Source organism: Apteryx mantelli, chromosome 1 (genome assembly GCF_036417845.1).
Source record: "Apteryx mantelli isolate bAptMan1 chromosome 1, bAptMan1.hap1, whole genome shotgun sequence".
NCBI classification, from domain to species: Eukaryota; Metazoa; Chordata; class Aves; order Apterygiformes; family Apterygidae; genus Apteryx; species Apteryx mantelli.
In genome coordinates, this window is record NC_089978.1 from 175716291 (window position 1) to 175788379 (window position 72089).

The 72089-nt window shown below is 38.4% G+C and overlaps 1 protein-coding gene across 1 annotated transcript; it reads left to right on the forward strand.

Moving 5' to 3' along the window:
• Positions 1-9815: 9815 nt before the first annotated feature.
• On the forward strand, positions 9816-53725 carry SLC6A15 (solute carrier family 6 member 15). The gene is made up of 12 exons (XM_067289917.1): positions 9816-9828; positions 20923-21218; positions 31988-32145; positions 32626-32752; positions 35018-35199; positions 36843-36953; positions 40037-40278; positions 40379-40571; positions 43601-43793; positions 45877-46036; positions 50523-50685; positions 52341-53725. The coding sequence occupies exons 2-12, from the start codon at positions 20930-20932 to the stop codon at positions 52710-52712; spliced, it is 2190 nt and encodes a 729-aa protein (XP_067146018.1). The 5' UTR covers positions 9816-9828; positions 20923-20929; the 3' UTR covers positions 52713-53725.
• The last annotated feature ends 18364 nt before the right edge of the window (positions 53726-72089 follow it).

Sequence of the window (72089 nt, forward strand, 5' to 3'; positions counted from 1 at the left end):
CAAATAAGGATGCACAAGAAAGGATGGTTCAGACTGGAACAGTGACACAAAAGGGCTACTGCAATGATCAAGGGACAAAAAAATCATTTAAAAGATTAAATAAAGGATATGCCAAGACTGTGCAATGAACTTGTCGCAATGACATGCTCTAGCTCCTGTGCCAAGCACACTAGGACTGTTCAGTCTGGCTAAGAGATAGATACGTTAAATGTCTATACAGTTATGATTTGAATAAAGAGGGTTTGTTATCTCTTCTGGTTCAAGAAATATGGAATATTACATGAGATTAACCAGAAGCAAGTTCATAAACAAAAGTAGGTGGCTCTTCACACAATATAGTAATATTGCAAAACCATTGTTGCAAGATATTGTAGATGCTAATGGTTGAAAATGCATTGTTTGCACAAATTTGATTTCACAAATACGTTTGATTAATCATGGGTTATTAAATAAAAATTCCACTTCTGACTCAGGATGCCTCTGAACTCCTTATTGTAGAGGGCTGGGAGAGTATCCTGGGTAAGTATCACTCCATACTTGCCCTATTCTTATGCTCTTCTATAAATATCTTCCTTTTGCCAGTGCTGGAGAAAGAAACTGGTTCAGGTGGACCTTTGTTCTGATCATACATATGACTAGAAACAGCATATGCTACATCTACGTAGTGTTGCGCATGAGCTATTTTGTCTTCCACAGGCTCATAATTTATTACCTCAGGTAAAACACTTCACTGTTACAATATTGTAGTAAACTGTCTTAAGTCTGCTGCTTTTAAGATTCAAGCTAACTCTTCAGGATAAGAATGCCTAAAATTCATGTATGCAGCTTTATATTATCTTTCATTTCTCTACAAGACCTCAGTTTATACACCCTGCCAAAACAAAGAGAGAGAGAGAGGGATAGCATTGTTCTGCATAAATACATAATGATACGTAAAATACAGAGACAGAAAACTGTTTAAGAACTTTTTGGCACAAGCACAATGACAATGAATAGGCTGTGACTGGCTGTTTGAAGAAGGTCTCTAACCATCACAGGAGAGAAGTTCTGGACCAGCTTTCCAACAGTATGTGGTGGTAAAATCTAAGTAGTTTTAAGACTGAACATGATAAATTTACAGATAAGTTTATCCAAGTAAATTGATTGCAATATTATGGAACTGGATTTGATAATGCAAGTTGTCTCATCCAGTTCCTTATTCCTGTGAATGAAACGCATATCTTGGTCCTCATTCTCTGACCATAATTGACTGAGCCAATAACTAAATTGTAATTCCATGAATATCCTGTAAGATTACTTTTCCTCAGATTTGCTTTATGATTATAGACTTTTTAAGTAATCAATCAAAATGCACTTGCATTTCAAATGATTGCTTGTGTCTTTTGACAGGAGGGTCAAGTGGTAGCTGATGCTTAATGTATATAGCTTAAGGGATACAGAGTTTGCAGAAATAGCCTCTTACATGACATATTTTTCAGAAAATACCATTCAGGAATAAAAAAGTAATTTGTATTTTTGCCTATTTGTAACTAAATATGAATTAACAAGTGTAAGACGTAGGAAAAATCTACCACAGATACCATACTCACGCCCCATTATTATGCTGTAAGTAGAGAATTATGATTGTTTCTGTGGCCAGTAATCACTGATACAATTACAGAGACGACTGAAGCCTTGTGTTTGCTCATGTCAATCCTGAAATTAAGAAATATGTTTGGATTTTCTCAACCCAGAAGCCTGTGATCTTATGTCATAAGTTGAAATATATTTTCAAATTCCACAATAGCACTGGTTTGCTTTGAAACCACACTGACACAGACACTCAACACACACCCACAGACATTTGAAATTTTTCCTTAAATCACAGTTTTCCCCATGAATTGTAAAGATAAAGATGGGCTTGGCCCATGCTATCCATAATCCTAGAACTTTAGAACACATTTTGGTGGGGCTTGGATTTCATTCTGGCTCACCAGATCTAAAACCAATGCACAGTAAAAATGTATGTTTAAAATAGTCTACCTAGTACAAATACGAGGAACAATTCTGGGTATTTTGTCCTGTTTCAGGCAGGAATTGAACAAAAATACTATTCAGAACTGAGTCCTCAGTACAATATTCAAATGTGGTGTATAGTGTGGTTCCACAAACAATTATAATTTTCTTTATGGGTGGGTTTTTACATTCTTTTAAAAAATCCTTCTGTCATCTATTGTTTTATCAATTTATTGTTTTCAAGATAATTCATGAGCATCATTATGCTCAGCTGCATATTGGCTTATTATGTGATACTTATGTACCTACAGCCTAACAGTTAATAATAATGCTTTATATTAACTGCATTTTGAATGTACTAAAAGGGAGTATATGACAAGGTGAAAGCATTAGACTTTTATTTAAACATTTAATTTTGTAAATACTGTGTTACAACACAAATCTACAGAGGCTTCTGGTGCAAAGAAAGTAATTCAATAAACTGTTTCTTCTCTTTCAAAATAATTATTGTCTTCCTTTAATACAGCCCAGCCCTAATATGACACCCAAGACTATGACAGAAGCTGCCATCTTTCTTCTTTCATTTTCTGGAGCAGAGGATTTATTCTTTTTCCATGTCCTCAACTGCCATGTTAGAACACTCTGCCCAAATGTGCATTTACTTGCCTAAATACATTTAAAATCTCTTGTGGATGGCTTGCAATTGAACATATTATGCTATTTATTCATTGCTGTCCCCCAAATTAATTTATCATTGATTCCATCTATAAGAGAATCTTTTGGGAATTTCTGCAACTAAACGCTCTTCTTTTGTCTGAATATTACATTCAGTTATTTACATGGTATTCTGAACTACTGCAACTGAAATAATAGTCCCTAGCTTTTCCATTCTATCATCAAAGTATTAATTTATTTAAAATATATGTATTCCCAACAATTTTCTGCAAAATGTGTCATCCCAGATACAACACATCATAAGAGGAAACTATTTTTAACTCATGCATAGCTTTGATGTGCTAGTCTTTTTCTTCTAGTCTTGGTGAGTTTTGGGAATCAGAAAGTATTACCCCTTGGTATGATTTTATTGCAATCTAGTAAATGCATTGGTCTTCTGGATTTAAATGGAGCATATAATTACTAAGATTTTCATAATCTCTTATATAGATGAAAATAACACATGGAATCATTCCTTAGCTAGCAGTACTCTCTGTATTATTTTCAAAACCAAAATTCATGTGTTTACGCCTCGGCTTATACTTTACACGATACTTTGTATCGAGCTGAACAATGTTCTTGATGCTATTTCTTCCTTCTGTGAATGAAATAGAGTACTTATTTAATTTACTCAGCTAAAGAAATGATGGTCAATATGTAGTTCCATTAATTATTCTTACACCTTCACTTTATGTCAGTGAAAACTAAATTTTAAATACATACTTTAAAAAACTAACTAACCTTAACTTCTCATGTTCCTGGAACAGATTAGTTTAATTTATTTATATACGCCCAAACCTAGCAATGCATCTGGATTTGCCAGAACAATGTGCCTTCCAAAATGTCTCTGGTACATGAAAAGAATAAGTTGATCCTGTACGAATTCATGTGCAAAGGTGTAGGGAAAAATCTCCTTCAGAATCCTGACCAGAAGCCACCTCCTAGAAAGCTAAGAACAACTAGCATGATTCTGCAATAAGAAGTCATGATTGACGGATGACTTGTCAGTGGTTCTGTATTGTTCAGCTTCAGTTCTTACAGCATGCTCATTATCACAAAAACAGTGGCAATAGGTGATTTACATAATACATTTGCATTGTGTCATTTTTGTTATCCTTTAGCTCCTGTTGGAGACAATGTATTTTGACTTCCATGAATAGAGGACTAAGGTTGTTAACCAAATAGGCTTATATTTAAAATAAAAAATGTAACTTCTGAAATGGTAATCATAAGTGATTTAGAATCACTGGATCACAGGGCTTTATGAAAAATATGTAAAAAGCCATTAATGATACCTCCTTGAAAACTGTACTTAACTCTCCAATACATAATACAGTAAAGAACTCGCATTTTATCTTTGCCTAAGAACCTATTTCAGTGTTTTTCACCCATGGCCGATGTTTAGCATAGTCTATTCTATCTTTCTAGTTGCTGTATATTTGCTGGGGGATTTCTTAGTTCCTAGCCTTATTTTTCAACCCACTCGACTGCACTATTTTTAAAACCTTTTTAAAATTTGATTTGTATAGCGTGACATAAATTGTAGTTATTATATCTGTTGTTATATCTTCAAGAAAAGTAGGTGACTTCCACTTTCCTAAGTAGCTGCTAGCTTTCTACATTGCTGTCATCAAACAGTTTGGGTGGTATCTTTCTACCTTGTCTATGTGTAGGAGGATGGCTCCATTGTCGGAATTATCTCTTCATTTTCCACATTTTCATGAGTAGCATAATCATCTGTGTCAGATATAACTGCTAAAATACAATTCAAAGTTGCATATATTCTTTTAAAGACTTTATAGGACTCTTCTGCTTGGTTTGGACGCTAACTTAAGATAATGATGCGTTTTATCTGTAATGAATCATGTGGTGCTCTGAGCATCGGATTTGCATCCAATATTCTCTTTTATCAGTCAATATGATGCCATTGTTTCAGATTTGAAATATTCATAGTAAGGTTTTTGTTTGTTTGTTTGTTCTCCAATAGGTGAAAGAAGGGCACATTTAGTCTGGCCAGATTTCTATGAAAGTACACAACTTCTAGGAAATCGTTTCTAATGTTATTCTCTACCAGAACAGGGTAGGCAGTGAGTTCCTAAAACAGGTTGCTCAGACACTGAAGTTACCATCAAACCCAGCTGCCTCTGAGACCAGCACCAAGGGCTAATAGCCTGAGTTGCCTAAATAGGTGTGAGGCAGAACCTGCAGGCAGGACTTAACCTTTAGAATGTTCCTTTACCAACCTGATACAGATAGCAATGATGGCAGATATCACATCATCTACACCCTGTCTCACTCTCTTACAGTCATGTGGCAAATATATACACCACAAAGGCAAGGGCTGAGAGATGATTAACATATTATAATTCTAAACAACAGCTAACTGCCATGACCACTTCGTCTTGCAGTGTTGTTGCAGAGTTACAGAAATCCTATGTACAGAAATCCTAAGCACCTTCTGTCCAAAAGCAGGGAAGTGAGGTTGAAAGATGTGTTTACTTGCTAATCCTATATACCCTCTTGCCCTGCCACTATGGTTGAATGTGCCAATGATATGTCAGAGGATTTTTCAGCTGCTTTTTTCCTTTAGATCCCCTGAATATAAATTAGTAGCTAGAATTTCTGGGTATGATTATAAAAACATTTCAGTCATCTTCTCAACACACCCTTAAATATGGCAATGAAGTTATACATGGAGTAACAGGCAATTGACCACCCGACAACATGGACACGGACGTGTCCTTTGATAAAGTCAGAAAACAGTAGCAAAACTCTTACATCTGTTGATGTCTTTGAAAATATTTAGAGATGAAAATGTGAAGAACTGAAGTATAGCAAGACTTTAAGGATTCCACCATCACTGCGAGACGTAGGAGCAACTGCTGTAGCTTATGACTGCTCACAGCAGTTGGTGAAACCTTGACAGAGCATTTGCTAGGCGACTATTGCCTGAACAGTGCTTAGAATCGCAGTGGCTTCTCACCTGATCAAGATCTGTTGACATGTTGTTTGTAGCTCGTCATTTGTAAAAGAATCACATCAAAGTCTACAACCATCTTTGCGGATCTGGTAAAAATGCTTAGCGATGCAACTATTGTGCTTGTTTGCTTGTCCAAGGAAATTTGCTCATGTCATCAGATCCTTCCCTGGCAAGAAGCATTGTAGGGTCAGAATGAATATCATCCTGTCTGATATATTCTCATCTTTAGAAGTATAAGTCAAGTTGGGTGACAAATCAAAGATTATTCGCTCCCTTCTAGGCAGCAGTTCCTATTGATGCAGTAATGCGATCACCGTAATTTGGACATGTTTTAATAATCTGGAAAGCTATTTAATTGTCCACAACTAGAGTTTCACAAGCAGTTGAGAGTTGCTGTAGGATTATAATTGCAATCTTGAAGTGGACACACACACACAAGTTACGAGCAGATTCAAAGAGCGAGCAGAGGGGAGCTAAAAAATTAGTCTGGAGGTCAATTTGCACTGGGCAAATTAAATGCTGAACCAAAAATTGTAAATGACAAAGAAAGGTGGAAAATCCAGCAATTTGCTATTTTGACAGCATGCTATCAAATGATGATATCTAGAATAAGGCATTGACAAATTATATTAACAAAGTTAAGCATATTTTTTGTTCAGTTTCTAACAGTTTGAAAGTAACACAGCATCAAATTTCAGGCTGAATATGATCCTTAGGACAATCAACTTGCTGTGTAAGTACAAAACTAGACTTGCTGTTGATAACATACTTCACTTCTTGATGGGTTTTGCATGTAGCATCTGCATGCTTACTGTGAATCAGATCATATTTTAAAACATGTAACAATAAAGTTTAGTGTAAAGCAGTCTAACAGATACTTAAGTCATCATGGTACAGCTGTAGAAGACTCGTCAAATATCTAGGATAGCTGATAATTACTGGTGTCAGTCAGCTTACAACACACAGTATTTTGAATTGCAATAGTTCCAGTTAAGTTTCAGTGCTGGGCTAATACTGAGATGAAGAGACACCATGAAAAGCAATGACAGATTCAGAAGGCAAAAGATACTGTATTATCTGATTTCACAATTAGCCAGTGTGGGAAAAAGTGACATTTGTGCCCTGGGAATATTAGCTATACTTGCATACAAAAGGCCCAGTCAACAAGCAATGTCATTCTCAATCTGTTGTACTATGCAACAGATGTTATGGAAAAGTCCTGCACAGGCTCAAACCACTGAACGGTCCTGTCTTGCAAGGTCATGCACTAGGCCCTGAACCTTAAAGATGACTTTAACCACTAAAAATGACAATTACTTATCATTGTTTCCATTCAAATTTATTGGTGTACACTGACTCTTATTTATTCATAATATTTTGGTACGTGCTTGTCTACTTCATTCTAGTGACAAGAATGCATTCCTAACTTTCACCTATTGCTGACTAGCATACCATCAAACTAATGAATACAAATAGTTTAGGGCAGAGGAGGTTTCTGAAGAACACAACAGAGTATTAAATATAATTGTAGTTATTCAATAGTTAGAAAATGCATGAAAGTACTTTTTAATAAATGAGTGGCTTATTTCATGAGTGCTTACTTCCAACAAAACTATAGAAAAGTGTATTTAAAATAGAAATGCCACAGAGGTGACAAGGTATTAAAAGAAAAATAAAGCCTAAAATCAGCATAAATGCCAATTTTATAAAATTGGCATAAATGCCTAAAACAATTTCTTCCAAATAATGCACACCTATTTTCACTACTTGTGAATTTTTTATCTAAAGTTTTGATAAAGTAGAGATTTTGTACAGGAGCTTCTCAGCTTTGCTGCAAAACAGTGTTACTCATGTTGGCATTTCTTACTTTCCACTCTGTTTGCTTCTAACTGAACTGTCCTCAAATCTCCTGAGTCACATGCCCAGATACATTAACAGGCTGACCAGCAAATGAGGCACTCTCTCTGTATGTAGAGGCTCATAACTCAGATTAAAGAATGATAATAAGCTCTCCTGCAACACAGCTCAAGCTTAAAAAGGCTAATTGCAACCTTTTTGTCCATCAAATACATTGGTTTCTTGTGTTAAAAAAAATGACAAAGAATTACTAAGCTGGTTTTGTATCATATTTTTGTCATTTCTACCCAGAAGCAAAGAATAGAAATCCTTTTGCTTCTACAGTTCTGAAGTTGGAAATATCTGCCCTTTGAAGAGTAAACCAATGTGGAATTTAAGGATGGTTGTTTATAGTTCCAATAACCTATTAAAAAAGATTACACAGATCATTTACAAGAACTGGAGTAAAAATACCCTATTTACAAGAGCTGCAGTAAAAAAAGTCCATCTATTCAGAATGGAGATTGATAGTTTGTAGAAAGGCTGAAGAAGAGTAAAATAACGCTACTGAATGCTTACCAAGGTGATATTTTAAACATGCTTCTTTTACAGTATTGGTATATGAGGAACTGTAATTGCTGCAGAAAAGTGTAAATATCCGATCATATGCTTGGTGGGCATTAAAAATTGAATTATAATTTTCTCATGGTAAAATTAGTGGCATAAAATTATTGAGGACATGATTACAGATCTAAGCTCATCATTAACTGTACGAAAGGATCTAGAAATGATCTTTTTCTCTCAGTTAACTACAAAGTCACATGATAACATTATCTTTATTAGATAATTTATTAATAAAAATATAACTCATGATCTGGCAATAGAAAAAAGTAAATTCTACTTTTCCTTTGTACTTAGTACATAGAAGCTTAGTTCATAGAAACTAACTCAAACTAAAATTCAAGACATGAGACAAACTCCACATTTTTAGATGTCTTGTTCATTTTTACTGATTTTCAAATAATATTCAATAACTAGATGTAAAATCTATTGTTTTCAGAACTGTTTTTAGAAATAACTGAAACAAGGCTTGTGGAAATCATTACTCAAGAATACTAGCAACAATAATGAGAAATACACAATATTGTGACAAATTACTTTTGATAAAGAAGTAAAAATACAAACATAAGTTTGCATCCCAGCTTTCTCAGTAAAACATTGCTCTCTGAAATATGAAGGAAATGCAAATCTGCTAAGGAGATTAATTTTATCAACCTTTGAAGAATAATCTCTCATTGATTCATGCAGTGTAAGTTGTATATTTTTATTCCACCTGTGTTAAGACTGAAGCTGTCGCAGTAATTCTTCACAGACTGAACATTAAAAGAAAGCTCATTCTCCAGTCCATCCTACCTATCTTCAACACAGTAAACATGCTTTTCTCGTCTGCCTACCATGCCTCTGAATGGCTTTTTAGTCTTTACGATGACTTTTCCTGGAAAGGAAATCTACCTGCTTCTTAAAGAAGGACTCGAGCAAACAAGAAAGCTAGGAGAAGACCGCAGGGCAGACTTTATGATAGAAAGTTTAAGGGGGAACTGAGGAGGAATACGCCCAGCTCCTCTTCGTGCAGCCTGCGGCAGCAGTACGACAGCAGGCTGCAGGGTCCGCGCAGCATCGCCAGGGGCCTTGGCGGGAGCCTCCTCGCGGCTCCTCCGGGTCTCCCAGCGTCTCCGCTTAATCCTCCGAGGATGTAAACCCTCCGAGGTCCCCGCGGCCCGGTGGCCTCGACCATGCGGCGGTACCCGCCACCGCGGCTCCCCCTCCATCACTCTCTGGCTGACCCCTCGCGCCCACTTTTTTTGGGGGGAAAAGCCTCATGCCGTCTGGAGGCACCCGCGCCCGGGCGCCTGCCTCCCCCTCCGGCAGCGCCCCGGGCCTCCCCGCCCCTCCCGGGCCCCCGCCGCACACAACCAGGCCGCGGCGGGGCCCGCGGGCGGGTGGGCCGCGGCCTCCGCCCGCCCCCGCCCCCCTCCCGCCGCTCGGCTCCGGCGGCCCCGCTGCGGCGGCGGGCGGCGGCGGGCGCGCTCCTCCCTGCGTCAGGAGGCGCGGCTCCCCCGGCCCGGCGCTGCCCTCCCCCCCTCCGCTCTTATGTCTGTCTTTAAACAGCCGCCGCAGAGAGGGCTGGGCACATGTGCCTCCCCGCTGCCGCCGCCGCCGCCGCCGCCGCCGCCGCCGCGCCGTCTGTGAGCGCCGCGCCGCGGGGCCGCGCAGCCCCCTCTCCTGCCGGTGCCCGCGCAGAGGTGAGGCGGCGGCGGGACCGCGGCTGTGCGGTGCCGCCGGGCGGGAAGGGGCGGCGGCGGGCGGCGGCGGCGGCTCTCGCCCGGGGGCGGGCGGCGGCGGCGGCGGCGGGGCGGGGGGGGGGGTGTCGCCGCCCCGCTGGGCGCTGCGCTGCCTCGCCGCAGACCCCTGGCCGGCGGGGGCAGAGCTGCCGCCGCCGCAGACAATAGCGGCGCCCGCCGAAAGAGCCGCCCATGCGCTTTGGTTCAGCGGTAGGTTATGAGGGTGTCGGTGTGCGCTTGTTTTCTTTCTTCTTCTTTTTTTTTTCTTTTTTTTGGCGGGGAATTTACTTCCTTTTTCCTCGCATGAATGATAGAAATCTCATTCACCCCCCGCGTGCGGCGTGAAGCGCCTCAAGCGCCTGTGCGGCGCCTGCTTTAGGGGCGAGGGGGCTGCCCCCGCCGCGGCAGGTGGGGGCTTTTGCCCCTGGCTGCGGCGGGGGCTGCGGTCTTGCGGGGCGCGGGGTGGTCTTCGCCGCTCGGCCGCGACGGATGTCGCCCGCCACGCCGGCAGCGGTCCAGCGGCGCGCATCCCTCGCCCGCCGGGCGCGATGCTGAGGATGGAGAGCGCCAGAAGCAGCAGCCGGGCTGCGACGCCTTTGGGGCGGCCCTGGGTGAAGGAGGAGGATGGAGGGCAGGGTGGTGGGCAGAGCCCCGAGGTGGTGGGGATGCTCCTCCGGCATCGCCGCCGCTGGTCCTCCCGCATCCCGCGTCCTTGCATCCCGCGTCCCGCATCGCGGGAGTCCTCCGGCGGCGGCGGCGGCGGGCCCAGGGCCGGGGCACCCCCGTGTCAGCCATGTTTGGGTGGGTATGTTAATGAGGACCTTTTCTCAACCAGCATTTATTTTCTGTCCCAAATTTTGATGGTTGCAGCCCTCCATGTACTACAGCGTATCCACAGAGCGACAGCATAGATTCACGTCTACAGTCTTCTTGCAGTCACCGATATATATATATTTTTTTCTTCAATTTCCTTAAGAATTCTTATTTCCCATGTCCACCTTTGGTATTTTTTGTTCAGATTTTGCTAGTATTACAATGAACTGGAAGTCCTGCAGTGAAATTTAGAATTTCTTTGCATTGCTTTGTTGTTGTTGTGGAAGTAGACAAGATTGTAGAAATATGTCCATGCTGTCACACTGACCTGCTAAATGAGAGGCTGAAAAAGGATTTGTTCCATTCCAGTAAATCTCACTTTGTTTTATTTGTAAAAGATGCTGAACTCAAGATCTCATCAGCCATTTTATTTTGTCTGTGTGGTATTGCTACACAGCAAGCCCACTGTCATAGTATTGATTTCTAAGAGAAGCCTAATTATTTTTAAATAGCATGTCACTGTGAATATATCACTGTATTTACTGTAGGATAGGGATGTAGATTTCTCCAAATCTCTGCTTTCCCCTCCAAGGAAAAGTATACATTGGGAAATTAAAGATTTCTTTGATTTTTTTGATAGCATGTACATGTGTGCTGGATGTATTATCCAGACAGTTTTTTCCATTTAATAAAAAATGATCACAACACCCTAAAATCTTTTTTGTTTAGGAGTGTATTTCCCAGATGTAGATTATCAACACTCCATTAAAGCGGGAACTTTTAAAAAATGCTTAAATAATGATTGCTTAATTTTGTACTTGACTAATATACAAGATTATGATTTACACTTAGAATCTGTTAAGATAACATTTTTTTTAGGGCCTAATTTTGAATTCCGTCCATGTACAACACTCCCTTTGGGCTCAGTTCTGCACTTCAGGTTCAAGAACAAAAACTCCCATTGATTATGATCTGTGGATGAAGAAACAAGCTATTTCATAGCTGTTCAGATGTGACACCAATATTGAAATTAAATAAATGAAACTACTAAGGCATCCTGAAGCTACTTTTGCAGTATAAGCTGATTCATATTGACCTTTAGTGCCTTGTCATTCTTACAGTTTTCTTTTTTCTTACAGGCAAGCAAGTGAAAAAGTAGTAGTACAGATGAGAACCGTATAGTTTGAACAACTCCATCAGTTCTTTTTTCTTTGCTGTATATTGCAGCAGCCTGTGTGCAAAAATTTTTTAAAATGTTGGATTTATCAGAAAAGGAGAAAGCAGGTTATTCAGAGATATGCACCCACTACTAGCTACTAGCTATTAACTACTCCCTAGCTGCTAGCTGTGGCACTGACTTTCTCTCATACCAAGGAATAATGTTCTTGCTCCAAAAGACAACATATCCATTAACTTTGGAAGAACAGTTTTTGGTCGTTAGTTCATAAACTGTATGAATCAACGTGGCAATAATTCATAAAAAATGGTAAACACAAACTAAGATACTAGAATTTAGTGTCATCAGTCTTATCTATAAGAGATAATGAAGATAATTGAATTGGAGTTTGCCTTCTGAGTATACATTTTCATGTAAATAACATCACTAGGAAAAGTGAGATTTAAATTTAAATAATCTGTATCTAAAATGTCAGTATTTAAATATATTTCTTACAGTTCTTTCCTGTCTCTTTTTTTCTGGCTTTGATCTTTTAATAATTATGCCACCATCCCATGAATTTTATACCAGTAGTAGCTTTTCCTTGTGACTTTTTAAAGATCTCTGAATTCTCAAATGTTTGCAGAAGAACTTTTACATTTCAACAGGTGGCATCCTGAAACTTCAGCAAGTCCCTTCTTCCCTGAAATTTAATTAAAAGTGAGCTTGCCATTACTCAGGAAATGTTCTCAAGTAATTTAGGAAAAAATGTCACAGACAGTAACTGAACACTAGCATTCTAAAGAGCTGGATGCAAAACCTGACACACATAGCATTGCCAAAAAAAGAGAAAAGGTAACTGTCAAAGCAGTTGCTTAAGGAAATGGCAATAATTGGGCTGAACTTCCCAGAAGCCTACATTGAAATATGGGTCTTATTTTTCACTCTAAGATTAGGGATTTCTTTTTTTCTGTCATGGGAAAAAGAAAAGAGCAAGGTTGTGTAAGGATGTGTACAACAAGGCCTTGAATCTACTTTGTGATGCCAATAGTCTATTTCCCACTTTGGGAAAATGGACTTTTGTAGCTGGCAAGTGAAATCATTTTTGTATTTCAAGTGCCAGAAATGCATACTGCAGTGCTAATGATTCATTAATTTTTTTTATGACAAAATGGAGACAGGATGGGAAACTGGAATGGGAAGATGACAACGCTGGATTTTATGTAATGGAACTTTGATTAATCTTTTTTTATTTTAAAGATTTAGGGCTTTACAGTAACATAATTGGAAAGCATGACTTATATCATGAAATTAAATAATCACAGTTGAGGATATGCAAAATTTCTGCTAGCCTGTCTGTGATTAATTCAGGTTTTTTGGTTACATATAAAGACAGATATAGATGTAAGCACCTGAATTTTTCCCAAAGACACCTTAATTTTTTCCTTGACCTGTTCAGATGCACAGAGGGCAGAGAATTAAGGTCTCAGGGCAACTGTATGTCTGGTAATATCTAGCTTTCAATACTTAATTTTGTGACTTAAATAGCTTTTCAGTATTTCCTATGAAATATTTAATATATTTTCATATCTTCTCCCATCTCAGAAGAGTGATAAGATCTTACGGTAAAATCCTTGTCATGGTGTAGCTTATATGGTAATTAGGAAATGGCGATTCTGTCTCAGGTTGCCAGCAGCTATGTTTTTTGAACTTGACCAATCCACGAGCGAGTGTATTCTGAACTGCTAGTATTACTTCACTCAGCTTCAGCTGGAAGAGTCATAACTACTAAACTTGATCCTTCAGTAAACTATCTATAAGAAAAGACTACAGAGCAAGTGATAAGTTTGCTATGTCTGAATAGGAAATTTCAGTAAGCACATCATGTAAATCTGTAAAGTATTTTAGTAAAGTTGACTTGTGAGAAGAAAATACTGAGAAATCCATAGAAACTGGTGAGAAGATATTCTAAGACCAATAAAGTCTTTAGACACTACATGCAAAGAAAAAAAATAGCATTCAGGAACTCTAGGTTGTAACATTCTCTCTGTATATCTGTTCAGCCAGTGATTTTAAAGCTGTTAAGATCAATTTTATTTACATTGTATGATCCTGAGAAGGAAATCTTATTTTTCGTGCCAAACCGTATTGTTTGCCTTATAATTGTAGAAAGTATTCACCAGTAACTAGAATTTAGGGGTACTAAAATGACAGAGAAATTGTCCGCATTTGAGACTGTGCAGGTTCTTGATGTAAGATAAAGCCGAAGAATATTTTGTAGGAAGTGGGAACAAATTTCCCAGCTATAGTAAAGAGATACTGTGTCACTGAAGTCTGTATAACTGCCTGTACTTGCAGCAATCTGAATTTGATCTTGTGCCTTTAAATAGTTTTGCTATAATCTAAACACTTTATATAGATAGAGATGCCGGAATCAAAAATATTCACATTTTCTAATACTTTGAAGTCACCTGTAGCCCAAAGAACTGTCACTTTTTAGAATTTAACGTAGTGTGTATGTGCTAATTAGCATGTCTCAGGTAACATCATTGAAGAATACAGAGAAATGTAAATTTCATTTGTACAGAATATAGTTATCTTTCATCATGATCAAGTTAGGTACCTCTTTGAATCTACATCTATTTCTAACAGGCCGTATTAGACCATCTAGGGCAAAATGCTAGATCATGCAGTTTGTGCTGAGGAGCAGCTTAGTGGCTGCTCCAATAGATAGATGGATAAAAATGGGCTTGACTGGGCAAGAAGACTGTGGTGCATATTCTTATTTCCGCCAAAGAACACATTACTGCATTGCAACAGTAATTCAAAGTCTGTTCAACTGGGTACTGTAACACAGTGTAATTCTTCCTGAAATAATTATCTGTACACAGATTTCACCAGCTATTGCCATTCTTCTCAATCACAGTACTCCCACAAAACCCAGTTTGCTCCTGCAGTCTTCTTTCTCTTAGTTGAATATGATGGCCATTACCTATTCCCTGCTCTCCTGTCAGCACCAACGGCCTGATTCCCTTTTGCAGACTCAAAGCAAGTCCTTTGCTCCTAAGATTTTTTTTTTCATATCTGTTGTTCCCGTCATTCATTCTTTTGTCTAGCCCCTAGACCACAATAGACCCTTTTGAGGTGAATTTTACAGGTTTTCTTCAAGGTGCAGAAGCTCTTCATCTTTACTCTTGTATATCATTCTCATCCAGTGGTTTCATACAGCCTGAAACCTTTGACATGAATATCAGTCAAGATCTTTTATGTTTGTCTGTCGTGGTGAAAATCCTGACTCTGTTCTGTGTCCTCTGCTGAATCATACCGTTTTCTTTGTTTGGAGTCAAGGTGGAGATTTTGTGAGTAGGAGCATAAGAGACTAAGCACCTGGTGGGACTGGACTGTTAGACTGTGCTATCGTGATTTGCCTTCAAAGCAGAGAGTACTGTAATGTGAACTCCTTGCAGCTTAATATTGTATTCTGCCACCCCCAGAGTAACATGTTGATGTGTTGAGTGCTTTCTCAGAGAAGAACACTGAGCTCTGAAGAACAGAATGTTAATCTTTAGTTCCCTTTAAGGGCAGACGTTGAACTTAAAAAGGTACCCATTCTTTCCTTTTTTCTATTTTCATGATGTTACGGTAGCATATTAAGACTTCTGGAAAGTTAGAGGTTCTTTGGGCTTTCTTGATATTCTTTTATGAAACATGCTTTTATGAAGCATATTAATTTTTTTCTGTCTTTGTTTCCCAACTCAAATGAAGGTAGAAACCATTTTTGGTCAAGTAAGATTTGAAGATTACTTGTCGTTCATTAAAATCTGAGTGTAATAATTTTGTGGAATTTTCTTGTTTTGATCAGGTGGAAAAAGAAGGTGATAAAAGAAATAAAATACACTGTGTTAGAATACACCATGAAAAGAATGGAGGGCTTATTGGATCTATTCCTTTTCAGAGAAGTGTATGCCTTTTTAAAATTAGCAATGTAGAAATAATCTTGTTTTAATTTATATCAAGAAAGCATTGATAAAGTTCTTCAATACTTAGTTGTTACTGTAGTATTGTAGGATGTTTTAAATGTAAAAAGTGGCTACTTGTGCTTAGTGGTTACTAATGGCTTTTTTTATAGACTTGCTGTAATTGCAAGAACATGGGCAGTTGTACTCATTCTACTTTCAAATTTGTAAGCAAGTGAGATGTTTTTGTTCATATTTTTCTGTACAGGTTGTGAAAATCTACAGCACCATCACTTTTAATTGTTTATTGATACTCCACAGTTGAGAGTATTTGAAATACGGTGTTGGTCTAGTAAGCGTCCGTATATTGGCAGGTAGATCTGATGGTCTCTAATAGATATGCCTCGAAAGGAAGTCTGACATAAGATTCATTACCAATGTAAAGGTGAACAGGAGTAGACACTATTGGACAGAACTGTTAAAACTCTTACGAGAGAATAGATATGAGAAAAATTAGAAGAAAAGGATATGCAAAAAAATCTTTCTGAGTGTTTTTTTTTGGTGCTTCAACTAATGAAATTCCTTTGAGTCCTACTACAAATGAACATGGTTTGCTCAAGGGAGACTTTACTCCCTGTGCCAGCATTTCTGAATTTGTGCCTGAACCTGAAATAAAAGTTCTAAAGTGAGGCCAGATCTCCTATGGAGCTAATTCAGGTCTGAATTCCCTATTGCAAGAGATTATTATTGCTTAAGCTGTTAATAATCTGGCAGTCTAAGCAAAGTTGCTTTCTTTCTGAATGCTGACACATTAAGACTTGATTCTTCTTGCACAGGAGAAAACAACAAAATTCCCACTGTCTTCCGAGAAAGAAAGTTTGGATCGGCAGTTTGCTTGACATGTCAACAAAGACTCACTGTTTTAGCTTTCCAGAAAGAAATACCAGAAAGTACCAGAAAGAAATAAAGATTTTAACACAGCAGGAAAAATGCTAGTAAGATGTCACAAAACTCTGGTTAGTCTGTTTAATTTAGTAACTTGTTTCCAAAAAGTTTGTGTATGCCAACTCAGATTATTGATTACTATTGTTAATGCAGACATTGTTTTTTTTTTCTAAATATTCTTCTAACTGAACCACGTACTGTTCAGCAATTTCTGTTCTGTTAAATTCTCTCAAACAATAAAAAAAAATTGTCAGGTCAGCTTAAGATTAAGTTTAGATTTTTTAAAGGTGAATTTACATAAGAAAAGGGAAATATTTATTTGTTACTTTCAGTTGTGGAAAAATCCAGAGAAAAATTATATTCCTTGTAAACATGATAATTAAAATGTCCCATTGATGTTTTCATCTGACATATTACCTCAGTTAAGTTATGAAAAGGATGAGTGAAACTGCCTAGAAACCAGAATTAAATCAGTTGCTCTAGTACTGTGATCAGATCATATATAGCAAAAAAAATCCCCAAATTGCTTTAATAAGACCAAGTTATATTTTAGACATTTTACTACTAATCCAAGGTGCTGATAATAGTATAGAATAGGTGTATTTTAGCATACATGACAAGATTTAGGACTTGAAGTTTGAAATGATCATAGTGATGGCTGAACCTACTATGATATCTAATTCTGCAATTCATAAGTAACCCTGGTGGTTTGTCATGTAGATTTGTTGATAATCCTTAGGAGAGACAATCCTATCCCTTAATGCTATATTACTGTACTGGTCTGTAGAAGGTAGCTATCCATGGACCTGAAATAGTACCTTAACAGAATTTGGTATGATATTTCCTGCTTATTGTTTGATGATAATGAAGAATGTAAGTTCTCTACTTGACTAGATCCAAATTATTTGGGAACTTAAAATAGCATTTGCTTGATAGACGTGCTAAAGTTCAATACTGTGGTACCAAAAAAGCTTGTTCAGTGATTCCTGTTTAGCCTAATTCTGCTTGTTGAGTAACCTTACTGGGTATCTCCCCATTCTTTCTTCATTCCAGAGCATTCATGTGCAGAACTAGCACAGTCTGAATAGGTCAGCTTGCCTTCTGTTCCAGTTTGATTTGGGTCAAAGAATAAGGCCTTTTTCTGTGCAAGTCTCCTAAAGCGCCTTCTAGGAATGCCTAAAACAAAACATCAGACTCCTTGCACAAGCCAGTTGTGACTACGTTTTTAAATTTGCACCTGACGGTGGTGTCTGATGAGGTAGGACTTTTTGTCTCTTTCAGTTAGTGCAGAGAACAATTTGTTAAATCTGGCAGTCAGAGATTACCTGTGGATTTGTGATGTATCCTGAAAGACTTAAGATACATAATCTTTGATGTGGGCAATGATTCATCCTCAATTAGAAAACCAGTACTGATAGAATGAAATATTATCACTTCAATCTGCTGAGTATGTCTCCCACATTTTCTCAAGCCCTGCAAGTATTGCAAGCATATACAGCAATGTCACTATTGATAACATCCTGCTGAATGAAAAGTTAATGAAAAGGAAATTAATATGATACTGTGCTAGGAATAAAAGTATCAAATGCAGTTTAGTCCGACATGTAGAAATGAAGTGTTTACTGCGTGGGAATACAGATGGTATGATGCAATTTCTGTTGGCATTGACTCATCTCTGACAGCTTCAGATTTGCTGCCTTGCAGGTTATTATATCTAAAATACCTCATTAATATGGATATGCCCCTTTAAAACATTTTCATAAATACAGATACATGGCACGTACCTTTTAGACTGAAAATACTTTATTACAGTCAGAAAAGGATTTCAGACTTACAGACAAAAACTGGTGTGAATTCACTTCTGCAACTGTTCTGTCAAATATATAGAGAAAATTGTATCGTTCTAGCTTTGTACTTCCTCTGCTTAATACTAATTACTGAAACAGAGAAGCTGCTCTAATTTACATTACTGGAACAAGAGAAACAGAAAAGTTTGAAGTGTGACTAAAAGTAGTAGTTGAAATACCAGATGCCATGACTTATAGTCCCATAGCTCCCTTAGAATTGCTTAAATGCTTTAATTTAATGTATTATTGCTGTTTGTATCCTGATATAACCTAAATATCTTAGTCCCAATTAAAAACTACTGAACTATACATTGACTAGAGTAGGACGTAGTCCTTTGAAGGGTTTACAGCCTAAAGGACAAAACGGATAGAGATCTGCAAGACCATTTATTTAGCCCAGAAATACAAGATAAAGTATTACAGTTTCTCTGTTGCCTAACAACTTGCTCTCCTCATCTCTGTGGGAACTCTTTGGTTACTCTTCTGTGTCCAGCTGTTCATTAGGTATATACTTTTTTTTTTTTAAGAATTGATGTCAATCAATACAAAGCCTGATTTGCGTTCCACCACATTAGAAGGAAGGTGTGTAGGACCCTGAAACCTTCCAGCATCTGCAGTGAGCCATGAAGCAGATCAGAAGCCAGCAAGCTCTACTGTACTTAAAAAATTGGGCAGCATGCTGGAGCTGGAATTGCTGAGAGGAGACAGTAACAGGAGGGAGGTTGTAACACTAGGGAGAGGGAAAGTGAGAAGGCAGCCGCAGGAATTGAGGGAATGAATGAAAAGAGGTTAGAAGGGAGTCGAGTAGGCAACTGGAGTGAAGGTCAACTGCAAAATTCTTGAACACTGTTGAACAAGGTGATTGCTTTCTCAAGCACAAACCTGGTGATAGTACTTACGCTGACAGAGGTTTTAGTTCTGTGTCTGCAAAGTCTCTTCTTGATAAGCTGTGGGCTGCGTTCCAGTGGCTTAACTTCTTTCCTTGTGATCTGTCACTGGGCCCTGAGAAGTAGCCTTGAGAGGCTTGATCTCTCAGATACTGTGCTAGCATTCCAGTAATACCTTACAGTTCTCTGCTATGTGTGAGTTTGCCTGAATATGATATAATATTCATCCTATGTTTGAGATGTTGCATCAAGTCTATAATCAAAAGCTGAAAACGTTCATGTATCCTCTAGTAATTTCTGATTCTCATCAGTTAGGAGTTCTTGATTAAACTCCTTGTGTAAATGTATTCTCTTTGTAGGGTTTTCATGAAGCTTAACACATAATCTAAATCCCTTTTAAGACTCTTAATTGTGCAGATGGCTTTGCACATTTCAGTTTTGTCCCATGTGAATAGTGGAGAATTCCTTGAAAAATATTCCTCCTAAAATCTTTCAGTTACCTTCAATATGGCAGCTGCAGGCAAGCCCAACTGTCCTTTTGAGTGACTCATTGTGTTAAAGAAAAGCATGTATTTAAATTTAGGCATTTTTGTGTCTGTACATACATGTTTGAAACAAAAAGCTTTTTAAATGGATTTGGTTGCAGCTTCTCAGATGTTTTAGATGTGTTTAATTATTCCCTGTTTCCAAGAAACCATTGAAAGCATCAAAGCTCATAAGAAATGAGCATCTTGCCTTTGAAAATATGATTGTGATTGTGTATTCCTTGATGAATACAGGACACTAAGTCTCCCTTGCTTTTGAAGCACTCATATGCATCCTACACATCAAAACCTTAATTGCTGTATGAGTTTCAGGAAATGGCCTCAAAAAACTTTAGCTACTCTGTTTAAAGTATTTTAACACAAGCACAGCTGTTAAGTCAGAAAAAGAATGGAATTGGTCTTCTAAATTTTATGTAAAATACTTGTCCTGTTACACCTGCTAAGAAGAATCTTGTTTTGCTTCCAAATTAAAATATGAACAGTTAGCCTATTGGTCTGCAGGAAAAGTGAATGAAATGCATTTTACATATATATTTAAGACCACAAAAGTGGACTTAATTCCTATAATTTAAAAGTAGTTTAAAATGATAATCTACCCAGATGGCCAGCATCCCTTTCTCTTTTTCCCTCCTGTCAAAGCATAGGGAGATAAACTGAAATGGGTAAACCAAGGCATACGATTTCTAAATTATGTTTTTTCTGTATAGTATAACTTTTTTTTTTTCCCCCCACAGGTATTTTCAGTAGAACAAACATTTAGAAACAGAAGTCTTTACTTTTGATTCCCTGATATCAAGGACTCATCAAACACCATCTTCAGCCTAGTTCCTCAGTATTTTTGGCTAAGGAGAGGGAGAGCTTTCTTCAGCACTGAACTAAACTTGACCTCCCTACTGTTTTTCACAGATTACAAATGCCTAAGAACAGCAAAGTAGTAAAAAGAGACCTAGACGATGAGGTCATTGAATCAGTTAAAGACCTTCTTTCTAATGAAGACTCTTCAGATGATGCATTTAAGAAGAGTGAACTTATGGTTGATGATCAGGAGGAAAAAGATGTAGATGTTGAGGAAGGCTCAGATGTAGAAGATGAAAGACCAGCTTGGAACAGCAAACTCCAGTATATTCTGGCACAAGTTGGATTTTCTGTGGGATTGGGGAATGTGTGGCGATTCCCTTATCTGTGTCAGAAAAATGGTGGAGGTAAGTTTTGCGATAGTTAATGAAACTTTCTAATTTCAAGGGTAGCACAGATATTCCAGAGTAAAACATGCTCCAGCATGTTGGATTTTTCTTTTAATTTCTGCCAGAGCCTCTGAGGAAAAAAAAAGCATATCCTCTTTATTTAAAGAGACAAATCTACTAAAGGAAGTAGCAGATTCTTCTACTGAGCTTTCTTTTCCACATATTTCAGAGTAGAAAATTTCTTAAAATTCTTGATATGAACCTAATCACTGGTTAAGCAAAACCCTGTTATTTCTTTATGGAGGGTTTACATTACTTAGAACCTGATTATTGTTGCACAAAAGTGTTCTTTATAGTACTTGGACAAAAAATCAAGGCATTAAAATCGGCATAAAATAAGTGCACATTCACTTTAAAGACCAAAACAGTTTAACTGATGTTTAGCAGTACTGAGCTTCAAACCTTTGGTTTTTATTGGCCTTCAGGCTCCTAGAATGTTTGACCATGATTTGTTAATGAATAATTTAAATGATAAAGTTTATATAAAGGGATTACATCTGTATGGTAATGGTATTGTGCTGTCATACAGTTACTTTACTTTTCCTGAATAACAAGTTATCTTTCACTTAAAATAATAACATAAAGGTATTTATTTGTTACCTATCTATGGTCTTGAACACAGAATGAAGACTGGAGGCCTTCCTTCTTCTATCAATGCAGACTTAGTATATTATTCTATACTATACTATACCCTATTACAGTACATTAAGGTACATCCTAATGTAACTAATTACTCAGCTTAATTCAAAACAAATCTGTCACCATACAAAAATTAGATCCGTACTACAGAAGAGAAAATTAAAAATGACATTTTATTCACACTGGATTTTAAAGGCTGAATGGCAAAACTGATGTAACTGAGGAGTGTAGAAACTGGCCTACAGTGTAAGTAGAGTATAATTCTGTAATTTATGTGTTTTCTGTCATTCAATTAAAACAATAAAAATGGAGTTTATACTTTCAAATCTCTCCTTCTCCAGAATGAAGTCTACATTTTTTAATTTTTAATTAGTGTAAACATTTTTCACTCTTATTTAACTTCCCTTTTTTTTTCTTTTTTTACTCTGGAGAGAAAGTTATTAACTGATTAGTATAATGATTCCTGTGGAATCTGAGTTTTTCTTCATCAGTAACAAGGATGTTTCTGAGAAATCAAAAGTTGAATGTAGTTTCTCAAAAGCCATAGCTTTTCACTGAATGACAATCTGGTCTAACCTACTAGAAACATACACTATAGGGTTGATCATGTATCACTACTACCTGAAGAAAATAACAAATCTAATTTTAAAGCAAACTGATTTGTATTTAGTTACAGATATAGCTATTAAAATGTTTCTATTCTCTATCATTTTGTCCTGCATATGATATGAAGATGTAGTCTCAAGGACTACACAAAAATTACAGCAGTTTGTTTTGTGTAGCTGTGATCCCTTTGGAAGGTCTGATAATGTAGTTAATTATGAATTTTGCAAGCCCATTGGATTCTCTTTTGAACCAAAAGAAAAAATCTCTTGGTGTGTCCTTAGACTGTTGGATTCATATCATCAGTCACTTTTACAAATAGTATGCTAGTGATTGCAAGTTTAATTCAGATGAAATAAAAATATATTAAAAATAATTCATAATTTGTATTTCATATTTTAGCAAGAAACCTTGGGGATTCTATAATCTCATTAACCAAACTTGAAAAAATATAAATGCAGTCATTTCGGGTTGAAATTAAATATTTGCCCCTGTGCCATGATTGCAGGAACTTCCGTATATAGAATAGTCCAGGAAGATGTAATGTTTTCTGCCCATGGCTGAGACAAGACTGTATTTGGCTTTTAACAACAGTTTTGAGTCATTTTAGGGATTTGCAGACTTCTGACCAAGAGAGAAAAGCAAGTGATTATTACAGCTAAAGCTTTCTTGGTTTTCAAGTTAACCATAATGCAAGGTGGATGAAGTGATACAAAACATTCGAACATATGAAGTGCTTTGGTGCCTATATATGTGTGTGGATGGACAGATAATGCTCACAAACACGTAAGAGAACTGGAGAAGGGAAGAAGGGAGAAGTTCAGGCACATGGTAAAAAAATTACATGCATTTTATGTGTGAGGTTCCAGTGTTCTGCTAAAAGAATATTAGTACCTATGTATCTTTTTTCAGACCAGTTTAGAGTGCTTTTATGTAACTCATTGAAAATGTCTGTATCAGAACTGTCCCGTAGTCTTCTGAGTATTGATGTGTTTATTTTATTTTTATTTATTTTTTTATTAGAAGGACTTCAGTGAAGTATCTGGCTAGGTCTGCAAACGCTACTCTTGTCCAAACATTTCTGATTTTCTTCCCTACCTTTAAACAACTTATATCTGGCAAATAACTTCAGGCAAGGCAAGTTAACTGAATACTGGTAAACCAGTAAAAATATTCCAGGTGAAAAAAAAAAGAAGGAAAAAACATAGTTATTCATTAAGAAGTTTCCTTCACAGATATCCTCCAATATTAAGTGATCCAAAGCCATCAGTAAGAGAGAAGCTAAACCTTAACCATGTAGTAATCTTATTGTTATTATTATTATTTAACTTTGACCTTTGATCTTTCCCATCTCTCATTCTAGATCTGGTCTGTACCACCAAAACAACTTCCTCTGCTTTGTTTCTTGAGTTCCTTTAACTGTTTGCCCTATTGCTTTCATTCATATAAATTTATAAGTATTTAGAGTAATATCTAAAGTTTATATGCTTATTTAGATTCTAAATTCCTGATTCTATCTAGAGTGGGCAGTTCCTTGCTGGGTTTCAAACTTGGCTCCTTCCCACAAAAAGTTTGTTGTGATAGGTGAGAGGAGAGGCTGGAGCACTCCTGGGGCTAACTTCAATCTGCAGTTGGGAAATAGCTGTAGCTCCTGTAGCAGCAGCTAGCTCTAGCTAGCTGTAGCAGGAAGTATCAAGGGGAAAAAAAATGGGGAAAAGAGTGTGTGCACTCCAGGCTACTTATTTGCTTGGGAAGAGGGAGTGCCCAGTGGAGTTTTAGGGTCTGTGAATGAGGGGCTGCAATCGTTCAATAAAGTTTTCAAGAACTGCCTTTGGATCCTTCTCTGCCTTCTTCACCACTATCTTTCCCACAGGTCCCCCTTCTTCTCGCTGGTAGGGAATGCCCAATCCCCATCTGGAACTTAAGACACCTCTTGCATTCTTTTCAGCCTTACTGATATAAAAGCTATTTCTTCCTTGAGCCTCATGAAAGTGATCTGCATTGGAATTGAATATACTGTAACTTAGCTTTAAAAGTTTTTGACATTTAACGTTTTTACACTGTACAGTTTATTTATTACTCCTTTGCTATATGAAGGGAAATCCATATGATTGTGCAGACAGCCACAGTTCCTATATAACAATTTTATAACAGAATTTTAAGAAAAAATCTCATGTCAGAAAGTAAAACTGAATAATACAGCAATTTTCTGGATTGCTATGTTTTAACTCATGTTGTTCTTTAAGCAAAAGACTTTTAGGAATAAAATACAATGAATGTTTTAATAATTTCTGATAGAAAATTGACTGCTCAGAGTAGATCATACCCAGTGCTGGCGTGAACCAGCAATGTTTCAGTGAATTCACAGAAAACACAGTGCTTAAATGATTTGGGGACGTCGCCGGAGTGAATAGAAGGGCAATAATTAACACAGCATCATACCAACTGATTAACATGAGTCTTAATCTTTAAGATGTTGCATGAGTTGTATGAGATGGCAGAACTGATATAACAACTGCTGGGCATGGGAGTTCTCACTCTCCATCTCACTTGACCTCACTCTGTCTGCCCTTGCTCCTGCACTCATGGTCCTGTTGCCTTCTTTCATTGGTTTGGTGGTTGTCAGACTCTTTTTCGATTCAGTTGATGACCCAGTTCAGCTGATTAATCCAACAGAAAACTATCTTCTTTTTTACTGGATAGTGTTTTGCCAGCCTTGTGCTTTGAACTGATGGGGTCTCATCAGCACGAGAAAGAGCACCAAAGTAAGCAAAAGTGGGAGTGCCTAGGAGTGGGCCCTTGCATTTTTGTTTGGTAAATTAGTAGGTCAGCTCAGGCTGTCTCATGTAACATAGCATTGGATTAAGAGAGGATAAGCTGAGTAGAGGAAGTAATATGAAAGCTAAAAGGATAAACTTATGTAAGAATCATCTACGGATGCTTCTTCTCATACTCTAGCTGCATGAATAAAATGTAACTGTTATGTTTATTGCTGAATAATAGACAGACTTTATAAGGTTGACTCAACATTAACCGTTTCAGAGCAAAACAAAAATTATAGCTGGGAAATTCTTAAATATTTCTAACAGTATTTTTCTGTCTGAAGCTAGTTTGAAACTATTTCTGTGCATATTATGGTATGTCATATTTTATATCATGCATAATTTATCTATAATAGCCTGCAGCTTTTTTAAAGGACTCAGTCATGTGTATCATTACTGCAAACATTCCCAAATTCCTACTCTGCATATTGCCTCAGAAGAAAATAGAGTAATATTATTACAGATTTTTTTTTTAGAGTAAAATTAAATCTTGTATGCTGTAGAAGCCAAACGTTAGAAGCTAACTGTAAAGGACCTATTCTTTAATGTAACACTACATATTATCAGTAAGAAAACAGCCTCAAATTAATGGACAAGGATAATCTGGGCATTACCTTGTATGATTTTTGTTCCAGAAACATTTTACATATGCCTATTCTGAACTACATAGAAGTAAGGACTAATTCCATAAGCGAACATGGGTATTTCACAGCTCAGCACAATAGAGTTTAACTTCTAAACACCTGGCTCCTGGAATGGAGTCCATATGTTAAGTTAGGCAGGTAGTATCAATGCAAGAGTTTGAAAGTCATCATCCTTAGACTGGAATCATAGCAGACCACATGTTGTGTGGGGACCCACCTTAGCCAGCCAGCGGGGAATACTGAAGGGAGAGGTATGGTTCTTACTAGGATTCAGCATATGACTTTAGGCTGCAATGAGGTGTTGTGGCATTTGAAACTTGTTTTAGCACTGAAGGTTACTCCTTTTCAGAGCAAAGCAGAGTTACGTTATGAACACAGGATGAGGAGGAGGAGGTATCTCCTTTTTATCCAGTTGCTCAGTGCTTTGCTGGTGACTGAATTTATTTATTTGCCTTCCTTAGCCTGAGGTTGTTCAGTTCACATCTTTCCTCTCTGAATGTGTCCTGATAACAAGGTATAGGCTGTTCTGGTTGAAGGAGGTAATTATTGAAGACTAGAATTCAGGGAGTCCACTGAACAGCAAGCCATTCAGGAAGACTGGAACAAATTAGTGATTAGAGCATTCACTTGCTTTATGATCTCTGTTCCGCTGTTACACAGTTTATATTTTATTTGATGACTTTTTAATACATTAATAGCTCTCAAAACTGGGATTCCTCCCATCTTCCTAATTATTAGCCTATGGAGCCATGCCGTCTCTCGTGCCTTCTTGTGGTCCTGGACTTTATATACATAAAGTGGAAAAGGTTCAAAGCTGCCACAGTTTCCTATGATTGATAGTAAGCCTTAAAAATAAATAGCTTTAGTCTACCCAATTTTGCAGTGAGGCCAACAAATAGTGACAAGCTAGACCTGTATTTCCTGCGGCTCATTGCAATCATCTGGTGAATAGCTTGCACATCTTTCAGCTTTTTCAAACAAAGGAAATATTTAAAGTTCATTCTGGGTTTTTTTTGTTTGTTTTGTTTTTCCCAAGGATAAACAAATAAAATGGTATATTTGCATATTAAAACTAACAAAAACTAACAATATTGGCTGTTTTGTTAGAATAAGTAATACTTAAGTGAGCTTTATTATGAAACCAAGTGAACACAGTTATCTAAGAGGTGCTTTGAGTATTATAAATGTTATTGAGAGTCTGCAAGGTATTGCACACACAGAAATTTTTTTTTTTGAACTTTCATGAGCATTAGCTTAATTTTCCTGATTTTTTTTATGTCAATCTTTTTAATAGTATTGTAATCTAAAAAGCTAAAAGAACTAGAAAACAATAATAAACAGACGATAGCTGTGAGCAGCATGAAGAAATCTGTAGAAGATTACTTTGCCATTGCATTTTGAAAATATTGACATGAGTAGAAACACATCAGCTTTACAGTTAAATAGTCTGGATTTTTTTACTGAAATACCACCAGATTAAACAGTTACTGTTCTGTGGGCTTATAAAAAACAAAGCAGCTATTCCTGAGAACTGTTAAGGAAATAACATTTAGACGATTAAAGGTTTGGACCACATAGTGATTAAAAGCTACGGTCTGATTGTCTAATTTAAGTGGAATGGGAGCAAAGCAAGTATTCTGTTGTAGTCCAACACTGATTATGGATTCAATAACTTCATTATGTAGTTCTTGATCAGTAACTTAAAATCAGTGACCTGAATTCATTGATGTCTTCAATATTATTTAGCAAGTTCTAATTTAAACTGTTTTGTCAAATTCATGACCTTCGGTGTACTAAAAATATCTTATTTTTCTTCTGCAAGATTAATTATTTCATTAAAGCTGATTGGCTAAGGGAAGTTACATCCTTTAAGCACAGTTTTGAAATAGGCATACCTGAACATATTAAAACTGTGAAAAACTAATTCCATGAAATGTATAGGGTGTTTCTGATAAAATCAGTTTGTATTTTGTAATTGTAAATAAATTCACTTAAAATAGTTTAGTAGACTGTAAATCTGTAGTGTTTTGCTGTCCACTAGTCATAACTGAAAATGTTAATGTCTTCTATGTTCAAGAGAAATTGATCTTCATCTGAATATCAGCTCCTTTCCAGCTTTCTATGAGTAAGTGTGCAGTAAGATACAAAAACTGGGGTGTACGTCTCCTCAAAACGGTGGTAAAACTCTCCTTCATTGAAGGAAAACCTGAATCAGACACTAGACACTTAATTAAAAATTACAAGCAGCAACAGTTGAAACAAATTTGGAAAAAATTTTTTTTTAGATTTTTTGAGTTATATCAAGAATGGCTAGGAGAAGGAAGGTTCTTCTTGTAATATCCAGATGGTAATTGTTATCCTACATTATTCCTTCTGTAATTATTTTCTAGTTCTTTAATCATTATGAATCATGTCATTCTATGTGTTTTCTTGAACATTTATAAGAACTTAAGTCAAAAATGATGTTAATATTCCCCTTCTAACAATAATCCTGCTGAATTTGCTATGTATGATAATCTCAAGTGAGACAGTCTACCAATTATCCCATTACAATGCTAGGTTACATACAAAATTTAAGAAATAAAAGTTGTGCAGTGCACAGTATGAACGTTCACCAGCCCCTGAAATCACTTGTATTTTTACCATTAATTCTAGTGAAGAAGGGTCAGTTATATATTTTTGACATTTTGTTTTCCTTGTGAAGTTGAGATGAAAAATATATGATAGTTTCTTTATATGAAAGACCATTTTAAAGGCCAAAATGTGTAAAAAAGCCTGTATAGGTGATTTACAGTAGAATTGTTTTTAAACTGTAGAAAAGAGAGATGGAGATCCTGAACCACACAAGACTCTCATACTCAGAAGGCTGCTTAGCTGGCAGGTATAGCAGAGTATGTACGTAAGTAATTGTAGGATGCTGTTCAAGGCCAGCATGTATAATTTGTTGTTCTAATTCAAATAAGAATGAGCTTTACTCAACACTGTAACTCCAAGGGCCCATGTTTTCATGCACTGGCAAACAACAGATGTGCAGAGATATTTACAAAGTGATTCTGTTTTGTGATGAAGTGAAGATGTCTTCCAGATTATTGAAGTATATCTAACTTCAGGGGAAGGCTGAAACAAGGTCTTTGTGCAGAGATGCTGTGGTTTCATATGGACTATGGGGCACAGGAGTGCTTTGCAGCTTTGATACACGGTTGTACAATCCAGCTATATCCAAACTTGATTGCATTGAAACCCAGACATGCACCATTCTCCATTATATCCTTCTTCCTGTGGTGGGGTCAGTGGGAGGGCAGGATTGAAAAGGGAGCTCAGCAGGTTTGGATGATCAGAAGACGCATTTCGGATCCTCTGCACAAGCCCTGCACTATAGAGATGATCTCTGCTGGCCAACCATATTGAGTTATAGGGTTGCACAATGTATAATGAAATGTGGATTTAACACCACATTTATTTAACTCATTTAACTGGATCTAACTGATAAATCTTGCAACTTATATTGATATTGCACCAGAAAACACCCACATCAGCCCAGTCTTTAAACATGTGCTTAACTTTGCAGCCTTGTGGTTAAGGTTGTGGACTGGGACCTGAAGAGCTGGGTTCAGTTTCTGCTCTAGTACAGTCATCCAGTGGGATACAGGGTAAGTCACTTAGGCCCCAATTTTTTTGAGATATTTAGGCTTTTCTCTGCTCACCTATGTGACACCTGTCTAAATAAGATATCTCAGGTATCATTTACAGTAGTGACATAGTGCTTAAAAAACTATGTACTGTTTTTTTTCAGTGAATTGTAGGACCAAGTGTTTGAAAATACTGATGCCTATGCTTCTGTGACTCATTTGCAGTGTGAGTTAATAGTATGGTTCTGTCTCAGAAATTTTGAGAGAATGATGACAATAAATCAAGGGTACTTAATAGTATTATTTATTTAAGACTTGTATATTCCTAAGACATAGTCCCACTCATTTTGGAATGTTATTGTTACTCTATTTATCCAAGTAAATTTTTCCCACATTTGTTTGTCTGCTGCCACTCTTCTCATAGTAGAAAGTAAGTCCTTTGCAGTCTTTTCATTATGTACACATACAAGATCAGCCACAAGAGAGCCCAAAGCACTGATTGGGGATATAGTTGCTACCGCAATATGAATCATAATTATAATCATGTACTTAAGTAGAGAGTAAATGCTGTGCTGCAGTGGGTAGATAGAACATGACGTTTGGCTCTATGAGGTAGCATTTTAACCTCAAAAACAGTAGGTTGTTAACAACTTGGCATAGTTCTTGAAGAAATGCTGCTCATTGCATATCATATTATCATATCATGAAAATAAAATACAAGCAGCCATTTCATTGCTAACAATAGCTTATGGACTGTGGAGTAAATAAGATCAATAGGTTCTTCCTCTATCCCATCAACAGTTTTTCACAGATTTTCTTTGTCTCTTTTCCTACTTTTCTTAGAGACCCATGACTGTAGTTACACCATGCTTAGGATCTTTGTAAGATCTTTATACAGAAAATGATGTTGAGCTTATCCGTGTTTCATGAAAAGCAGAATAGCAAATGGACCAATTTAGGAGCCGATGGTACCAGAAAATTTGAGGCTTCCTGCACATCTTTAGAAAAGTCTATCTTTTCTAAAATAAAGCCTACTACATGAGATACGCTACCTACTAAGGCTATGCAAATTACAGTGTATCTTGACAGACTGCTGAAAAAGCACTAGAAAGTTGGTGCTGGATGAAGAAACTTAAAGTAGGACTTAAGTTAGACATTGAGGCTGTCAATCCCGAACTGGTTTCTGAACTTTGCTCAGCTTTTCTCTAATCACGGAGGTGAATAAACTCATTAGACAACTTAGTAGTTATATCTCTGAATCTAGGGTTCTGAGATCTTTAGATTTTTGCTTTGCAGCCTGCTCAGACATGCTGCAGTTTGACTCTCAAGTGCTTTTTCTTTAGCCTGACAATGGTTGTGAACAAGAGTTCCAAGCTCTTTGAGTTAGGTGGTCAGGACAGTCAGTATTCTATATTGTAGTGTAAGAGCCAGGCGTTTGAAAATTAGGTGCCACTGCTAATTACTGATGCTTAAATATTTTGTTAGTTCCAGTCTTAAATACTCTGCAGCAACAAGGATGAAGCTTGCTTCTGAATTGTCCATGCACTTGCATATGGATATGTTTGCTTGCAATTAATTTTACTGAAATAAATGGAGATACTCACATCCTGAAGTTAGAAATGTGTGTAATTACTTCCCTGGATTAATACCTTGGAAAGAAGAATTGTTTTATAGGTATGTGTCTAAAGATGAAAGAACAGCTCAGTTTTCAAACATATATTTAACTGGAGTTTGTAGTGCCTCAGTCAGACTATCTGGATCTACGATACTCCATTTCATTTCCATCTCATGTCTCTCTGTCTGGAGCCTGGTAGAGATGAGCTGATAAAGGTTTCTTATTTAGCTGCATAAAATCACTATTCTGTGCATTGTGAAATCTCATTACTAAGCATCTGAGGTGTATCTGGAGAAATAAACAGTATGGTCTTCAGAAAATGTGCTTAAGATTGGATGAAATTCAGAATGTTGTAGCAAGCACACTGTGCTATTTCCTTTACATATTCACTCTTACTGTTCTATTAGAATTTAAGGTGTAGAGTTTTTTAAGAAATGTTGATTCACCTCCTGATAAAATCACTGTATCTCTAGAAAGCTTGATCAAATGCCAAAAATTTCACATAAACAAACAGCTAGATTAGATAGTGATTCACTTTGTGTAAGGTTTGTCTCAAAGTGTTACAGTGCTTTAGAAGTATGTCATCTCTGGGTTTTCCAGATTTTAAAAGATACACAGCCATCATTCAGATGAAATTACGCATTGCACATGATCAAAAAAGTTTTGAAGTAAATGACACTATTTCTAACTTGAAGATATTAATTGGTTTCCCCTTTGTTGTGTCTGACGGACTCTTCATACACTTGCTCTGATTTATATTTTCTTCCTTTTGTAGGTGCATATCTTGTGCCATATTTAATCCTGCTACTGATAATAGGGATTCCACTCTTTTTCTTGGAGCTTTCTGTGGGGCAAAGAATCCGACGAGGGAGTATTGGTGTATGGAATTATATCAGCCCCAAGCTTGGAGGAATTGGATTTGCAAGCTGCGTAGTAAGTTTTAACCTAAATTGTGTGATTTGTCTTCCAATCAGTGTGATTTCAACTTTCTATTTTGCTGTAAGAAAAGGTGACTGATTTGTAGCTGGGATTCAAGGTCAATTACAATTTTTAGGAAGATCTTAAACTAGTATATAAAAAAAAATGTTTATATGGATGTGTATATAAAACCTTATCTTGTATTCTGTGATTCTTTTGAAGGTAGGAACTAGGAAATAGATTAGTCTTCTGGGAGAAAAGAAGCCTGTAAAAAATATTACAGGTGTTACATGATAAATACAGAGGAAAGTGAGAATTTAGAAAATGTGAAGTATGGTAACAGGGGCAAGCCATTGAGTTCTTATTCTGTCTTTTTTTAAGTTAAAATTGAGTGCGCGGAAATATGCAGAATTAAATGCATTAGAGATTTGGGGGTTTTTTTGGATTTACAAATGTAGTTAACATGTAACTTTTTGATATGTCTTTTTTTTACAGGTATGTTTCTTCGTTGCCCTGTACTACAATGTCATTATTGGATGGAGTCTGTTTTACTTTTCTCAGTCTTTTCAGCATCCATTACCATGGGACCAGTGTCCTTTGGTTAAAAATACATCTCACACCTGTAAGTCTGTAATATATAAATGTTCTTAAAAGTCATCCAGGGACAAACATGGTGTCATTAAGGAAAGGCTAGTCTTTCTGTTGAATTTCACTGACTTTGCATCAAGACTTATTCAGGAAAATGTGAATTCAAAACCTGCTTTTATATTTGTCTCTTTTTACAGCTGATCCTTATAATTAACATAACTGAAGAGAACTGAAAAAAGATATTTTCTCTTTATTCTTCCTATTACTTTATTTTGCAGAATTGACTAACCCGGTATATAGTGAGTTACCCTTTTAATTCTCTATTATCATTTAGTCGTTCATATGAACTTTAGGATTTTCAAACAAAAAGGAGACAAAACACAAATTAAACAGATATTTGTGGGGAAAAGTGTTGTACTCAAAGCTTCCTTACCTTTTAAGAAAAAGTTTTACATCTTAAGGAAAAAAAGGAATAATTAGTTTTTACGCTTAAAATAGATGTCATATTATGATATTCAGAAAAAATACTATAAATCTAATCTGAAACAAATACATTGAATTTGGAAAGGAACATCACTGTCAAAATTATTTTAGAGAGTAACTGAACTAGGTGAGTTATTTATTTTAGTGTGTTGTGGGAAAAATTTAAATGAATTTCGGATTACATTTTTCTGATTTTGATACTGCTTTTGATGTTTACTTGGTGAAAAACAAAGGTGAAAGAGGCTGTTTCTATATTTTGCTTAGTATGACACACTTCCTGCCAACAAAGCCAGGAGGTGTTGTGCTCCTGACAGAGCAGAAGATGGAAAACTGTAAACATTAATGAAATACACGATAAAAGCTTTGTTTGCTTTTAAACAAATAGAAATTAGGGAATTAATAATTTGATTGTAGCTATAATGAGATGGTCTCGTATGGACATACTGTGCAACAGTATTAAAAGTTTCTTATCCCTCAGTTTTGGTTATTTCATAATAATTACTCACTTTGCATTTGCCTTGCTCTTGAAATATGGAGCATGTCTTTTGATTTCTTTTTATTACAGATCTTAAATTTTCATTACTTTTTGTGTTTTTTTTTACCTCTTTAATGAAGATCAGGGACATCTGAAGAGTTGTACAGTGTTTATATAGTCTTTGCCAGAGTTGCTTGTACAATATTTATATAGTCTTTGCCAGAGTTACTTGCTTCAGTTGTAAATTTTTGAAAGAAGTAATCAGTATTTGTGAGTGTTGGCACGCAGTCAGATTGACTCTATTTGATAAGTTATTGTCCATTGATCAAGGTACAGTGTTTACATAGTTTTATCCTGCCTCAATGGTAAGATACACTGTGTTAGCCTACCTTCAGCAAAGTTCTTTTAAGCTAAGCTAAGCCACAGAGATCTATTATATTTGATAACATCACTTTTGACAGCTTATTTCAGTGAAGGTCTTACAATTATGCTAGATTTCTTAAAATTAGTGTGTTTTTTCTCTTCTTTTCATTGACTACCTTGATTCAGGACCTAGATTAGAGATATCTTTGTCAAATATAAATAATGTATAAAAAACTTAAGTAAATCTCTTCTTTAAGAATTATGTATTTAAAATTACATACTATATATATGTGTTATATATCTACATACACACAAATTCTGAGACTGGTAACACAAGTAAGACAGAATTGCAGTATAATCAAAAAGCACTTCTAGAATACATGTAGCAACTTTCATTTGAACATACCTATGTGGGAGCCCTTTTTTCCCTTTATCTTAATACTTTGGTATTTTTATGTTATTATTTTAACATTTGTAAAAGACATTTAAGTGCCTGTTGATCTGAGTGTCATATCAAAGCAGACACAATTGAGATTTTAAAAAAATATTTATTTCAAAATTAATATAATTCAACTTTCAATTTCAGAGTGATAGTTTTCATGCTGTACAAGTCACAATTTCATATGTAGGAAATCTAACCTCATGTGCATTGAATGAAATGCATCTCTTTTATCTAGGCCTGCCTGCTAATTAGTACTGAAATAAGAACTAAGTTCTGCCTAGAACTTGGATTAACCATCTGCTGAAGATTATATTGTCCCAGAAGAGTGTTTTAAAAAAGATGTATACAGAAATTCCCACTTCTAGCAGTCACCATTTCATTCAAAGAATATCTTTAGATTCTTTGTGAATTTAGGTGCTCAGTAAATGATGATGCCGTAGTGGCAAACTGTGGGGAATGACAGAACATTGTTGTGAAATGTTGGAAAAATACTTCTGTCCTGAACCCGTTCTTGATTTACTAACATCTCTTGACAGTTGTGGAGCCAGAGTGTGAAAAAAGTTCTGCAACCACTTATTACTGGTACAGAGAAGCACTGAATATTTCCAGCTCTCTCTCAGAGAGTGGGGGTTTAAATTGGAAGATGACTATCTGCTTGCTGGCTGCCTGGGTCATGGTATGCCTAGCTATGATCAAAGGCATTCAGTCTTCAGGCAAAGTGAGTATACTTTTTACCTAAATGACAGTGTTTTACTTTGAAACATTTAAGATCTACTTCACTGCATTTTTGTTCACCACACCCTCTGCCTACCCTCTCTTGAAATCTGTAGGAGCAGGCTAGAAGCTCTGAGTCACCCCAGTATTTGTATAATCTCAAGTAGGGGAATGTTAGTAGCTAAGCATTAAAATTGTAGTAGTTTAAACCCAGGAGCTGGCATCTAAAAAAAAATCACTTCTGCTCTCATTCAACATAACTGTTTCTAATAACTGCACCTCAGCTTTGTTGTACTGTTAATCCAGCATGTGTCTGTGTGCTTCTGAATGGCAAACTAAGGAATTAAGTCTCCAGATATATCCATACTCTCAGAATGATTGTAATGCACCCATTAGAATTCCTTAATTAGTCCTCAAAATGTCTCAGCATTTAGCTTTTTATTGTTACAATCATTGGTCTCCATGCTTCTGTAATACTATCTGTAATAATCACAGCTTCTTTTCAGGATTCTGGATTGTTTCTTTTGACTAACCGTCCCTTTGGATCTGAGTGCATCACCTTGTTTTCATTCCTTTCCATACAGTCAGCTAGATTTGCTAGTGATTTGCTAGTGCTGTTGATTTAATTGGGATTTGCAAATGAAAAATAATTTTTGCCATCTACAAAATTCTTTGCTATCAGGAAGTTTTTTGATGATAGGAAATTTCTACAACCTCTTTAGTGTATTTCAGTTAGAGAAATAACTGTAGCAAGTTGAGAGAATCATTTTACTGAACTTTTAAAGCACAGAATAAATTTGCTGTTCAAGAAATGATGGAGAATGAAAGATCATATTTCATTGCTAATTTTTCATTTTCTCTGTGTATTAGATAAAATCAGTCACTGTGCCAGAAAGATAGTCAAATGTATGCAAATGTTAAAGTGATACAGAAGCCCAGAAGTGTTGAGCTTCACAAATACAATAGCAAAAACGTACTCTGCAGCATGGAAAGCTGGGCAGCATTGCATTTTAGGACTCTGAAGACATGACACTACATTTTGTTTGTCTGACAGTCAAAGCAATATTACTTTCCAATTTTTATGACTCAGGCCTAATGGATCTTGAGTCACTTCTGTCAGTCAGAGAATATTCCCAGTTCTTCTTTCTTGGCAAGACACATTATTTGAGTCCATTGGTTACATACTTTCCACTGATTGCATTTTCACACCTTCTAAAGAAAGAATGAGTTGCTATTCATGCTTCATTGAGCATCAGGTATCTTTACCATATTGTCTGCTTGAATCAAAATGCATTTGTAAAGTGAAGCATTTCTAAAACATGCTACTTCTGTCTTCTCCTCATCTTTTCATTGAATTCGCATTGAATGTCCCTGGAAGCCCAAAAGTTCATTGATGAGTTAGTTGACACACTGGCAACCATATTGCTTTAATACAATGTGGAATTTCTTTGAGTACTGTCACGTTGATTTTTGCTTTCCTCTGCATGGTGAAAGGGAATGGAGAGAAAAGTGTTTTGTATATCTTTTTTTTTTTTTTTTGAGAGCATATGATTATCAGTTCAGTCATATAGCCAAAAGATACTGACTAGAAATACTGAAAATAAAGGCCATGGATGTCATGTTAAATGTCTTTTTAATGTTTTTCAGATCATGTATTTTAGTTCCCTTTTTCCTTATGTGGTGCTTTTATGCTTTCTGATCAGAGGACTGCTCCTCAATGGGTCAGTGGATGGAATTCGTCACATGTTCACACCTAAGGTATGTGCTTAATTTCTGTCTGCAATATATTTAAAGTTTCAGTGGCAATTTGACCATTTATGAATGCTCTCAATTGAGCTTACTGCCTTCATAGAAGATTCTGCTAGAAAATTTTCAAAATCGCTGTAGACTTCAGTGGCACAATATCAGGTCCTAAGGTCCAAAGGCTGTAAGTGTTCAAGGCGCAGTGTTGAGATATCTCCCTTAGGTGGCAAGTTCCCAGAGTTAAATGTCTTTACAAAGTTAAGCAACCTGGAAGTGGCATTTGCAAGTATTTAGGACATGCAGAAAGCTCCATGAGTTGGCCAAATACTGAAGAGAGAAGTGAATTTTAAATCTTGCCATTCTCTAGAGTTTAAATGCCTAGTTCTGGGATGTCATAGTGAAATGCCTTACATAAATGCTTCCCTGGATTTACATGGTGAATTTGTCCCTTTTGAAAGAGTTGTTCATTCTTCTAGAAATAAACAAGTGCTGTTTGCATAGTAGTCCAGAAACATAGGAGACTTAACACTCTGCTCATCTTGTGAAAGTGGTGTAAGTACTCACCAGTCAGCTTTCCTTACTGTGCTCCATATGGCTGTCACACCAAGATAGCAGCAGTTCTAAGCATGTGTTTTTACCGTCTACATTTTTGCCAGTAATGTCTTATGTAACAGTAGATTTTATCGCTATTGGGGTGAGAAGGGATCCTAAGAATCACTGGTTAGCCTGTATGCCTGAAATCTACACACACCCCACTAAAATGCTTTTAACTGTATCTGTACTACAGCAACAGTGTGGTTGAGTAGTCAAAGCTATACTACCTGCTTGCTCAGGTATGCATAATTTTGCTTCCAGTAAGTCAGTTTAACAATACAATTCATCAGAAACAGGACTGATGTTCAAAAATGAAAGCTAAATAATAATGTGATTTAAATCAATGTACATAGAGGCTAATGCCAGATGGGAGAAATGTTGTCAGGTGTTTTGATTCCAGGCATTTTGAGTCTGTGGAGAACCATCATCCTATAAAAATGACCTTCATTAGCAATCACATTGTTATTTCTTGCATTGTGATATGCAAATGTGTATACATATATTAGTGTGAGCACTTCACTTGTTCTCATCACTTTTCAGAATCTTGATTCTGCAGGAACTTATAGGCTGCTCAGACAAATTTGGGGAAATCTGAGGAACAGAGAAATGTCATGCTTATTGACAAAGAGGATGTCTGTAGCAGAGATGGAATATAGACCTCTTGAATTATACTTTGGTTCCTCAACCACAGTGTTATCCTCATTTAACTGTAAAATACCAGTAGATACTGAGGGAAAGTAAATATTAAAATTCCCCTTTAATACTAAGACCTCAGCACCCCTCACTATTTAATCGTTCATGAGATAGACATAAAGTAAGTTGCAGTTGATGCTTACTTGATGATTACTTCATAACTTAATAATACAATTGTTTAAACTGCTCAGATAAACAACCTTGAATGAAAAAAAGTTTTTAGTTTCTTCTACTGGTTTCCAGGTATGAAGCCTAAAATTTGAGTTGTGGTTTAAATTTGAGCTTAGGAAACCTGTATATCACATAAAGTGTATGTGAATATAAACCTTCATTCTTTTCAGCCTTGATCACTTCAGCAAACCAGATCACAACACACTCCCACAGAATAGTTGTGTCAGCACAGCAGAGAAGTGCAGGTGTGATAGCATAACGCTAATGAAGAAGGGATGATTTTCTCAGTTTGGCATGGTTGATGAGGAAACAGAAATGCAAAATATTAGACTCAGTGAAATACTGACAGAAAGGTATATCAAAAGCCCACTGAAGTCAACGACTATGAAGAAAATATAGGAATATATGAAGCTTAAATATCTAGCCCTCACAATCTCGTAGTAAATGTCTTAGAATGGCAAAATCACTTATGAGTGTATTTTGAAAAGCTAGGCAAGGTGTATCTGGAAATGTAATATCTTTGATTAGGCCACATGATATGTTGAAGAAAGAGAAGCTTTTGGATATTTAAAGCATCTGAAGTTTTGGTAAAATTAAAAATATGCCTCTATCTCCCTCTAGTGGAAAAGATCAAGCATAACTGTGTGATACTGCTAATAGGAAATGTAGTTTTTTTCTCAGAGTAAGGCAGTCAGTCATCTGATGCGTAGTGTATCTAAGGTGATGCTTTTTAGTTTACAGTTTTTGATAAGTCTAGGGTTTTTAAAAAATAAAAATCATATTATCAGGAGTAAGGTGTTTTACTGTTATATGAATGAAGGCCCTGGATCAGCTTGGGAAAATCAAATGTTTAAATTTCACATACATTTCTTTTTTTGGGATCAACTGCCTAGAAAGATCTGAGATAAACAAATGATGACTTATAACTTTAACAAAGATTTTTCTTGAAATGTGGTCATCTGAATAAGCAATGCATATGGAGCTAACAGTTCAGTTTTTGATACAAGGTTTCGTTGTCCCTCATGTACATGATCCATTTAGCTCAGGGTAAGTTCAAGGCATCTAACTTGAGAGACATTTGACTCATGAACTACAATACAGATTGTAGGGGCCAGCGTTTATTTTATATGTTGCATTTTGCTTTATATATTTGCATGTAACAGAATTCTGTATAAGCATGTGTGTTTGATGTTCACTTAAAACAAAAAGAACAACAAAACAACTTATCATAATTTACTACATAAAAGGGTTGATCATCCCAAAATAAATCTTAATTCTTGCACTGGTCAATCCATATGTTGTAAAAAAAGTGACATGTTGTCTTCAAATTCGTCGTATAACTAGTTGTTAGTTCAATTATCATATAGGTCCAGTAATGTCTCATTGCTGGAGACATATTGTATATCAGATTTCTCTTTAAGGATCATATTGCATAAAGTCAATGGAAATCCTGGCCCATAAGTTCACCCAACTTTAGGTGTCACATTCACCTTCTGTTTTATCATAATGAAAATGCTTTTATAGTGAAGTATTAGCATTTTATGATGTAGGTTGTCTTCCTGTTTTTTTTTTCCTGTTGTCTTTTCATATAATAGAAATGCATTTTATAGCTGACATATATTGTATCTAATTTCAAACAGCTTGAAATAATGCTGGAGCCCAAGGTCTGGAGAGAAGCTGCTACTCAGGTGTTCTTTGCCTTAGGGCTTGGATTTGGTGGAGTCATTGCCTTTTCAAGCTACAACAAGAGAGACAACAACTGCCATTTTGATGCTGTTCTGGTGTCCTTCATCAATTTTTTCACTTCTGTGCTGGCAACTTTGGTGGTGTTTGCTGTTCTGGGCTTCAAAGCCAATATCATAAATGAGAAATGTGTTATCCAGTATGAATATCCATTTATTTTTTCATTTTTATGGTATATTTCATTTAGGAATTTACACAGATCATCCACTTTGATTTCTCTGTTTTATTGTGTTTTACAGAAATTCAGAGAAGATTTTAAAACTTTTGAAAACAGGCAATCTTAGCCAGGATATGATCCCACATCATATCAATTTCTCAAGCATTACAGCAGAAGATTACAATTTAGTTTATGACATTATTCAGAAAGTTAAAGAGGAAGAATTTGATTCTCTTGGTCTGAAATCTTGTCAAATTGAAGATGAACTTAACAAGGTGAGAGTAATAAGTAAGTCTTGAATACAAAGTTTATGAAGGGAGAAATTTTTTAAGCCTGAGACATACTGTGAAGTATAAGTATACACAAAATATCAGTACCATGTACTTAGCAGTGGTGCACCTATAGAAATCACAGAATCACAGAGTGGTTGAGGTTGGAAGGGACCTCTGGAGATCATCTAGTCCAACCCCCCTGCTCAAGCAGGGTCACCTAGAGCACATTGCACAGGATCGCGTCCAGGCGGCTTTTGAATATCTCCAGAGAAGGAGACTCCACCACCTCTCGGGGCAACCTGTTCCAGTGCTCTGTCACCCTCACAGTGAAAAAGTTTTTCCTCATGTTCAGATGGAAGCGTCTGTGTTTCAGTTTGTGCCCATTGCCTCGCATCCTGTCACTGGGCACCACTGAAAAGAGTCTGGCTCCATCCTCTCGACACCCTCCCTTCAGATACTTGTACACGTTGATAAGATCTCCTCTCAGCCTTCTCTTCTCCAGGCTAAACAGGCCCAGCTCTCTCAGCCTTTCCTCATAGGAGAGATGCTCCAGTCCCCTAATCATCTTTGTGGCCCTTCGCTGGACTTGCTCCAGTAGTGCCACATCCCTCTTGTACTGGGGAGCCCAGAACTGGACGCAGTACTCCAGATGTGGCCTCACCAGGGCTGAGTAGAGGGGCAGGATCACCTCCCTGGACCTGCTGGCCACACTCTTCCTGATGCAGCCCAGGATACCATTGGCCTTCTTGGCCACAAGGGCACACTGCTGCCTCATGCTTAACTTGGTGTCCACCAGCACTCCCAGGTCTTTCTCCACAGAGCTGCTTTCCAGCAGGTCAACCCCCAACCTGTACTGGTGCAGGGGGTTAGTCCTCCCCAGGTGCAGGACCCTGCACTTGCCTTTGTTGAACTTCATGAGGTTCTTCTCCGCCCACCTCTCCAGCCTGTCCAGGTCCCTCTGAATGGCAGCACAGCCTTCTGGTGTATTGGCCACTCCTCCCAGTTTTGTATCGTCAGCCAACTTGCTGAGGGTGCACTCTGTGCCTTCATCCAGGTCATTGATGAAGAAGTTGAACAAGACTGCACCCAGGACTGACCCCTGGGGGACACCGCTAGCTACAGGCCTCCAACTAGACTCCGCGCTGCTGATCACAACCCTCTGAGCTCTGCCATTCAGCCAGTTCTCAATCCACCTCACTGTCCACTCATCCAGCCCACACTTCCTGAGCTTGTCTATGAGGATGTTATGGGAGACAGTGTCAAAAGCCTTGCTGAAGTCAAGGTAGACAACATCCACTGCTCTCCCCTCATCTACCCAGCCAGTCATTCCATCCTAGAAGGCTATCAGATTGGTTAGGCATGATTTCCCCTTGGTGAAGCCATGCTGACTACTCCTGATCACCTTGTCCTCCACACGCTTGGAGATGGCCTCCAGGATGAGCTGCTCCATCACCTTTCCAGGGATGCAGGTGAGGCTGACTGGCCTGTAGTTCCCTGGGTCCTCCTTCTTGCCCTTTTTGAAGACTGGCGTGACATTGGCTTTCTTCCAGTCCTCAGGCACCTCTCCTGTTCTCCATGCCCTTTCAAAGATGATGGAGAGTGGCCTAACAATAACATCCGCCAGCTCCCTCAGCACTCATGGGTGCATCCCATCGGGGCCCATGGATTTGTGGGTGTCAGGTTTGCGTAAATGATCTCTAACCCGATCCTCCTTGACCAAGGAAAGTCTTCCTTTCTCCAGACTTTCTCTCTTGCCTCCAGGGTCTGGGATTCCTGAGGGCTGGCCTTAGCAGTAAAGCAGTAAAGACTAAAGCAAAGAAGGCATTCAGTAACTCTGCCTTCTCTCTATCCTTCGTCACCAAGGCACCCACCCCATTCAGCAAAGGGCCCACATTTTTCCTAGTCTTCCTTTTGCTACTGGTGTATTTGAAGAAGCCCTTCTTGTTGTCCTTGACATCTCTAGCCATATTTAATTCCAAATGGGCCTTAGCCTTCCTCATCGCATCCCTGCATACTCTGACAACGTTCCTATATTCCTCCCAAGTGGCCTGTCCGCCTTTCCACATTCTGTATACTTCCTTCTTCTGGTTGAGTCTTGCCTGGAGCTCCTTGTTCATCCATGCAGGTCTTCTGCCCTCTTTGCTTGACTTTTTACTCATAGGGATCCACCAAAGTGATTCCTGAATATTAATCAGCTCTCTTGGACCCCCCTTCCTTCTAGGGCCCTAACCCATGGGGTTCCTCCAAGTAGGTCCCTGAAGAGGCCAAAGTTTGCTCTCCTAAGTCCAGGATTGCAATCTTACTTATTGCCCTGCTTCCTCCTCGCAGGATCCTGAACTCCACCATCTTATGGTCCCTGCAGCCAAGGCTATTATGTCTTTTAATTTTAAGATACAGTTGTTAATTATAAAATTAAAAAATTAAAAGTTGTTAATTATAAAATTATAAAAGATACAGTTGTTAATTATAAATGCTACTTCATCAGAAAGTAAAAAAGTTAGTTATTTTTAGATATTTCTTTAATTATCATTGTCCTGTTCTGAAATCATCACAATAAGCCTGATTACTTCAGTGGGATTTTCAGTTTTAAACAATGACCTCTATTTGCATCAGCATCTGAAGCTAAAACACCAGTCAGTGACTTAGGCATTAAAAAGTTCTATACTATTCCTACTGTTTTAATCTGAAACAAATAGGTGTAGAAATCAAGTCCTTCATATATTCAGTGGAGAGAACAGAGTGTATTTTGTAGCAGTCCTGTATATGTCTCCCATGCAAAATTATCAGTGAAAGAGATAAAAGTATGTTGTTAATATCAATCACTTACAGATTCTCAGCCAAATCAAACATTTCAGTAAATAATTAAGTTTGGAAATGTGGGAAATTCGCATCTTAGCAGGTTCCCATTCTACCTTCAAGAATGAATCAATGACATTATATGAACATGAAATCAGACTTCTGCATCCAAACCTACCAAAAAACCCCCAGAAACCCAAACTGTCCATTAATATGTGGATTTTTCTCTCTGACAGGCTGTTCAAGGGACTGGTTTAGCTTTTATTGCCTTTACAGAAGCAATGACCCACTTCCCTGCTTCTCCTTTCTGGTCAGTGATGTTCTTCCTCATGCTAGTAAATCTGGGACTTGGAAGTATGTTTGGAACTATTGAAGGCATCATCACACCCATTGTTGATACCTTCAAAGTGAGGAAAGAAATTCTTACTGGTGAGTTTCACAAATTTTCTTTTCTTGATAGTGCAGTAAAGGAAGAAGGCTGTACGTTACAGCTAAAAATGTCTTGGAGAGTATGAAGTTTTTCTGTTTTTTTAAATTTTCAGTGCTGACATACAACATAGCCATAAACCAATGTATCCCAAACTGTACTCATTACTTCCATGTATTTTTGTGTTTTGCTAGATCTAAGAATTAAATTCTTCATTAAGATTAATCTGATGTTTTTTCAGGAGTCTTAAGCTATTGAGCAGGATTAGACCATTGCCTTTTTTAAATCAGCTCTTAAATTCCTATTGAATAGAGAATATGACATTTTAGAAATCAGGTATTTGCCCTAAATATATATGCAAATACCATTGTCTTGGAGATATGCTTTTGGATATGGAGATAAACTTTTGCATTTTACAGTAATTCATTGTTACAGAGATTGACAAAAGCTGTTAAAATAAAGGAATGTTTGAGAACTACTTTTCTCTGGTAATTTTTATGCATGCAGGATTTTTGCTACTTAAGTCAATTGCACTCAAAGGATTACAACATAATGTAATGTTTTTATAATTAATTTATAAAACTGGAATGCCTGAGTTACACCCCATACAGTACCAGTGGGATTTAACAAGGGTTATACCTGCCCTAGAGTTTGTACTGAGGAGCTACAAATCTTCACGTTTTATAGAAGTGTGAATACATTCGTAATTGGTAGCATTATGGTTCCAGTTCAGTCCCCATTGAATTCAGAGGAGCCAATTCACATGCTTAATGTTTTGTGCTCAAGTATTTCCAAATTGGAGTCTGCATGTGTATGTGCTGAGCTGTGAATAGTATACCTCTTAGTTTACAGCAAGATGCACATTTTTTGGACACAATGATAAGACATAATGGGAGAAGATAAGAATACAAGACAATCTAAATTGCATATACACAATTTTCATCCTACTCTTTTCTCAGAGTAAATAATAAAAAATTAAATGTGATTTATCAGACTCATGTTGTGACGATTCTGTCTGTGTTCTTCTGTTTTTGTCATCTTGGGTTAGGAATTCATATCTGTTTATACTGATCTCTTTAATTTTAAGCTTCTATTCTCTAAAAGTCATTATTAAATAATAGTTACTACAAGGCTGAAAAAAGCAGTAATTTTATACCACAAAATTTACAAAAGTATTGTTCTCTTCCTTTCAGTACTTAAATCAACAGTAAATAGGCTGGAACTTACACAGTGGGTATATTGTGTAAGGATATTCTATACTTTGGCCTAGATTCATCTCACCTAGTTTAAGACAGCTTGGTTAGGTGTAATGCTTATTCTAAGTTTGCAGTGAGGGAAAAAAAGAACACTTCAAGAGGGAGAATCTGTCTCACTGGTGTTGTTTGCTTAGCCTATAACTGATTTCACATTTTATTGAAATTTTACTTATTCTGTAGCTACCTAAGTATTCAGTCCTGTTCCTAGTGAAATTAGGAGAAAAAAGAAAAATTCTATTGAGATTCATTATGTGGGATCAAACATTTAAGAAGTATATTTTCCGTTGTCACTAAACAAAAGAAGAGACAGAAATGTTGCTTGTCAAACACATACATTTAGACAGATCTTAATGGAAGTTTGTGCCAACTGAATTGTGCAGTGAATGATCTTTTAGGGGGAACCTATTCAGCATATATATATTTTTAGATCATAGTCTTAAACTCTGGTTCTTTTTCACTTCTGAATTCTAAGAAGAGATCAAATAACATCATATGTGGTGCTTAATTGACCAGTTTTCCCTTATCTTAGCCTTGCATTCATATTAAGTGAAATGTTCAATGAGAAATAGTCCCGTGATTAATCTCTGCTTAATCAGGGCTGCCTTAATATGGTAATTCCAGTAATTACTTCTATTTGCATGACTTTTCTGATAGGTAGGGAATATGTAGGATTGCTAATATTCTTAAAATTGAGACCAAAAAAAGGAAAATGGTATCAACTTTGGTTATATGAAATGATGTATTAAAATGTGTTTGATAACTCTCTGTTTCCTGGTTCTCTGTGGAACATCTTTATTATTACAGTTCACATTTATGTCCTTTATTCCAGTCATCTGCTGCTCGGTAGCATTTTTTATTGGACTGATCTTTGTACAGCGCTCTGGAAATTATTTTGTCACAATGTTTGATGATTACTCAGCTACATTGCCTCTGCTTATTGTGGTCATTCTGGAGAATATTGCAATTACCCGAATATACGGAATAGACAAGTAAGTGAAGGAAATTAATTTCCCTGTCCATATCAACAGTATTCATTACAATAATTGTTACTATTTCAATTATATAGCATCAACTGTTTGCTGTGTGCACATAAAGACAGGAAAGATATTCCTAACCCAAAGGATGTTTCAGTTTTATAAAAAGACAGGAAAGGACAAAAAAGGAAAAACAAGGTGAAAGCAGTGGGAATTAAAGATGAAAACAAGAATTTATACTGGCAGTTGTTTCTTGCTGGTGCGTGTGAATATAAAGATCTTATTGTTGGTATGGTAAAGGAGTCCAAATGGGTCAGCCTGGACTTGAATTAAGTCTGTTCTAGGAACAGATCTGGAGCAAGGTATAATGCATCAGGACAGTGTAGTGAAACCCAAAGAACAATTACAACGGATCCACAGAGAGGAAAATGCAGTAAAAGAGGCAAGATTAGAGAGACAGGAAGGAGGCTGGATGGCCGAGTATGAGGAACGTATGTATAAGCAAGGCAGCATAGGGGAAGGGTTTCAAGAAGCAATAACTGTGGTGTAAGCAGCAGGTGAGGATGAGTACTTATTTTGAACAGCTTTGCAGTATTTTGGGCAGGAACAAAGCAAACTTAGTGACACTAACAATACGAATGTTTCAGTTCATTAGATTTATTTTGGGAGTATTGTAGCAATTGTTCTTTGCATTGGTTGTGAGAGAGAAAACGATAGCAAAGAAAATGATCAAGACTGAAATGGAAGTAACACATTTGATAATGAAGTTAAGTAACCTTCAACTAATGATGATTGAAGGAAAGAGTAAAGAATATCAGGTCCCCCTAATTTGTTTAGATCATCAGAAATCATCAGAATGTGTGTACTAAGTGATATCAGTGTGTGCCACACTTTGTAAGAGAGAAAGTCTATGTCAAAAACTCCTGTCATGCACAGATAAAACAGAGCAGTCTACTATACTAGCATGTTGAAGTAATTTAAACTTCTCTGATTCTTTTGCATGTAAAAGGGTGACATTAGATGAGTATTTCATTTGACTTTTTACTTGTTAAATCTGAGTCATCAGCCAGTCCCTCATCATAATGAAATAAAACTGTAAGCAATCTCATTATATGGTTTCCAGAAATCGTTTCTGGTCTATGCAAATAATGCCTGGACTACTTATTTGGTAAGGAAGAATTCCCACTCCTGCTAAATGTTCAATCCTATAATTGAGCAAACAGCCATGAAAGTACCATGTACACTTTTTTGTGTGCCTGAATATTGATTTGGTATTGTCCAAATAGGGAGAGTTCCACTGTGAAAGAAGGTAGACATGCCAAAAGTCAGCAACTGCCTTTTAGTAAAGTTGGTGTTTAGGAGTACCTAAAATACAGTAATACTTCAATTCTGAATTAGAGTTCATTTTATTCATGTTTTCAAAAGGGGTTCTGACAATATAATGACGGTTAGCAGCCGTATTTCTCATTCATAATGTCCATCTCAACCTTTCTCTGCAGTAGTCCTAAGGACTACTCCTAATCTCCTAGATTTCTCCAGAATATCCTTCTTCAGGCACCCAACATTCTTCTTTGCAAAAACTACCAGAATCAACAGCCTAAGGTTGTGATTAATTGTGGTAGCACCAAAAGGTCATGCTTGTAGATTAAGGTCCAGGTATATTATGTCTTCTTAGACATAATATCTGTGAACACATAGAAAAAACATTGCATCCAAAGGGACTACAGCCAAAGAGCAGAGGCAACACATGGATACAGATAACTAAAAAGTCAACAAACAGAAGATATTGGTTAGCTTGATGAACACAGGTCTTGCAAAGCAGCTGCTATCAAGATTTGTGCAGACTTCACAGCAAACAAAAGGTTTACTGAAATACAATTGGAGGTATTTATGGGTGAGGGACAGTACTTCTGAAGACACCTTTTTGAAAATATAGAAAGAGGGAGATAAAAATTGGAATCAGCGAAGCTAAAGGAGATTGGTAACTTATAAAACATGGTAAGTAGGACAGAGAAGATGATGAAAGACCTTGAAAGTGAACATGACAGATTTATGTTTATTTGGATGAAGAAGTGGAGATCCCAGAAAGAAAAGGCCATCTACAGAGGTCACAAGCCATTTGTAAGTTCACCTTCTTTTTAACAATGCTTATCATTGCAGTGTAAACAAAGGACAGGATACTCCAAACTATTCAGTTCAAAAGTTTTTTGAGATTTTATGTGACAATAGCTTCACATGTGTAACTGCTTTCAAAGCATGTTTATTGCTATAGGAACTTTTTTATAGTCATATTTCAAAAGGGAATGGAACCACAAGGAAGTTAAAACAGAATCAGTGCTTTGTGTGCACACGCTCAAAGAATTAGCTCTAAAAATATTCTCTTTTTGTACCGGCTCTGGAACCCATGTACATCTCTGTCAAGAAGTACAAAAATAGGGTTTTTGTTCAGAACATAAACTGCAGTTTTGAGGCACAAGGAGGCAGATTTAAGACTTCACAAAGTTTTATTTCAGCAGCTTACATAATGCAAACCATAGCTTATGTGTAATGTTATTTTTTACAGAGCAGCACACATATGGGTTCAGAATTAATTTTGCAGAATCTGTAAGATGTGCTGTTTTTATATGCACTCAAAAGTGATGACACTTGCCTCGGTAAATAGCCCAGTAGACAATATAAGAAGATGTAAAAAATAATCTGTAAAAGGAAAGGTGAGCTTAAATGTCTTTCCAGCATGGCCCAGCAAGCAGCCCACACACTAAATTTGGTCCAAGGCGTGCTCCCATCAGGCCTGCTTCTGAGAAAGTGGGGGGAACTGGTATCCACAACAGCTGGATATCTCCTCTGACCCCCTTAACAGAGCAGTCTTGCACCTTTATAATGCTCATGTTGCCAGTAGGGACAAGAAAGTTTGGGGGAGTTGTTGCTACTGCTAGGTTTGGCCTATCTCAGAAGCAAGCAGTGTCCCCTTTTTCTTATATTTGCACAAGAACCAAAAGGATCATAGACTATATCCATCACTTCTGCCTTATTCTAGACTAATAGGCAGTCTGGTCTGCCTCCTTAATCTCCTCACCTCCTCTTCCGCTCTCTGGAGCACCTAAACTAGTCCTGTCTTCTCATTGCAGCAGCTTTCCGTATGAGGTAGCACAAGAAATTAATTTTGTGTCATCTACTGTAACAGTTTGAGGGGAGAAGTAGAAAGAGAGGAAGGCTTCTTGTGCAGGGGGTGAGGTGAGGTGGGATAGACTGCTTTCTCAGCTCTTTTTCGCTGGCAGCTGTTTGCCTGGGAGGGATGGCTAGTTGTACTTGGGAGAAGGGGAGTGTCTCCTCTTCTGCATCGGGAGGGAGTCCCATGGGTCCCATGGTGTGGAAGAGGAGTGCAGCCATACAATATAGATCAGAAGGTGCGGCTTCCAAGACGATCCTTTTCTAGATCATCTTCAATCTTGTATATGATGAGTTTTCCAGGACTAATTTTGTTGTATCTTCAAATAATGTTGATATCCATAGTGCATAAAAAGTTAGATATATGCAACTGTCTGAATTGTAATCACACTTTAGCACAGATCTTAGGTAGTTACTGTGTTGTAGACTAATATTCACTGTTAAAATATAGGGGAGAAGGCTCAAGTGCCAAGCATCTTTGCAATACAGGGTTTCAGAAAACTCAAGCTGTATTTGTATACTTCCTGTCCCACTTAACCTTGTTTATGGAAGCAAGCGTAGCTTCATCTTCCTCTTTTGCTATGGTGTTTGCTTCTAAATGAAAGATTATTCTTTGGAAAAATTTATGGAAATGCACTGTATCATTTGAATTCACAAATTAAGTGAGCCTGTGTTTCAAGGGTGTGGCTGCCTAGCTCACAGACCTGTGTTAGTGAATTATTGTAATTAGAACCTATTTTAAAAGGCTTTTTAAAGTGTTGCTTGGCATGATTTTTTATGATACAGTAATTACTTACATCTGTAAGATCTCTATTAAAAGATAGTTGTGAATGTTAATTTGTTTGGAGCCCTGAAAACATGATCTCATTGCTGAGGAAAGTTAAAGGTATTTCACAGTTTCTCACCCAGGAAGATTCAGAGCAAAAGCTGCATTTAATGCATTTCAAGATACCTCTTACTCTAGTCTCTATTTTCTCTTCAGCAACCTGGCACTGTGACAGATCAGGCATTAAAACTTGGAGTGAAAACTTTTATGGACTAGAAGGGGATCATCACTCTCCTTTTTACTTTTGTTTATATTAGGAGTTGAGTCTAAATCTTCAGAAGTGAAAAGCCAGTTTACTAACTCACTGCACTGTGTAGTTGTTATTACTCCTTCTATTCATCTCTTTGGAACTGATAATATAAGTTGTATTTGTCAGCCACTCAAGTAAACCTAAGTGCAACTGTATCTGTATTTTGTTAGTTTGTCTGTTCCCTCAGATTAGGTGCCATTTATCAACTGTGGAATCTCAGTGTACACAATAACAATAACCTTTTCTTCCCTTCACAGATTTATGGAGGACTTAAAGGATATGCTTGGGTTTTCTCCAAGCCAGTACTATTACTACATGTGGAAGTATGTTTCCCCTTTAGTATTGTTATTGTTGCTGGTAGCTAGCATTGTCCAAATGGGATTAAGTCCTCCTGGTTACAATGCTTGGATTGAAGATACGGTATGTATATAATAAATGCCATCACTATCATAAGGATCATATTTACAATGTTTCAGAAGTACATGAAAAGACAAAAATTTGCAATTGCAAATACAAAATTATAAATAATGGCATGATCATTTTTATCTCAAGTAATATTAATGTAAAAACTATCATTTTTAATTATACAATAGTTGTTTTACTTTAAAATCATAACTGCTTGACACCAATTCTTTGTGCTTTGTGTGACTATCAGTTTGTCGATGTATGTTGCAGGTGTTCTTAAGGGCAGGAGCAGTTGTTCTCTTTCATTAAATTTTATTTTACTGCAGAAAAAAGTTGTGTGACAACACTGAATAAGTCTTTCCAGGTGTTTCATCATTTTTTTGTGTGCAACTAAAAATTGAGATTAGCTGTATCATAGATTTCCCCTTTGGGAACACATATCATGTTGTAAGTAACAGCTGCATTAAAAACAGTGTCTGACAAGAATTTGTAAGAAACTTGTCTGTGTGAAATGCAGAATCAGTGATAAGGGTTAGGTCCAAAAAGAGATTAAGCCAAGGTAACTCCTCTGAGTGTTCTGCTAGCCTGTAGGCTCATCAGCCCTGAGGTGTTTGTACAGGCTTGTCATGCAAAATATGGGAGGAAAAATGTCAGAGAAAGGAATCTCAGGGGCCCTTCTGAACGGAGAACAGTCCAAATTAGCCAGGTGGAAAAAAACACAGCAAAGACAGGTAAAGTGTAAGTAAGAGAGAGTGGCTTTACGAGTGATAGATGCCTGCATCTGACCAGACAACCACTATTGTTTTCTTGAGATTCTCACACAAACACTCTTGTTAGATTATTGTCCTCAAAAATCAGAAAGGGCAATACCTTAGAATATCCGACAGACTAGGGATTAGAGCACTGGACTGTGGGAGACCTGGGTGCTGGTAATGCCTGCCATGCCTCATTTGGGGCATGGATTGGAATCTGTCCCACAAGCATCTTAAGTGAGTGACCTTAGCAGTCAAACTTTTCGGTATGATAGGAGAGGTCTTCCGTCTCCCAGGCCTGAGCTGCTCCCTTCTGTATATGAAATTAAATGCTAATTCAGCTAAACTGAGTCAATTGTCCAGTGATTTATGCACTCCCTAGAGATGTGGGGTACAGTCATTGCCCCAGTAAATGTATTGTAGTTTACCTGAAGTTTATACAAAGTAGAACAATTCCACGTGGTGATCCTGAGAGATTCCCTGTCTAGACTAGCTATTAGCCTCCAGAGCAGGCTACCTTTCAGGCAATGTACAGAGAGATACCACTGCACAGTGGTGTCCTCTGTCCAAAATATGTTCTGTGCATGCTGTAAAGGATCAGGAACAACTACAGACAAAGGTAGCAGAATGCCTAATTTGAAAATCCTGATTTGGACTCCACTTCAGTGCTCTGAGCATCTCAGAAACTGTGGGACACGTGCACTCTGGCACTTTTGATCGTGCTCACTGGCAGAAAAATAGCAATCATACACCTCCTTGACTGTTCAACTTAGAGATCTGTAGTTGTGCCTGAATTGTGGGTGAAAGGTGACAAAAAGATGGATATGCATTTGAAAATTGCAAGCCTTAGTGAGGACTGCAGATTTGTTCATTTTTAAATAAAGATGTATTCATATTTTTTTCTCTTGTACTGCTCAGGCTATAGAAGAGTTCCACAGCTATCCAACATGGGGTATGATTATCTGTATATCTCTGATGGTGTTGGCCATACTGCCTGTCCCAATAGTCTTCATGGTACGCCGCTGCAACCTTATCGATGACAGCTCTGGTAGTTTGGCAGCTGTATCCTACAAAAGAGGCCGGATAATAAAGGAGCCTATTAATCTGGAGGGAGATAATACAAGTCTGATTCATGGGAAGAGTCCAAGTGAAGTACCATCTCCAAATTTTGGCAAAAACATATATCGAAAACAGACTGGATCACCGACTCTGGACACTGCTCCAAATGGACGCTATGGTATTGGATATCTAATGGCAGATATGCCTGATATGCCAGAGTCTGACTTGTAACTGCAGAGAAAAAATGCTTTCTGTTTGTTTCTCCTCTCTCACTGATCAGGGCTCTCCTAAGAGAAGTGGTCAGCTTCACTTACTAGAGTGAGATCTCAGGTGCTCCATAGTGACAGTCTTTAAAATGTCATGACAGTACATACAGGTGGAGAAAACTCCCTTTGGATTAATTCTCGGTTTTTCATTTGCACTGAAGGGCATGCATACAAAATCAATAACAGCCTACATCTGCCAGTATAGCCAAGAATTTGGGGTTTTTAATTACTTTCTAAATTTAAGCTTTCTATCTCTGAAGTCCAGGTGTCACTCACTCAAATGATGTAATATTTCTGAGGTAATATCACTGAAAATCCTTTTTTTCTGCTTTCAGGTTAATTCCCCAGTATTAAAAGTGAGCTCTGAAGTAGTTCACCAAACCCGTGTTTCTGCACACATTTGTATATACCTTATGTAGGTATGCTGTACTTTTTTGTTAGCACTGATAATTACTTAGGCTATTAGCTGAGTAAAAAACAAACCTGCAAACTATTTTCTTATGTAATAGCTGTATAGAGCAATAGTACTAGAAAATCAAGGAGTAGACTTATGGGAAGGCAAGGAAAGACTCCCTGTTCACTGGGGACTGCATAAGCTGTTGCTGTATATTTTGTGTAAAATATTTGCTTTTTCAGTGTGAAAACAATGTGAGAGTGAGTCACTCCAAGAATCTTAAGGATTGTGTAGATTCTGCATTTTTTCTATGCTTTGTGCCTAAAAAAGACCTTCTTGATATTTATTGTGTTTACAAGATTACATATATATTATATTTATATAATATACTTGTAATGTAAATATGTATATTATTCTGTATGTAATTGTTTCAAAAGTTGAAGCAAGATGGCTTTTTTAATTAGTATCCTTCTGTTTGCTTCTGTTTTATGCAGATACTTTTTTTCAGTCCATAATTGTTAAGAACTGTATGGCATTACATTTTAACCTATGAATAAAGATACTGACACAGTGTTTCCCTGTAATTTCATAACACACTTATTACAACATAGCTTGCTTTTCCATCACCTGGACTGTCTGAAAGAATAGCATTTACCTGAATGGAGATGATTAAAAAAACAGAAAAATGCTAAATCAGTTAGTCATGTTCTTATTAAACTATTGGATAAGGACTTTTACTATGAATACAGTAGCTGATGTAGCACTGTAACCTGACACGACACACTGAAAGCTAGAATGTGATTATTGCTTACCTTGAAGAGCTTTAAAGTTCTGACTTCGCTACTTTTAATGAGCAAAGGGCAGAACCTAGTTGCATTGCCCCAGCATCAGCCTAATAATGAGATTACTTTGTTTGAGGAAAATACAGTCTCAGAATCATAGTCAGCTATGGATTTCTCACTATCCTATTCTCCATCCTCCAGTTTAACTCTGGTTAAGAGGCCAAAATCTGAAACAGATCCTTTATATAGGTGTGACTATTCCCTATCTCTTACTGCCCACCTCTTGACCCTTGACAGGGGAAGAAAAGTTGTGAATGCTGATTTGGGATGCCCTCTGCACTGCTGGTGGCCAACAGGTAAGTGCCTTCTGCTTGTCCACATGTGGAACAACTGTGTTCCAACACATACTGTAGTGTCTGATTCAAGATTACAGTTTTGAGGGTGACAGTGTGGAAAAGCTATGCCAGACAAATCAAAAGGAACAAAACCCTAAACAAAGCAAAAAAATTCCAGCAACCTGATAAAATTCCTTAGGAATAAGTCTTTTGTCTCTGGGAAGATAATCTCAGATAATTTTCTCCTTCTAGTCTGGGGTCTTTTGAAGTCATTTCCAATTCTTACAACAGCTGAGCTAATAGCAATGGTTGAGAGAAAGCCTATACCAGGCTCATCTAACACAGTTAAGATTGTGCATGTAAAAATGGGGGTTGAAGTAGTCCACTAAAATGCTTGCGTTGGAACATGTGGCAGACAGCTGGCATAATTTAAGCAGACTGCTCATTTATAACTGATCAGTTGGCAATGGTAGTAGGTACATAATGTGTCAGAACATTAGAAAACACAGAGGAGGCACGTGCAAAATATTCCTGCTTTGACAGAGCGGCAGCAGATTTCCACTGTCATATCCCAATCCTAAAGTAAGTGTATGCTCAGGGTACTTCTTCTGGATCCCCTCTGTGCTGGATCCACAGAGGACTTGGCTCTAGTGACACACGCTTTCGGTTATGTAGACCCTAGGTTTAAATGCGAAGGGAAGGCCAAATGGCTGCTACTGCACAAACACCTATTAAAAAAAAAATGTGAGGAAGATCTTACTATCAAAGTACAATAACCATTTCTGTTTGAAGGATCACAAAGGGGGATAATGCTATCTAAATAGATTGTTGAAGATTATTCTGCTGGGAAATATATGTCTTGTTTCTGTCCTTTTGCCTTCCTCCTTGAACACTTCTAACCACTATTTAAATTTTCCACTCATTTAAACCACTGCTTCTCTATCATTTGCCTCCTAATAGCTCCCATTAGTTATTCTCACCCCAGCTTCATGAAAGTTTGCAGACTTGAGAAATCTCTGAATGTATATCCTCCTGTCTACTGCCAGATGACAGTCATGTTTTGATCTCAACCAAGACTGAACACACTGAAGTGCAGAAGTTTGTTGTCACCTAAAGAATTTGTCTGATTTAGTCTTGTCGTGTGATGGGCTAAACATAAAGGCAACGTCTCTCCTGCCTAAAGAAGGAGGACTAGTTAAAAAATAACTAGATATGGAACTTTTAAAACATTAAAAATAATTACTGTACAAGTATAACATCCAAATCCTTTGACATTAATGAAAAAAGCACTGAAAAATAAAGTATGAAAGTGTATGTACAACTGCTGCTTAAATCAAAAGAGCTCACACATTTGGGAATTTGATTGTGACAATATTCTTTTTTTTTTGTTATTTGTATATGTTGGCAGGGCTAAAAAAGGAATACTTTTGCTGTGAGTTGTCATAAAATCACAGAGCAGGTAAAACAAAAGAAGCAAAGAATTCTTATCAGAATAAGCACCAGAAAAAGACAGATTTTGAACAATCATGATATACTCTGAGGCATCAGTCCAATGGTACATGAGATTGCAGTGTCTTTGTCTATAGTGTTTGGAGATGTCACGCTTTACAAAATTATTTTAGCACTGTTAAATATTCTTACTTCTACTTGGGAACGAGTTGCTACTTCCTGCCTTTATGAATAAAAAGAAGTAAAAGAAGAGTAGAAGACAGGAAAGGAAGATTTCAAATATTTATCTACTTAAAAACCAGAATGTTTGTGTTTCATGTCAGGCATAATCACAATTAATTTGTCTTTTGTTAAGGAAGAAGATCATTGCAAAAGGCAGTCATGCTTAAAATTAAAGAAAAACCTATTTGTATCTTATACAATGAGAAGTAGCCTAAGAACAAAATCATCCATGTGGAAAGTGAAAATATACCAGTATAATTTATTGCAGAAGGTCTAAGGTTTCTGAAACCAGCATGCTTTGTGAGGTCTGATTTCCCCAAAGAAAGGTAACAGAATTGGTCTGCATCGGTATAGCATAAATGAAAGCCATGCCTTTACCTGCATATTCTTCAATAGAGTTTCTCAGGTTCAGTGAATTGCAGGCCAGAGATCATGCAGTCCCATTGCCTATTTTTACTCTTTCCTGATGTATCAAAATTTTATCATGCTATTTTACAGAGTGCAGAGAAGAAAAAGAGACTGGACAATCATAACCTTCTTCTCAGGGAGCAGCAGGTACCAGTTAGCTGATGTTGACTTTGCATCCTCAGGCTGGCATAAGGGGAAGACTGAGTGATCCTGTCACAGAGGTGAGGAGTCAGTTATGTTTGTGATAACAGTGACCGAAAAAGGAAGGATGTTTGCAAAAAGGATTTTAGATACTCCGAAAATAATTATCTGTACTGAACATCATGAAAGACAGAAACATTCACTGTTCAGCTCAGATGCAGCGTGCTCAGGAAAGCTTCCTAATTGTACAGCAACATGGTTGAAAAATTAACAAAAATGTAGTTATGTCAGTTTAAAAAATGCAGGAAATTTAATATAAACATTTAAATGCCTAGTTAGATTTTGTGGCTTCAGAGAAAGAGAGGAGGGAATCAAACATATAAGATGTGATTTACTTCCATTGCCACTGGATGGTGCTCGTAGTTCATGTGTATTGGTAAAATGACATGTTCAGGAATCTTTATAAGGGGACAATGCTGTATTTTTGTACTCTACCAAAGCAGAGAATTCTTCAAAAATGACCACAGTCTCTGTCTCTCTCTCTCTGTTTCTCTCTCTCTCTGATAGTCAAAACTTAGTACTAATCTTCTGTACCTTCAACTGCTTTAATTAATATTTCATTTTTTCTATTGAAGATAGAAAGACACAACTTATCTTTAATGCTAATAAATACAGCAACATTCTGTCAATATCCCAGTACCAAAGTAGTACACTTTTGTGTTTCAAGGGCTAGCAACTTCTTGATTCAATATTTTGAAGGCAGTAATTTTCTAACAAGTCTCACTCAAGCATTCTATTATTAACCACTCTCTTGTTGATAGGTCACTTCTGAAATAACTTCAGTTAGCAAACTAATTAGTGGAATAACAGAATCTCAGCCTATAATAATATTACTAACAGTAATAATAATATTAAAGACTTCAGTGCTTCTCACTACCATCACCAATAAATGCTGAAAGGTGCAATGAGGTAGACAAGAGCTGAGGGGCAGCAAGGAGCCATGGGAAGAGTCAGCAGCTGATGTGGTTCAAGTCTGTAACTTTGCCTCTGAAGAAAACAAGTACGATGACATCTAGCAGTATTTTAAAAGTAGTATAGCTAACTAAGACATGCCTTAGGCAGCTGCTTAACCCTTTTGGTAAAGATGGTGTGAAGCACTGCCTACTCACAGTGACAGAACTACTACGTCTTTCATCTGTGTTGTATTCTCATTACTTAGTACTCTCTTAGAGAGAGAATCTTAGAATAAGACACTTCTGTCTCAAATCAGCATTAATGGATATCTTTGTTGCTGTTTTCTTCCCAAGAAAGTAAATAGACTGGCCATGCAAGCTCCCATGCCATAGTCTGTAAATTATGATGGTAAAATAAAGAAGTTATTCAGTGAGAAAACACGTGTAGGCACTCTCCCTTTTTATTCAATCCTATACCTTTTTCTGTTTTTGAAATGTCATCTGGATGTTTTATATCCAGTCTGAGTTCAACATGTGAAAAATATGTTTTCCATCAACACTGGTAAAGAGATATATCTGAAGGCTACTGATATATCTGAAGGCTATCTGAATCCTAGATGTTCTAGGATATAAGATAATGTCTCTCTGACTGAAAGAAGTAGAGCTGATTAGCAAAGAAAATAATGGAATAGAAAGAAGAAAGAAATTTGCTTTAAAGCAAGCCTAGCTGGTTTCCAGATTTTCTAGAAAAGGAAATACATGTAAAGGGAGAGTCAGGTTTGGAGCTGAAAGAGCAAGAAACTAAGATAGTGTAAAAAAACCCAGAGAGGTGAGAGGAGATGGAACTGAAAATGGAGCTCATTAAATGAAGGAAGAGCAAGAGAAGAAGGAAAAAGATATTGCTGAAATAAGAATCACACAATGAATGACAAAGTGCAAACTGAACAGGTATTAACTGGTCAGAAAGATAAAGAGGTATGGAAAAAAGGATCTTTGGGAAGAAAACAGAATTTGGTGGCCATGTGAAGTATGTTGCAATCAAGCCTTTAGAAGAAATAGTCTACAGTTACAGTTACTAAAGAAAGGTATGAATCAGAGGTGACTGAAGTTTTGGTAGCATATGAGGAGAGAGAGGAGGGAAATTTTGAAAAGAACAAATCAGGACAAGAGAATGCTGGACTAAGAGTAAAGACTTGGGTTGCTTCAGAATCAGTTTGTCCTTAAGTACACAAATGCCTTTGACATACTGAAAATCTTGGTTATTTTTCATAAAGTATTTTAAGATGCTGTGGGAAAAGATGTTTGAGAAATGCAGCCTTCCAAAATGGATCTATTTTAACTGTCTGAGTTAAAGACAAAACTATCAGGGTAAAATAGCAGGGAAATTGTGCTATGAATTTAAGGTTTAAGAAGGAAAATAATTATTTAAAAGTACTGAAACTTCAATGTATGAGGATATGAGGTGAAGTAAAATGAGAATTTGTAAGCTAAACTCTCTGACTTGTAGACCACTGCATTGCTGTGATTTAACATTGGAATAAATCTCCTGAGCATTTGCCTAGTGTCAAGGATATGAATAGTCCCAGTCATTACTCACAGACTTGAAATTAGCCAAAACCTGAAAGCACCTAAATGATATGCATTTTACTGCCTGGTCCCTGGAATGGAAACCAGATACCCAGCCTCCCATACGCAATGCATCTGGATAGTTAAGTGTTCCAAAATATTATATCTATAAATGGGCAACATTTTGTCTGGGGACTTAACTGTGACAGAATCCCTTAATCTGAAAAAAAGAGAAACTGAGGCACTCTGGAGAAACTGCTAAACCAGATAGATGGGACATTAATATGTTTGTGGGTCTCTATTGTTCAACTATCAAATACTTTGAATAAAAAACAGTCTTTAATAACATGGATGTTGGATTTAAGGAAGATGTTAGGAATGTTTTCCTCTCCCTGAAGCAGTAAAAACATAGAAGAAAAACTGTTTGAAAGACACCAAAAAAAGGAGTGGTTTGCAAAAATGTTGTAAGCAATACACACACGCACACACAACACACACACGCACACATATATACATATGAGAGAAGAGCGATAGAGCAATGGAACTATCGACCCTGTAAGGTCTCTCTTTACTCATCAAGAAGATTTATTTTCAAATCAGGTTAAGATTATTCCGTAAGGAGTCTTGCAAGTGGTAAATGGCTAAAAGTAAGGCCATTAGATAAAAAAAGGTCTTTTGAATCAGAGAAATAAGAGGTTTCTTGAGACATGTTTTGAAACTTCATGAGAAACTGTAAAATCTTCCCCAGACCTCAGATCCTCTAGGGTCAATTTAACGAGACCTCCATTTACACTGTAAATGTCCCAGCACAAGGTGAGTGTCTCATATAGCTTAATTCTCACATTGTTACTAGCTTCCTTTTGATTTTCCAGATTCCTTTCTGTTGCACCAGGATTTCTCAGCTGGTTCCCATTTTCACCCCCATCTGCACAAACAGCTGTGCTGGCAAAATGGATTTGGTGGTGCAGAGATAGGAAAGAATGGCTGAGAGTGGGGATTGCTTAAACCTGCAAGGTCCCTGAAGAAAGTAACAGAAAATTTCAGTTTCAATCTTAGAAATATTCATTTCTCCCTATGAAAACTGTGGAATGTACAAAAAAGCAATAGCAAAAATATCCGAAGACTCTTAAGTGTTTTACATTATTTAGTGTTAACAGATAGTTGAAAATTAGCGTACACAGGGCTTACTGATTGCTAAAGAGAGCTGGTGACGCTAAATCATAAGCTACTAGCAATCATTAAAAAAACATAGAATGCAAAAAACAACTGAAGTTCAATTCTTCCCCAACCTGTTCCTTCCGTAATCTTGCATCATTTTTTTCTAGTTGTCCATTTCTGTCTTTTTCTCATTGCATAATCAGCAACCTTCCGAACTCACTTAACAGTTAGGTGAAGTACCTGGAACTTGCAGAAGCAGCCTAACAGAATTTATCACATACATGTGAATGACATCATAACTATTTGCACTGGATTTGCTAATTGCCTTCTCAGTTTGAATGAAGAGCGCAGCTAACAGAGGCAGCGAACAGACGCAGCAGTTTGCGCAGCAGTGGTTGGGCTCTGACTAGAACTTGAGGATCTTGTGGAAGTTGTGGGCTTTCTGAGGACCCCCGAGGACCTAGAAGGTGATCGCTGTGAACAGGAAAGGGGAAGCTAGGCAAGGACAACTGCAGGAGGCCTTGACTTCTCCTGGGAAAAGCTCGTGGGAAAAGCTCCAGCTAGGAGTGGCTGCTGCTAACGAGCTCTCTGGGTTGCCCCTGACCAGAGGGGGTTGGGGCCTTTGATCCCAGTGGCCCTTGATTGGGCGGTCAAGCACCCTGTGAGTCAGTGCTAGGGAGAGGCCTATATAAGAGCCAGGCCTAGAGCGCAGCTAACAGAGGCAGCAGTTTGCGCAGCAGTTTGTGCAGCAGTTTGCGCAGAAGGGACGTGCGAAGGGACCTTCATTTCTGTTCCCTGTGGTGTACACTTCCTCAAGTATGGTCGTGACACGCCGCACAGCGCGTTCCCCAGCGGCTGCTGGAGTTGCTGTGTCAGAGGCTTGGACCCAGACCGACCATCTGACAGTAGATGCGGCTCTACAGGTCTCAGGCTGCAGGGAGTGCTTGGGGCCTCTCCGGGAGGCCTGGGCTGGCAGTCAGCTCTCCTGCAGGAGGTGTGCTGCTGTTGACGAGTTGTGTCGTCAGGTAAGGGAGTTACGGGAGGAGGTCAGTAGGCTGCGCAGCATCCGAGAAGCAGAGCAAGAGATAGACAGGGTATTCTCGGAGACTGTACAGCTCCAGGAGTCCCAACCCCCTGCAGCAGTGGAGTTGCCAGAGGGCTCTGTGCCGTGTGAAACGGTACCTCATAACACCGTAGAAGAAGGCTGGAAACTGGTCACTGCTCGTGGGAGGAGAAAGGCTCCTACTCCTCCTGAAGACCTGAAGCTGAAGAACAGGTTTAGTGCCCTCCAGGATGAGGAGGAGATGGGCATGGCTGCCAGGAAAGTAACCGGGACAACAGACCCTGTGCCCTGCCGGAACGCCCGGAAAAAGCGGCGGGTGATTGTTGTGGGGGACTCCCTGCTACAGGGGACGGAGGCATCTATCTGTCGACCTGACCTCATGTCTAGAGAGGTTTGTGGCCTGCCGGGGGCTCGTGTGAGAGATGTCATGGAAAGACTGCCTAGGCTCGTCCATTCTTCGGACTATTACCCACTGCTGCGCTTCCATGTGGGCGCCAATGACACCAAGGGCAAACTGGAGACCATCAAGCAGGATTTCAGAGCTCTGGGGATGGTGGTCAAGGGTCTGGGAGCCCAGGTCATCTTCTCCTCAATCCTGCCAGTGAGGGGGATGGATGAGAGGAGGAGGAGACGGACTTTCCAGGTTAACGACTGGCTGCGCCGCTGGTGTTGGCAACAGGGTTTTGGTTTCTATGACCATGGGACCCTGTTTGAAGATCAACAACTGATGGCGAGAGATGGGATCCACCTCACGAGGCGGGGCACACAGGTCTTTGCCAACAGGTTGGCCAACCTGGTAAGGAGGGCTTTAAACTAGGAAAGATGGGGGAAGGGGAGAGTTATAGTGACAGGGTAGTTGGCAAAAGACTGCTCAAGTCAGGATGCCTCCAACAGGTGAATGCAGCCAGGGAAGTGCGCATGGGATGTGGCTATGGAGGACCCTCTTTTATCCCTCCTGGGAAACCTGCATGCTCGATCACCTCCCTGAAATGCCTGTACACCAATGCACGCAGCTTGGGGAACAAACAGGAAGAACTAGAGATATGTGTGCGGTCGCAGGGCCATGATCTCATTGCCATTACAGAGACATGGTGGGATAGCTCGCATGACTGGAGTGCTGTCATGGATGGCTACGTGCTTTTTAGGAAAGACAGGCCAGGAAAGCGAGGTGGTGGAGTTGCTCTTGATGTGAGAGAGCAACTGGAATGTATTGAGCTGTGCCTAGGGGTGGATGGAGAGCGAGTCGAGAGCTTATGGGTAAGGATCAAAGGGCAGGCTAATAGAGGTGACACTGTTGTGGGTGTTTACTACAGGCCACCTGATCAGGATGAGGAAGTCGATGAGGCCTTCTACAGACAGCTGGAAGTAGCCTCACAATCCCAGGCCCTGGTTCTCATGGGGGACTTCAACCACCCCGATATCTGCTGGAAAGACAACACAGCTAGGCACAAACAGTCCTGGAGATTCCTGCAGAGCATTGGTGACAACTTCTTGACACAGGTGGTGGAGGAGCCAACAAGGAGAGGTGTGCTGCTGGACCTCGTACTAACAAACAAAGAAGGACTGGTGGAAGATGTGAAGGTCGGGGGCTGCCTTGGCTGCAGTGACCATGAGATCGTGGAGTTCAGGATCCTGTAAGGAGGCAGCAGGGCACCAAGTAGGATCGCAACCCTGGAGTTCAGGAGAGCAAACTTTGGCCTCTTCAGGGACCTACTTGGAGGAATCCCATGGCTTAGGGCCCTAGAAGGAAGGGGGGTCCAAAAGAGCTGGTTAATATTCAAACATCACTTCCTCCAGGCTCAAGAGCGGTGCATCCCTATGAGTAGGAAGTCAAGCAAAGGAGGTAGGAGACCTGCATGGATGAGCAAGGAGCTCCTGGCAAAACTCAACCAGAAGAAGGAAGTATACAGAAAGTGGAAAGGGGGACAGGCCACTTGGGAGGAATATAGGAACATTGTCAGAGTATGCAGGGATGTGACGAGGAAGGCTAAGGCCCGTTTGGAATTAAATCTGGCTAGGGATGTCAAGGACAACAAGAAGGGCTTCTTCAAATACATCAGCAGCAAGAGGAAGACTAGGGAAAATGTGGGCCCTTTGCTGAATGGGGTGGGTGCCCTGGTGACGAAGGATGCAGAGAAGGCAGAGTTACTGAATGCCTTCTTTGCTTCAGTCTTTACTGGTCAGGCCAGCCCTCAGGAACCCCAGACCCTGGAGGCAAGAGAGAAAGTCTGGAGAGAGGAAGACTTTCCCTTGGTGGAGGAGGAGTGGGTTAGAGATCATTTAAGCAAACTTGACACCCACAAATCCATGGGCCCTGATGGGATGCACCCACGAGTGCTGAGGGAGCTGGCGGACATTATTGCTAAGCCACTCTCCATCATCTTTGAAAGGTCATGGAGAACAGGAGAGGTGCCCGAGGACTGGAAGAAAGCCAATGTCACCCCAGTCTTTAAAAAGGGCAAGAAGGAGGACCCAGGGAACTACAGGCCAGTCAGCCTCACCTCCATCCCTGGAAAGGTGATGGAGCAGCTCATCCTGGAAGCCATCTCCACGCATGTGGAGGAAAAGAAGGTGATCAGGAGTAGTCAGCATGGCTTCACCAAGGGGAAATCATGCCTAACCAATCTGATAGCCTTCTATGATGGAATGACTGGCTGGGTAGATGAGGGGAGAGCAGTGGATGTTGTCTACCTAGACTTCAGCAAGGCTTTTGACACTGTCTCCCATAGCATCCTCATAGACAAGCTCAGGAAGTGTGGGTTAGATGAGTGGACAGTGAGGTGGATTGAGAACTGGCTGAATGGCAGAGCTCAGAGAGTTGTGCTCAGTGGCACAGAGTCTAGTTGGAGGCCTGTAGCTAGCGGTGTCCCCCAGGGGTCAGTACTGGGTCCAGTCTTGTTCAACTTCTTCATCAATGACCTGGATGAAGGCACAGAGTGCACCCTCAGCAAGTTTGCTGACGATACAAAACTGGGAGGAGTGGCCGATACGCCAGAGGGCTGTGCTGCCATTCAAAGAGACTTGGACAGGCTGGAGAGGTGGGCAGAGAGGAACCTCATGAAATTCAACAAAGGGAAGTGCAGGGTCCTGCACCTGGGGAGGAATAACCCCATGCAGCAGTACAGGTTGGGGGTTGACCTGCTGGAAAGCAGCTCTGCTGAGAAGGACCTGGGAGTGCTGGTGGACACCAAGTTAAGTATGAGCCAGCAATGTGCCCTTGTGGCCAAGAAGGCCAATGGTATCCTGGGCTGCATCAGAAAGAGTGTTGCCAGCAGGTCGAGAGAGGTGATTCTCCCCCTCTACTCAGCCCTGGTGAGGCCCCATCTGGAGTACTGCGTCCAGTTCTGGGCTCCCCAGTACAAGAGGGATGTGGCACTACTGGAGCAAGTCCAGCGAAGGGCCACAAAGATGATTAGGGGACTGGAGCATCTCTCTTATGAGGAAAGGCTGAGAGAGCTTGGCCTGTTTAGCTTGGAGAAGAGAAGGCTGAGAGGAGATCTTATCAATGTGTACAAGTATCTGAAGGGAGGGTGTCGAGAGGATGGGACCAGACTCTTTTCAGTGGTGCCGAGCGACAGGACGCGAGGCAATGGGCACAAACTGAAACACAGACACTTCCATCTTAACATGAGGAAAAACTTTTTCACTGTGAGGGTGACAGAGCACTGGAACAGGTTGCCCCGAGAGGTGGTGGAGTCTCCTTCTCTGGAGATATTCAAAACACGCCTGGATGCAATCCTGTGCAATATGCTCTAGGTGACCCTGCTTGAGCAGGGGGGTTGGACTAGATGATCTCCAGAGGTCCCTTCCAACCTCAGTGATTCTGTGATTCTGTGAAGAGAAGCCGAGCCTATATTTCTATGCTGGACAGAAAATGCTTTTGCCCTGTCGCACAGGTCAGAATGAGTCTGATCCAGATCACACGCACACTGTATACACGTGCTACACTTCTTTCTACTGGCTGTGTAAAGGACGTAGGGATTGAATCCTGGTTCTCTGAAACACCTTCAACGATTCTTAGGCCAAGCACCTGTTGTTGGCTGTTCTCATATCAAAAAGCAAAATGATGTGATACCGAACAAATCCATCAATTTGGTGATGAGCAGGAGGAGGAGGGAGTTTTCATCTTCCTACTTTCACTTCTGACCACTTTGGCATTAATCAGACCTTCACAGAGCAGATCCAACTCATTAACCCAGCAGAGGCCTTCAATTTTCTTTTATTTTTTTTCCCTTTTTTTTCTTATTAGATGGGTAAATTGAATTGATTCAGAACAGGAAGAAATGAGTGGAAGCACTGATGCAGGAGGGAGGAGGCAATGGCACTGTCAGGAAAAGAACAGGCATTTGGGAATGGAATGGGAGTGGGATGGGGAGTGGACCTCCCTCTTTTGGTAGTAATTAAGTCATTATATCCACTCAATCTGTTTCATGTAATATCAGCCCAAGCTGGAGATGTATGAATTGATACTCTTGGTTTTGCCCAAGCAGAAACAATTGCCAGATTCATCGTATCATTATAAAACCTATGTTACATGTACGCAAACTTTCATTATATGCATTACTAACTGGATTCATATTGCACAACAATTCCTATTAAAGCAGGTTAATAATCTTCTAGAAAAAAATGAGGGAAATGTTAGAGCATTAACATACTCTGCCTTTAATGTGAATAGAATCATTTGTCACTCATTTACTTTTTAACCCTGCTTGCTTTTTGCTGCTACTGAATTGACTTGGTAGCTTTCCCTGTCGTGACATAATGAGTGTGCTGCTGACTTCTCATAACTACAGTCATCATAATAAATGACTAATTTTATTTAACTATGGGAACCCATTCTTTTCAAAGGTAAACTAAATGTATCTAAGTAAGATTTTACATTTGACTCCTAGCATATTTACACACATACATGAAGTCTTGAGTGTTGACCCGGCAAAATACTTGAGAAATTCAGCATGTGGTGTAACAAATTTTCACACTGTGTGTCTAGAAATGAACAGAGATCTGTAAGGAAAATGTAACACTTCAGTGGCCTTAATGGCTCTATGCATAATCATTTATGCGCTGTACAACATATAGAAGCTATTGCTTGAAGACAAAACATCAGGAGGAAAGACAAAAGAGTTAGCAGCTATGCTAGACAGTTCAGTTTCTTCAGATGGAAGATTTGAAGAAAAATGGCAACGAGTATCACACTGTTCTCACAGGCATAAATATAGCCTGTCTCAGAAACCTCAGGAGCAGTTATTGGGCAGCAGGTTACACTTTTAGCATCCTGCAGTGAATCAGCTTCTCAGTAATATGTTATCAGTGGAAAATATGTAAATAGCGAGAAACTCACTGAAATCAGGATATTGTGATCACTTCAGGCAACAAGACATCCTACACTAGTGAAGTTAGTAAGTATTTTGGTAAGCATTCATCCAAAACACTATAGACCCATACTAGTTATTTTATGCAAAAAAATGCAATTTCTTGGCTGGTGCTCAAAATATACTTGCATTCCCTGCTGGACAATAAAAGGGGAACTATGAGATGAAGTTGTGGAAAAATGAAAAGGCAGAGGAAAATGGTGATCAAGCATTAATTATCTTAATGATGTAGACCTATAGATATAGAGTTTGCTTTAATATAATCAAAAGAAATAAAACTTTTCAATGTTTTTAACTTTCATGAGTATCAGGAATGAAGACTGCATTGTAAGTATTTTTTGCCTGGAACAAGCAATAGAGAGGGCAAAAATTGTCTTTATACTCTCCCCTTGTATGCACTCCCATATACTATGTGCATGGCACAAAGTGCATTCTTCTGGATGGTCCTTTTTCAAAATCCAGCCTCTCAGGGAACAAACGGATCCCCACAGCTATTTATTCATACTGCTGGCATGTCTCAGGACCCCTGGCCAAGGTGTAAGACTCCATCGTGGAAAGCAGTATAAAACCAGAAATATCCCCACAACACACACACAAAAAGAGACAATCAGTCCCTTCCCTCAAACCGCCTACTCTATTAATAAAGGATTGTGGCTTACTGTTCTGAGTCTGGCCTGGCACACAGTGGTATAGGTATAGTTGGAGATACCTACTGTTCCAGCAGGATTGTGTTTTATTGAGCAAGGAGAAATGAGCATTCTGGCTCAGCTGTAGTGAGACATTGATGTAATTCTTTAATGCCCAATAGAGCAAAAGCCAAGGAAACCATCAGGTTTCGGAGATTTTGAACATTCTTACAATTGCCTTTTATGACAGAAGTAACGCATGGGGTAGCATGACTCTGTCCCCCTCCAGTCTGCACCTGCCTACTCCCATAAGATTTATGGCAAAATAATTGTTGAAAAGAGGAGAGAAATACAACAGCAACAAAATGAGATACTGAATGGGACACTCAATTGCATTCCTTTCCTCCTCCCCATTTTAACAAAGTACAGGAGGACACCCCTGCAAAATTGAGAAATTAAGCCATCTATTAATTCGCTTTTTTTTTGCTTGTGTGATGGTAAGGAGGTTATTGCAGGCAGTACTTTATAAACCAAGCAAATTAACCCCTCATTTAACTGCTGGTCTCAAGAGGAAAATGTCTGCTCTTCTGTATTTCATGCTGTGTATATGCTACCATGAGGAAAGATTGAAAGTAGGACAGGAGATTTAAACTTTAGACTTCTGTTCACTTTACTGTGTGTCACACAGCTTAAGACCCAGTGGAAATGTGTCCCTATGCAACCATTTAGGATGAAGATTTTCCTTTTTGAATCTTTCATGTACTATGCATCCTGGCTCCCATGTCACATACTTAAACCAAATTGTACTGTATGTGCCAGTATCTTTTTCATTTTCAGTGCTCTGGCCCCTAATTTAGGTTGACATTCTAGTCCTGAACTAATATAGCTACACCATCAATGGTATTAGAAAGAATTCATCTGTGTGTTTGCAAGCATTTCCTTTCTGTATGAAAGTCAGTTCTACCCATTGGTAGATGCTATTAAGACTAAATTATTCTATTTGTAAAAACCTTTGGCCAAAACTATGTGCTATAGGGCAGGGAAGAAGCAGCATGATTTGTAGGTGGCTGTATACATCATATTTCCCTGCCTTCAACTTTTCATCTCTATCCCTTTTAAAAAGGTGGGAATAAAAATAGGGGTTTGGGCACTGATTCCTATGAGGCCAGATTTGTCACCAAAGCTGTGAGTTTTTAATCTTTGTTATAATTCCTTCATGCTTGGCAATGGTGTAAAAGCCTCCAGACCAACATGGGAGAGGATTCTCCTGGTGTAGATACTGCTGATGAGTAGATGAGATCCCCCATCCTTCCCATCAAATATTCTAGCCCTGGAAAGGGCTATGTACTGGCCTACAGGAGGGAGCAACACAGAATGAAGGAAAAAGGATCGTGAGCACTGCTAGAAGCTAAACATGGTGCAAAGAGCCATGCACAACCCACACAGGACTTCCCAGGTTGCCTGGGTTATGACTGGAGACCCTGCAGCATTTTAAGCCTGGCAGAATTTGAGAATAGTTTAGCCCCCTCCCAGTACTATGAAGCCTGTGATATACCTTTGGGGATTTTTTTTCCTATCTTTTCTCTGAATCTGTATCTGTATGTTGCTCCCGTGAAATAGGACTTGGCATCTCCATTTTGCAGGGGATACAAAATGTAGAAAGAGCACAGATGAAGTCTGTGGCAGATCTAGATGCAAAAATCTCATTGGAAAGAAAAGGAAGGACCTGAGGCTTTCCTTCTTCTGAAGCCAAGAGGAAAAAAATGCGTTCTTACTTTAAAATGGGTTTTGCAGGGATTTGGAAATGCTGAATACTGGTGCAGTTTCACAGGGCGAGGGAGAACTGGATAGCACTGTAACCTTTGGCCCATGTCTTCCCCTTAGGTTTTATTCTATACTTGCTTCATAGCTTTTTTGAACTAACAGCAAGAGCAGACAATTATTTAGTTTGATTGAGGATTTTAACTACTCTTTTTCCTCACTGCTTTTGCTCTTAAGGAGTAAAAATTTAAATGTGGCTTTTGTCTTTAAGAGTAGGAAATTGAAATGCATGTTGGCATGCCCTAATGACATGTAATTATGTATAACACCTGACTGTCCTCTGGGAGAAGGAGATGGCATGGCAACAGATGCTGTATGCGATGTACATGTGGAGCTGTGACATAAGGTGAACGATCTTCCATATAGCTGAGCACCAGCGATGCCACAACAAGCATAAAATGGAAGCTTGAATCCTGTTTTGCATACACAACGAGCATATACAAGCATATAGAAACAATTGCTATTAATAACTCGGAGAAGAAATTTGCTTTAACTATAGGGGATATAAAGTCTTAAGATTAAAGTAAAGAGTTATGCATTAGGGAATATTAGTTATAAACCTAATTTTGACATAAATTTCTTGCGTGACATCATTTAATTAATCTCTCTTTGTATCTCTTATTTTCTCCATAAAATAGGAATATGTTACAACCCACATCTTAACGTTGCTATATTACTAAATTTTTCACTGACCCATTGAAGACAGTCAAAATAGGATGTTGAGTATTCTTATTCTAGTTATTGAAAAGTATTATGTATTTAGTATTAAAAGTTTCTTCTCAAGAAGGGAAAAAGGAAAAAAAAAATACAGCTGCACTCAAGTGGAAGAAAGTTATATTGGATCATCAGCAGCAAAGTGCTAAATCTCTTACAGCCAGTATTAGACTCATGGTGATCCCCAGGCAATAGGGATTCCCTTGACTTTTTCTCTCCACCACTATCTAACTTAGCCTTAATGTAGACTCTCACGGCCTGGGATCTCAGGTAATGTTCGGGTTGCTTCTCTCTTAAGCCAGCTCTACTGGAAGCCACCTGGACAGATGAATATATGCTCTCTCTGTCTCTGAAGTAAACAAATTTTATACTTTTGTAATTGTGAGCATATTTTATTTCACTTTGCTTTTTATTTAGGCTGTGGCTGGTCAGGACAGAAATTCTCTTTGTAAGGGCAGTAGTCATTGATGTACTTTTCCAATTTTATACTGATGCTACTGCATCAGGAGTGGAATAGTACAATGATGGAACTAGTCATTGCAATAACAATAATAACAATTTGTTCTGCAGAATAATTTAAGCCTCTTCATAGGCAGAAGGAAATTCAAGTAAATCTTAAGATTTCAATCAAAAGCTTGCTCATAAATTTAAAACATAATGTTAAAATAGGAGCAGAGATTAACATTTTTTAACAGAAGTACCTTTTCATTTCTTGTAGGTGAGTCCATTAAAAGGCAAAATGTTTTGGTCTTCCTCCTTCACTGTATATGTATATGTACATGTAACACAGTTAAGGTGTTCCTGGTCCAAAGATCTGTTGAAAGGAGCACTGGTTCCAATCTGTACAACACATCTGGCAAAACACCACACTGCTCTTAGGAGATAGATCAATGGAGATAGAAATATAGACAGCTACAAAGACAGATATCAGTCAGTCCTCATGAAAACTCTCTCTTTCAATGAGAGAAAGGCCTCAAAGCTGTGCATCTCATTGATCCTTTTTTTTCCATTACAGTCGTAAATAGTGCTATATTCTGGACAGATTCTCTACCCAATTTATTCTGTTAAGCATAGTCATAAGTGTACACCCAGCCCAATCAATACAATGTGGTGCAAAATACTTCAGTTTTAAAGAAAGAGGCCTGAGGTAATCAGGTATAGAGTGGATTAGATAGAACAATGCATAATGCTGCACCATACAGAATGGGAACTTGACAAAGCAAACACCAGAGACATTCACTGGAGTTCTTCTCAAGCAGTTTACCACCATAATCTGGCAGTCCTACTCTGGGTTTAACTCAAAGTCAGCATCACATAAACAGTAGAATGAGGGGAATGCAGGGAAGGATGCTTTTATTCAGGGGACTACAAAACAAAAAGAAAGCTTTATGTGCAGATTTCAAGGAATGCTTGGAATTTTGTAATCATTTTTCAAAGTTGACAAGCTGAAATTGGTATTAGGTTGGAAATTCTTTGTGGAAGAAGAATGCTCATTTGGTACTGAAGTTTTCATGAAAATATCCTTTTTTTTTTTTTAATGGATATCTCTGGTAAAAAAAGCATTCCAGGAAACAGGGTGAGAACATCAGATTTTGTAACCTCGTATTAAGGTCTGATTTTATGCCTAATGGAAGGATATATTTCTCTTTCTTAGAAAAACTCTACCACACGAAGACTGATGCCCGTAGTTTTGGTGGGTTTTGTATCCAATGAAACAGTATCCCTATAGTTAACCTACATCCATGTGGTGGGACCTTGGCTGGAGTAGCTCTCCGTACACAACCACGTCCATATCAGGCCTGATTTTCTTATTAGGACTATTAAATCACTGGGAACTGTGAGTACTCAGCTCCTCACAAAATCAGATCAGTTGTTTTCTCCACAGTGCTGTGGCTAATAGTCATATTCAGACTCTGGCAGCATATATGGTCATAAAAATGAGGCTATTTTTGGCAGCTGGGGTGTTTTGAGGCTCATGGGAATGAAGTGTTTTGTTGATAGTTTTCCTCAACCAGCTACAGAAACTGTCGGTGATAGGTAGGTCAGCCAATCCTCATGAAAGCGGACTCTTTCAATGAGAGACACTTGCCAGAATTGTGCATTTCATGAGACTAAATTTCATTTGAAAGTAAGTTTTCCCTGTCCTTGTAAAATGTGTTTGTTCTTTAGAATGATTTCATTCTAACTGATAGGCTTGGACTTCAAATAAAAGTATCAGTGTATTAGTAATACCCCTGCATATAACTTGTCAAATGACCACCCACACAAAGTAATGGGAGTCAGAAGGCATGGCTCAAATTCACTGTGAACAGCAGAAGATATTGCAGGTTGCCATTTC

What these genes read in the sequence shown, in the direction of transcription:
- SLC6A15 (XM_067289917.1), top strand. Translation starts at nt 20,930, where the DNA reads ATGCCTAAGAACAGCAAAGTAGTAAAAAGAGACCTAGACGATGAGGTC. An exon ending in TTGAAGATGAACTTAACAAG is followed by an intron (nt 40,572 to 43,600) that starts GTGAGAGTAATA and finishes TCTCTCTGACAG; the next exon opens with GCTGTTCAAGGGACTGGTTT. An exon ending in ATGCTTGGATTGAAGATACG is followed by an intron (nt 50,686 to 52,340) that starts GTATGTATATAA and finishes TGTACTGCTCAG; the next exon opens with GCTATAGAAGAGTTCCACAG.